The 72089-nt window shown below is 41.2% G+C and overlaps 1 protein-coding gene across 2 annotated transcripts; it reads left to right on the top strand.

Moving 5' to 3' along the window:
* Nucleotides 1-18682: 18682 nt before the first annotated feature.
* ctif (CBP80/20-dependent translation initiation factor) lies at nt 18683-66361 on the top strand. 2 transcript variants are annotated; one of them, XM_034123267.1, is made up of 14 exons: nt 18683-18904; nt 32162-32396; nt 32590-32661; nt 35304-35426; nt 35644-35717; nt 36793-36897; nt 37043-37121; nt 48435-48511; nt 51927-52007; nt 54961-55579; nt 56665-56964; nt 58987-59142; nt 62818-62871; nt 63535-66361. In XM_034123267.1, exons 2-14 carry the CDS (start codon nt 32220-32222, stop codon nt 63757-63759), a joined length of 2142 nt encoding a protein of 713 aa, XP_033979158.1. In that variant the 5' UTR covers nt 18683-18904; nt 32162-32219; the 3' UTR covers nt 63760-66361. The 2 variants fall into 2 exon arrangements, with proteins under 2 accessions (XP_033979158.1, XP_033979159.1); XM_034123268.1 differs by lacking the exon at nt 51927-52007.
* Nucleotides 66362-72089: the final 5728 nt, after the last annotated feature.

The following is a 72089-nucleotide window of genomic DNA, read 5'->3' as shown; positions in this document are numbered from 1 at the left end:
CTCCCCATCAGCTTCATAATAAATGTCCATGAAGAAGCGGCTTGTCCTCCTGAAGCTGCCAAACATAATTGACCAAATTGGCTCTTTTTTAGGTATGGCAAGAACAATTGTGGTGATAGTGAGGGGGCCAATTTTGTTGTGTGCCCTTAAAGCAATTTTCGTCTATTAAAAATAAGCTTCATTGCCCTTCAACCTACACACACACACACACACACACACACACACACACACACACACACACACACACACACACACACACACACACACACACACACACACACACACCCACACACACACCCATGCAGACACACTAGGGCCAATTAAATGTTTAAATGGAGTTTAATGTTATTGTATTTTTCTGTCAGTGAAATATAATAGGTAGTTTCTGATTTAGTCTAACTTTCTGATATTAGTTTTTACTGTAAACTACATTATTGACTGTGCTGTTCAAATTAAAATGAGCATATGAAATATTGGAGAGTTTTACAAACTAAATGTAAGCATGTAATCGAAATATTTAAGCAAAGTACAAGTACCTCAAAAATGTACTCGAGTGAAGTATTTGATTACAGGTAGGCCAAGAGATAAGGGCAAAAATACAACTAATTGCACAATTTACAACATTTTCTCATGACTTATGTGATGATACACTGTGTGGCTCAAACAGTGTGTGGTACTGTATGCTTCAAAGCCTGAATAAGACCTGAGTCTTTACTGCACATGGCATGAGTTCATTATTTAGCAAATGAATGCCCACAAACACTCCACTCTACACTCAAAAAGCATTTGTCTCTCCACTTTCTTAGAACCCAGGTGGTGCTGACATATTTGGAAAACAACAACAGCATAAATGCACGTATATATATACTGTATATATAAAACTGAAACCTATAAGTTGCAGATAATGAAGATAAGTTTTAACCTCAAACCTCACCTTGAAAAGAGACGCCCACCACTGGTTTGAGCTCTGCCATGCAGTGCCAGTGTCAGCAGTGCAGTATGGGAAATGAGGAGTGGGTGGGTGTGTGACCCTAAGACCTAACAGCAACTCGCTCAGGGCCCAGCTGCACACCATCAACCCTGCTCTCAGCTCCAGCTCAATCGATCGCCCTCATTTTCACATATACAGAAGGAAGTTGCAAGACGTGTGTGAACTGGGGGAGGTGGAGAGGAAACTGCATCGCAGATGGTTGTTGTGTTTCTTGAATACTCAACAGTTTACTCACCTTCTGGGCTTGTTATCAGTTTTTACATGATGATTTTACGAGGGAGAGGACATGACATTCTGGCTTGTTGGAGTATATCACATTTAACCTTATGGTTTGTGGTGTCTGAGAAGCACATTTAGAATCATGCAGGATTTTGTTTTTTCACATAGTGGGCTTCACATTAGAATTCAGTTTTAATATTCAGCAGCTCAATACAAGTATCACGTTGCCCACACAATATCCAAATTGGAAGCCTCTTGATATAAATTGTATTACTAATAGTCAAATGTAATGACTATCTGACATTATCAGGTGTAGTTCAGGGAGCTACTGTACATCAACACAGAGAAGGTAGTTACATTCATAATTGACTCAAACATACTGTAATACTGTACTTAGCCAAAATATTATAGTTTTTGCAGTGAGAGTTATTAATTAGCTGTTTTTTACGGTGATACCCTGTGCACAAATGTACATTTGACAGTTTACTTTAACATTCCTTTGTGTTTTACACAGGGAACATGGTTGAAAAACATGCAATAGGTACAGTGAAAAGTAATCCTTATCCATCATTAAAGCAGATTAAAGTGACACATTAACTGTGCATCGAGGAGCTAGATCGTCTCCCATGATGCACTGGACGGTCGACCGTCTGTCGTAGGTCCCAGACATGCGTGTAATAATCGACGAGATGCCTAAAGATGTCAGCGCAGTCAGGTAGCTTCGCAGTAGCACAGATGGTTCTGGTATTTCACGCTAATCACAACACTGGCACTCAGCAGGGGGGCCCAGTGATGATCCTTCAACCAGAGCAGCAGAGCTCAAGAAGCCTCAGTGATGGCAGCTCTGTAACTGAGCCTGACCTTTAATTATACCTGGAATTGGGTAAAAAAGCTTTCAAATGTAAAGTTAATTACACTCAATTTGTAACAGTAAAATATAAAGGTGAATATGTATTATATGAATCATCTGTACAATTCATTTTTGGCTCTGTTAGATTTCTCTTGACGCACATATACTGTAGATAAGAAATGTTCAGAAATGTCAAACATGAGTCACAATGAACTGATGAGACTCAGCAGGGTCTATGTGTCTCACACCTTCTCTTAAACTTTGGCTCAAGGATAACAGGCTCCAACTTTAGTGTCCATTTGATCAAACAGGAAAGCAGTATTGTTCTATTGTTTAAAATATATTTTTATAAAGCTTCAGGTTTAGATTCAACTAGACCCCCTTGCAGATGTAGAAAGTAAAAAAGTACATTTGTATGTATATTTCACTTGTAATCCTCTTCATTTATGTAGTAATAAGTTACAAATGATTATGTCATGAACATGCTGTGAATGTTGAAAGCAATTAAAAAAAAACACAGACACGCTGACAAGAGCTCATATCAGGTGTCAGCATCTTGAATAACAAATGAGGGGAGAAAATGATGCTGTTTTTGAGGATGTGACATCGGAAAACTATAACGATGTCATTATCAACAATGACGTGGATGGGTTGTATTACTGTTCTTTGATTTCCTGATACGTTATTTCCTCTGATAAGGATGCAGGATGCAGGAAGAGGACAGAGACATACTCTGTCTTGCTTGATCAAGTTATTTTATTTCTTTTAGACTGCATTAGTTGAAGCAATCTGCAGCATAACAATTGGCAACGAGTGTCATGTATTGGATAGAGATAATGATTGAAGCATAATATGAGAAAAGCTGTGTTTTTCTGGAGGAGTTGGCACTGGATCTGTGTTTGTATGTCCTTGTGTGTGGAGAATGAAGAACACGAAAAATCTGAGGGGAGAGGAAGGGAAGAAAGGAAGGAAAGAGCGGTGGAAGGCTGTGAAGAATAACTATAGGGACAAAGAGAACAAGTTGGCTATACAGTATGTGGAACTGTACTGAAGATAGGATATGTTCCTGATACATAGCTACTTTCTTTGATACATTTCAAATAATCAGCAGCCTAAGAAGTGTTGAAAAAATAATCATTAGTTCAAGATAATACAAAAACAGCATCTTAATGTGTATTTTGCATGCTGTATACCAGTTCCAGTCCTCACATTTCCTCAGTGCCTGCTCTGGTGGGAGCTGCTGCATTGGGTGACACGAACAAGCTCTAATCAGCTTTTACTTCCTTGGGCATCAGCCTCTGGCCGACGGCATTAAAGGCCACACTGGGACCACCGAGATCCTTCCTGGGTCTCTCACTGCCCCATTAAATACCACAAAAACACATCAACCCACACACACAGACAAACACTTTCACACACACACACAGAAACACTTATTAGTATTGCACAGTACCTGATCTAGATTTTGACGGGTCAAGGTCACATCATTCCTAAATTACTTATTTTAAGGTTAAATAAAAAACATATAGCTTTATCATTTATCCTCTTTTTTTTCTTTTTTTACTGTACCTTCAATATTTTGGTAAAAGTCAATTGAAAACTGAATGTTACTTTTCTGTTTATCTTCACTATCTCGATTAATGTTTCTTCTTTTTAGTTGTATCTTCTTTTTAGTTTACTTTTTCATTTCATTTATTTTAAAATTGTCTTATTTAAAGGGATCTGATTCGTGTTGTGTTTTTTTTCATACATTTCAATTATTTTGAGGCAAAGTTTTTTTATAAAGCCTCGTGGTTAGTAACATTTTTATGAATGGTCGGTTATTCCAAAAGTTAGTCATGAGTCAGTATGCCTACATTGTTCTTCGGAAAAACGAGAATACAGGGACTAGGTCTGACAGCTATCATACTTTATGACTTTCACATCCTGCTGACGCTTTTATCAAGTCCAAAAACGACCTGCAGATTTTGAAGTCTTCAGAAAACCAAGATAGCGTTAGTTATTTTTCTGAGAAGATCAGTAGAATACCCAGCATGAGATTTGCTATCTGTTGCGTGTTTGTAGATGCATGTGAGACGATGAAAGTTTCTGGGTCAGTATCAGGCCATCCTGAGGTCGGCCTCTCCACTCTGAGTCTGACTCACACACTAATAACAAAGAGGTAAAGGTAGCATGATGACCCCTTTAGATTAGAGAACATGTACTATGCATTGTGTGTTTGTGTGTACTTTCTTTATTTTTTGGGTCGACCTGAATCTTGTTCTTTTTGCTAAGAAATCACTATACACGGTATATATTTTGTGTATTTACTTGAAAATAGTCATTCCTTTAACATTTTTTTTTCTTTTTCATTTTCTTTTTATATTTATTTCCATTGATAACACAGCATTTTTGGTTACAACATATGTACACTCAGTTCTTCCCCTGTCCACCACTCTGAATAATACTGGGAAATGTATTAAGCATATCTGATTTCACACATGTCACTCTTTGTTATGGTTCACATATAACTGAGATCTGATCACTGTTATCGCCATGGTGACACAAAAGGGCTTTCCCTTGGTGTCCTGTTGGATGAAAGCTCACAGTACACAACTGATATGTGTGTGTGTGTGTGTGTGTGTGTGTGTGTGTGTGTGTGTGTGTGTGTGTGTGTGTGTGTGTGTGTGTGTGTGTGTGTGTGTGTGTGTGTGTGTGTGTGTGTGTGTGTGTGTGTGTGTGTGTGTCACTCACAGTACGTAACTGATACGTGTGTGTGTGTGTGTGTGTGTGTGTGTGTGTGTGTGTGTGTGTGTGTGTGTGTGTGTGTGTGTGTGTGTGTGTGTGTGTGTGTGTGTGTGTGTGTGCGTGCGTGCATGTGAGTGTGTGTGCTCATGCAGGTGTGTCCAGGCAGCCTCTCACCAGTTTCCCTTTTACTCTTTCCATGTCCTCATCCCTCCACCCCTCCCCTTCCGACGCCTTTCCTGCCCGCCTGAGAAGCAGAGGCTGGGCCCGGGGGCGTTGACCTCACCCTGAGACCCCTAGGAGACCCTGACCATTACTGTCTCACAGTCCAGCCAGTTATCCGTGCTCGGACTAAAATAGCATCTCAGCTTCACATCCTCTGCCTATTAGCACACATTGCCCACATATTGCCCGTAACACTGTCCCTGTCATTGTTTTTGATGGGGGGGGTTGGTTGTAGAGTGTAGTGACAACACAGGCTTTACATAACGTTTTAATCAATAATCAAGCAGGATCAGGAAATATTAGAAATGACACTCAAATTTGCCGTGACACAGCCACAGAAATATTGCGTAGGAACGTATTTTTTTCTCGTGGTTTTATACATTTTAACCTTTTTTTCTATCAAACTCAAACAATGTGAACATTTCAAAGGTGAAATGTCTCCTTAGCGGAACAGCTCATATACATCTCAATCCATCCCAAAAAACATATTGTTTCAGTCATGAATCTTCACATTTAGCAGTAGGTTGTATGCATTAAGTTATGCATTATTTATGTAAATCACAAAAATAAGGATATCTGTCATATTAATGTAGGGGAATACAGAATTCCCTCTAAAATGCGGGTGGACTAGAAGTTAAAATTAGCAAGTGCAAAGGCTAAAGTACTTAAACTTACTTTACACTACAGGGTCTAACATGAAATCATGCAATACTGTGTTGAAATCACTGTTGGCACTGAAGCGGTGGACTGAGTTCACCTCAGGGTCTGAGATCAGATTATCTGTCGCCCCTGGACAGTTCAATATAACTGGAGGGGAGGATGATGTTATGGAGTGACATGGGAACAGGGAAGCACAACATTTATTTATTTTTACCGTAAACTCTGAAATATTTCAGATATCAAATCTGTCAATGTGATGAGGTTCTTAAGGTTTTGGGACATCTCGTGTGTTTCAGGAAACCTTATGAGACTATTGTCAAAGAGAAAGAGAATTGTTGGTAAATCTGAAGGAGATAAAGATCTTTGTTGTCAAGATGCATTTCAAGGTTTGTGATCTGAAGCAACCATTTCAGCTGGTTGTCCAAAGATATTTTCAGCACAATGTGACAGAACCCTTTATGAATGTGTGCGCCTACAGCATCTGTGAAGAGGAGGATGCTGTATGGAAGCCGCAGGTGGTGAAGATGCTGTGCTATGAGCAGGGAGGAGGGGTGTCCAGAGTTTCATTATCAAGTCCCCTTACAGGGCCGGAGCATGTCAGCGTAAAGGTTCACTGCACAGACGCCGCAGAAAGAGTCAGTCAGCTGTGAGAGTTAAAAAATGTGTTTATTACAGAGGCTTCATTCCTCACATTTTAGGAATGAAGTAGCTGTCGTTCTAACCCCTCGCTGTTTTTTATGCTTTCAGAAGCAAAACAGCCGTTTGTTTTGAGAAAAAAAACCTAATAGTTAAACTGAGCAGACAAAGAAAATCAGCAGAAACTTCATCAAGGTACATTTAGTTATCAAAGGCATCCTCTCACTTGTGCACCTAGGAGTTTTACTCATAATGCAGTCATCCTTTGATTCATTCACTTCCTGTGCAGATTAACTATGGTAAATCAGATTTTTTTTGCTGCAGTTATTTTTCTAACGGCATGGCAGTTTAGATTGAGAAACTCACTGTTACCCCTTAAAATAACTGACTGGCAAATATAACAAATATCTACATTCATTTCATTTCAAACCTTTATTTATGCAGGTGAATCCCATTGAGATCCTTCATCTCTTTTTCATGGGTGACCTGCTGCAAGTAGGTTCCACATGAATACATATAAACATAACAGAAAAACAAAAAGGACATCATACAGCATATTTACAATGACTACATACATGCAATAAATGAATACATAATGATTTGAGACTGAACCATTATAAAGTCAAGTCTCCTAATGAACCAATGCAGGTGAGAAATGTTGCCGCAGATAGCAGGCCCCCTAAATCATTCATTGTGAGCCCCAAACCCCAATCCCCCTAAAAAATGAATTAAACCAAATCTGTTTATGCATTCACTCCATACACTCTGTGGCACATTATATTATGCATTGCAAATGGGGGTTTAGATAATGAAGCTTATGCAGTGTGAAAAGGCCAATTACTGTAGTGTGTGGTGGCTGGGACTACAGTGTGCTTGGGCTCCCTCCAGGCTAGAGACAGAACCTAGTAAACACCTCATCAGCTGATGAGACACACACACACACACACACACACACACACACACACACACACACACACACACACACACACACACACACCATGCTCAAGATTCACATAGTATGATGATTGTGACACTGGAAAACACACACTTCAATTAAGAGTGCATATGTGTAGGCATGCAGAAATGCACATTTTTAAGTGTGCATGTAAAAAGTATTACAAACTTGCGTTGATCAGCATTGAAACACTGTGTATTCAAAATGATCTGCATATTTGCAACAGTTACCTTGCCAGTGGATGAGATGGGAGGAGGGGAAAGGAGAGGCGGAGAGAGAAACCAGCCAAAGATCGTTTCTTTGTGTCTAATACTTTAAATGTTTGCTGCCAATTAATTAAATCCTGAATGAGGACTTGTTGTGTCTTGTTTTATGTACACACTCGCTAAAGACAAGTTGTTTTTTTCTTTTCACTGAAGACAAGATGAAATCTATTGCCGAGAAAAGTAAGAAATGTGCAGACGGTAGAGAAAAAAAAATGAGACGTGCAGCAGGAGGCCACTTGTGTCACCAGTTGCAGAGGGTCATAGTGGGGGAGGTGAAAATTAAAGCTTGCGGGCGGCGTCTTGCACCTCAGCCCAGACTCAACTCCCTCCCTTGCCCTTGGTGGTGTTGTTGGCCTGTGTAGATGTGTGTGTGTGTGTGGAGGATGGGTTTGGGGGTGGAGGGATATCTCAGGGGTGTGGACATGCACAGGTGAGTCACAGGTGTAGCCGCTGTCACACACACTGCATATTTTAGGAGTATCATCATGGGGTGGAGGGGCGCTTTTGCCCGGGGCGCGCCATGTGCCTCCTCGTTGGTCGGACAAATGATTCTGATGTTTCATTGTGTGAAGTAGGGAGTGTTGACTGGAACTAAGCATAGAAGTGAGACCTGTTGGTCGTGATGACAGTGCATGTGCAAAAGCATCATGCTGCTTTAATGGAACTGTGCACATTGTTTACAGAAACTGGAAAAATTCAAGTGAAATAATGTAAATCATGAGAAAAACCAAAAATATTACACTTTTATGTTTTGAAAGGAAAATTCTCGTGTGCGTGGGTGACTCATGCTGGAACATGCCTGTGTTTCAGATTTCTTCGTTTTTTCGGTCAGTCACGTTCTGTGTTTTGGCAGGAGTGGCAGTTTCATCATCACGAATACACACCAACAAACATACAGAGTCATTGGGTTTGGATTGGCCGCATGTGTACTTCTCAATGTACAACGTATCATAAAAACACACTATGAAGAGTGTGCACTACCTGCACCCCTTTGTAATTTATAACTTTGCAGCCATTTTAGAATTCAACCAAAAAATAGATACTGTATCAAATTACCCTTCTATATGCAGGGCTGTCTCATAAAATGTAAGAAATGCTTTTAGATTGTGAGTGATGCCCTGAAATATTTCTTTCAGGCTTGGGTTTGTGGAGAGTGTTTTAAATTGCAGCTAGCTGTGCGGCTGCAGGCCGAGTGGCCACTGCGGTGCAAAGGCAGCAGTCAAGAGTCCTTTTTTCATGACCTGTTTCGGTGAGGAACTCTGCTGACACACACCCCACATACACACTCATGCACTGACACGCCCATACTGCATGTGCACACACACACACACACACACACACACACACACACACACACACACACACACGGGTACACCCCTTCATACTGACATAACATGTGCGTAAATGTGCACCGAAAAACATACACTAAATTCAACCTTTACATTGATGCATATCAACACAGCAGCCAAAACACACACACACACACACACACACACACACACACACACACACACACACACACACACACACATACACACACACACACACACACACACACACACACACACACACACACACACACACACAGACACACAGTATTTATTCTAAGAGTATATCCCTCCCTGATGACCGGTTAGGGCGAGTAGTGCTGCCGGCAAAGCAGACCAATCCAAGTCATTCTCCAGTTGATTTACTGTCCCACCACCAATCCACTACTGTATAATTACCCCGACGCACACACCAGCAAACACACACACACACATACGCACAGAATTATACACACATAATCACACAGTCACAAAGCACAAGCACGCACTTACTGTACACTCATATGTACACACATGGATAAAACGTGTAACACAAGTGTAGTAAAATAAACAAAAAACAATGCATGAGAAAAAAAATTCTGCATCAAACAAATCCTTGGTGTGCATGTGCTTTAATTTTGAATACAGGGTTTTATAACTATTGCTGTATGTGTAATGTTGTTTGTATATGTTTTGACAAATAATTGGAGCACATGGACATATTCAGAATCCAAATATAATATTCCTTAAAATAAAGAAAATGTAACATTGAAATATTTCATTATGAATCTGAATTTATGTGGTTTTAGTTTCCCAATTTTTTTTATTTCCTCAAATTTGTGTGCAAGTGTCCAATACTCCAAAATGGTATTTAAGCTTTCAAATCAATTGATTCCTGATCTAAAAATAGCTAATCAAGCTACATAATGAAGTGCGGGATCAACACATATAATATGAACATCTTGGACATCAAAGACCCAGAAATAACCAAATAAATACTGAACACTCAGAGATAAATGGTTGATCAAATCTGCATTATTTTTCTCAACTAACTTTTACAATGTCTGAGTGTCCAAGCTATTGTAGCCTTTCCCAGCATGCACTGGGTGGATAGCAGGTTGACAGAATGGACAGAAGAAAAAAAAACCTATCAATGGATAAACTCAGAAATCTCTCCCATTCACTCCTATTGATTACAAACTCCACACAGGAAGAACCTCCATGTTTATAATTTTGAAAATGTAATAAATAACCTGTGAACCAGTTTTCACTGTGCATGCTGCACAATACATTTCTCATCTATAATATCGGTGCCAAACAGCCACTCCACCATAGCGGCTTCCCCTTCTACTCGTGTAATTTTGCCCTTGTCGTAGTCTGAGTCTGCTTGCTGCAGTCCGATTTGTCACTCTCAAACCTGCAATTGTATTCAAGGCCAAATATAGGGGTGGGAATGCTGGGGTGGGCTGTCTGTGTGTCACACAACAAAGCTTTGCACAAGGGTGTAGCCCTCTCCCTTACATCCTCCCACCTAACCGCCCGGCATGGCCAAGTTGTTTGCATGGAAACGCGTCTGTGTGTGTGTGTGTGTGTGTGTGTGTGTGTGTGTGTGTGTGTGTGTGTGTGTGTGTGTGTGTGTGTGTGTGTGTGTGTGTATTGAGGTACAAGCTCTCCCCACCCTCCTCTCCAGAGGCAGAGATTACTCCCCCCTCCCCCCCCCCCCCCCCCCTTGCAGCTGTATTTGGAGTGTTTCTCATAGATTTCGTGTCCTGTCACTCCTTCTGTCTACAACACTGACCTTCACCGTCTCTGTTTTTATCTGCTTCTCCCTCTCAATTTCAATTTTGCTTCCTTTTGATATCCACGCAAACTCACTGACTCAACAAACCAAATGTATGGACAATCTTTTAAAATTCTGTTCAAGTTTTTATATTTTTCTTTTTCTTTTTGGAGCTTCCAGAGCAAGTGAAATAAACATCAACAGGGAAGTGCCAGCGTTTGGATGGGCATGTGATTTGTACAAAGTTACAAGCTGTTGTAAGACATGAATTGGAAGTTCCCTATTATTACATGGCAGAAAAAAATGAGCGTCCTTTAATGTTGAGGGATGGAAAGGGAGATGATTATGGTTTATGTCCTGGGGCATCCCGATTATGTGACCACAAAAACCCAATGCTGAGTCACATAGGTCAAGATAGGATGTGAATGAAACAGACACAAACACACACACACGCACACACACACACATACACACCAGCGATTATTGGCAATAATCACCATAGGTTTTGCTTGCGCATTGTGTCAGTGTGTATTCCTATACAGTGTGTATTCCTTCCTTTACACTTCCTCTACAAAACATAAATGTGAATTGCTGTCTCCTTTCACATTGTGCGTCTTTTTGTAACATTTGTTCATGATGAAAAGAAACCCACACCCCACCCCTGCTGCACACACTACCCATAAAGCACCATGCCTTTCTGTATGGGGGTGGTTCGCTGAAGCCACCACATGCACACGCACACGCACACACACACACACACGCACACACACACACACACACACACACACACACACACACACACACACACACACACACACACACACACATGTATAAGCACAGAAAAACGGCTCTTGATCACATCTTCACAGCACAGCCCCCAACCTCCTCTCACCATGACGACCATGGGCAGACCACAGACACACACGCACACACGTACATGCACACACGAAATACACACTTTTTGCACACTTCTTCTGTCATTAGGGGTCTGGATGCGGGTGACGCCCCACAGGTGCTTCAATACTTAGTTCAAAATGTGTCCAGATGCTGATAATAGCAGCCATGGGTGTTGTTTGTAAGTGTCAATATTAAATAATTGTTTAATAAGTTAAAGGTTGCTTTTATTACATAATGGCGTTTTCACCAAATTATACTTTTATTTTAATATCCCTTTTTATTCCATAATGTAAGCAAGCTTGACAACTGCTAACTAGCTCTTGAAATAAAACCTATATTACTGACTTTATTATGAAGATTATTAATAAAATAACAATTTCACTAGTTTGTGCTCGTGGTTCTTGGTTCTTTCATGTTACTGTATTTATATTATTAGTGTATTCATATGATCCTTATTATATGTTGTTGAACACTCCAACTTTTAGCTGTATATCTGTGTTTCGTTAACCAAGCATCTGGTGCTGCCTTCTATTTTGAAGGATTTCAAAGTGCATATTGAAAATAGATGTGTGTTTTTTTTACTGAAATTAAAACTCTGAGACACATATTGCTTTAGAAGAAAAATAACAGCTTACTTTACTTACACTGTGGCAGGGACTGTTTTAAAAATAACTCAAATGTCATTAAATAACGAGATATGAAAGTGAATACCATAGCAACTCTTAGATTTAAGAGCTCACCTGAACAGGTTCAATGTGCAAGTGAACCTTCTTGACAATGCTTTATTTATAACTTTAAATTGCTTTAGTTCAAAAGTTTAGCCATAAAAAAATATCAACTAAGTGTAAAACTGTTCATGTTCTAGGCATCGACTTACAGGATCCACAGAATTTGAAACTAAATAATACATTCAATAATTTAAATGTTGCTAAATGCAGAATATTGTACATAGATTTTTTTGGGAAGATGTCATGATATTTAATTAAACCTTTGTTCTACTCAATGCATTACATTTGTTTGCAAGCATGACACACACACACACACACACACACACACACACACACACACACACACACACAACACACACACACACACACACACACACACACACACACACACACACACACACACACACACACACATTAAAGCGAGTAGGACTTTTAATTAAAAAAAGGTCCAGAGGAGGCCGCAGTCTCTCAGCCTTGTGTGGGATGTAGTTTTGGCTGGGCTGAACACAGTGTAACCAGACACACTCTTTTCATTACCCCCCTCCCAGACAAGACACTAAGAAAACAGATGTTATGTTGGATATTTTAACACCCCACTCTGACCTGAAGGCACCTCATGCTATCACGCTGTGCACTGTACAGTTCAGACAAGGTCAGTTAGTGGGCTGAGATTTCGGTTTTAACATCCCTAGTGCTCCTACTCAATACACGCAAACACACACATAGACACACATACACAACCGAGTGTCCTCATGCACACGGGCACACTATCTATACAGGGAAAAGGAGTCGATATGAAACCATGTAGCCAAATTAAGCAAGGTAATATGCCTGGGAAAACAGGTTACTGGCTGTTTAAATGCTACATTTTTTATCAAATCAGAAGACAGCAGCATACCAGACCTCACTCATATCAGTAAACAGGGAGTGGACAACCCAGAAAACAAGCATACAAGACAGTGTGTGAGACCAGGTTATATAGAGTTTGGAAACAACAATGTGAACTTGTATTAGGTTTAAGCAAAATGAATAAATAGTATAGCGCGCTTTTCCTAAGGACGTCAATTACACTTTTAAATTGGAGTATTGCTACATGGAGGAGTAATTCCTCACATGTTTTTTCCTTTTGTCTCCAAATGGCTTAAATTACACCAGCACTTACTCATGTCCAGACAGCAATAATGCCACGACATAGCTCATAAATGAAAAGGACTAGACTATAACTGCCAAGTGCATCAACACGCAGGAGATGGTAATGAAAAATTCCCTAAAGTTTGACGTAATAAACAGGAAACATGTTGTAGGCATCTGTCAAAAGTGCTCAGACTAAAAAGTTAGTGCAATACATTTAAACAAACACATTACATCGACTTGGGTAGAGTTTGTTTTTCAAAAGTGATCACATGAGAATACAGATCTTAAGGTTTTTTTTATATAACAATAATAATAAAGGGCTTCTACAGTGCACACTTGAAAATAAAATGTACTGCAGTATTATTTTTCAATGAGGTAGAAGGGGTTTATGTCCTCGTGTAAAAATAAATCAACTGAAGAGCACACAATAGAAACAGTTTCAAGTATCAGTTTTGATGGTCTCAAGGGTAGCCATGCTTTTTTATTAAAGGGTTTTTCAATATGCTTCCATTGGTTTACTTTCAATCAAGAAAAGAAGAAAAATATGTAAACTCTTGCATCAACTCAAGACAAAACTCACAAGTTCTTCATAAAGGTGTCCGTTTTCAGTTGCAGCTTTTCTGTGAAATAAGCTATACATCCTTCCTCTGTTCGGCACAATATTTGAAGACTGTGGCATTAACCAGGAGGGTGATTTTCTTTTTGTTTCAAAGGTAAAGTCCTTAACATTTGGTATGATTTCAGGGAGGAGGACTTGAACTGTTCGGTTCAAAGTCAAATTTATACCAAAGTTCAGTTTGTCCCTTTTTTTTATATTTTGTCAAAAACTGTTGGAGTTTTGGGCTGTTCCTCCAACCACATGACATAGGATAAGGACCACTACAAATATATATTATATTATAATAATATATTTCTGCCAAGTTTCCACCCTCAAACTATTGTTGAAGGTCACAAAAGTATGCCCCTCTCTCCCATCCTTCCATCATCCACCCACCCAGTACCCTCCTGCACCTGACATCATTATCACCCCCCAAACTCCAACTCCTCCACCCTCCCTCCACCCCCGCTGCCCATCACCTCTCCCTGTGGTACCTGACACATCTCTCACCTCTCCATCCTTTACTCCCTTGCTCTCCCTCATCCCTTACCACCTGTGGTCCTTTCTCTCTGCATATCTGTCCCCTCATTCTCTCCGTTTTTGACTCCTCTACCTATCACGGACCCTGCGGCTCCCTCTGAAACCCTCCCTCTTTGTCCCCTCTCTACTTTCTGACACTCGATGTGTTGCTGGTGAACTTCCTTCTGTGTTCCATCTGCCCTTTTCCCACCTCTCCCACTCCCTTCCAGCAGACCCACCTACTCAACGGGTGCTCAGCATACAGGCAGGCGGGCACACACTCGGCCCGGAGCTGTCAACGCACTCCTCAGACGCTCTACTGCAGTTCAACAGCAGGGGGAGTGTGAGGCTGCAGAGAGGAGGACAAGGGTGGGGGGGGGGAGCAAGCCCCTGAGGAGGGATGCTGAAGGACAAAGCAAAGAGCAAATTAGTTTTATCTATTTGGTTACCAAGTTATTTAAAACTAAAGTTTAATGGATATTGAATAACAATGTTTTTATGGCGAAATCTTTTCAGCATGAGCCTGTAAATGAAAGACACAAAATAAAACGGTTACAGTTCTTAAATATTTGTATGACATGTATGTAGAGCTGCCACATATATTGAACTAATCAATATGAAGAAAATGTATCTGATCATTTTGATCATATGAATCTATATTTAAGCAGAAAAGCCTAACATTTCATTGTTGGATGTTTATATGTGGGAATGTCTTGACATACATCTGCAGAAAATTGACATAATTTAAACCAGACATTTACCAATGTCCTTTTTGTGCTCTGGGATTTATTTATATCCATCGTCTTTTTCTATAATTTTAAAAAACAACAAGGAAAATAACCAGCCTATTAATCAATAGTGAAAATAATGTTAATTGTTGCCATACATGTAACACTTTACTACTGTAACGCACCTCTTATGTTTTACTATTCTGTTGGAAAATGACATACTGTTAACAAAGATTAAAAGGACTTGTGAGGAGTATTGCTTGTCAAGGTTGAATAAGGAATAATCACAAATATAGAATGCAGTTACGTGCTTGTTGATAAGATTTGTGGACACAAATGAAAAGGAACAGATGATGAACACATCTATATCAATGTTTTATTATTTTTACCACTTAAATACATGGCTGGTGGTCACAACAAAATGTGTTAGATTAGATTGCATTATGTATTTTATGATCTTCTTTCCGCCCCCTGTGAAGGTAGGTTACAGTAGCTCTTACAGAACAGTATAATGCTCAGTGTGCAACAGTATGATCTGTCTACTGCCCCCACCTGCTGGTTAAATCATGTTTTTGTTACTCAACAAATTGAACTGTGGCCAATCTCCGTGTGTTTATTTGTCTGAGGCTTAGTGTGTGTGTGCGCCTGTGTGTGTTTTACACAAAGAGATGTTCAGTCACTTCCACCCACTTAGTTTCTCTCTATCTGTTTCACACTGATCTCTCTCCCACACTTCTCTTGCACCCATTTCGACCTAAGAGCAGAACCGCAGGGGGCCGCTGCATCGAGGTCGTCGGCCTAATGAACTTCACATTCTGACAAGCACAAATAATCATCCGCCCTGTTATAAAAACCGCAAGGGGAGTAATAACAGTTTGCAGGCCAGTGTTGTTTATATCACACCGTTGCTCTCACAAGCCGCAGGAGGGGAGAGTCTGTGACCTTAAGAGCTGCGGGTCCTGCACTGTCTAATTCCATGTTTATGGTTTTGCCTTTTATAACACACACAGACGGAGCTGCCCCGGCCACAAGCACACGGAAATATCATCATGCGCCCTCTCCACTGCTAATTGGTGCCTTGGTACCATCCTCTGGTGAGGAGCAGCTTCATGCAAGGCGAACCTGAACAGCCTTTTCTCTTTCTTTTGCTCAACAGCATTCACTGCACATCCGTCAAACCCACATTAAAATGGAGCAAGGCTCAATTCAAAAAAGACTTATGTTTATATGTAAATTCATATAAACTGCCTGTAAACAAATGTGACTAAGATCATTATACTTTAAGATTCGTAACCTTTTTCTTGCTCACATCTTAAACATTTTGGGTTATTTAACACAGAAAATATTTAAACCATTGTTCCTTTCGTGGGAGGCTTTAATATTTTGTAAATCCCTCTATGTTAAGACCTTGAAGAAAGAAATTATGATTATGGTTAAGTTGTTGTGAAAACCCTTTCAAAGGACCCCAAGCGTTTCAACAAGTGTTGACATTTTTAGAACACTGAAATTACACAGCAGTTCAACATTATGGTTTCCTTGGCAACAGTGCAAAGTACTCTGACTCTTACCAACTTTTACACCTAAGCTTCACACACGCCTCAAATCTGCAGATCAGTAGGTTCACCAAGGAAACTACATACTTATAAACTGTACTGTTACAATGCCAGAGTTAGCCTGGAAGCTATTTTTTAACCATAGTAACTGACGATGTTATCCTAAAGTCAAGAAACAAGTTTGAAACAATAATCATGAAGTGAGGCATATCAATTTCAGTCAAAGTAAAACCCAGACAGCCATAAGCATGACACAGACATGGGCAGTAAAAGCTTTTAAAACATAATACAACTCTGTTTTGCTCTGCTCATAAATGGTGAGGGCATATTTTAGGACAAGACTTATATCAAAAGAATAAACCTAAAGGTGAGCTTGTATTAGAATTAGAACAGATGATAGGAGCATATGTAGAGAGAAAACGCACAGCCGTTTGGGAGTGGACATGGAGGGATGAATGGCTTGCGGTGCTGCGGGTGATGTGGAGACGACAACAAAGTAATTATGGGACGACTTAGGATAGATATAGAACTGGGAAAGGGAGACTGGGAAGGAGGAGAATAAGCGGGTGGGGGTGCAGTGCTGCTGGAGTCTCCATCACGCCATGATAGTTAATTAGCCTCTGACTGTGGTGGCAAACATATTCTGTAGCCATCTGGAGCAGGGGGAACTGTCTACCTTTCCACTTTTAGACAGCTCCGCCTGTCTGTAGTTCTTCTGTATGGATTGTGTGTCATTCTGTCTGTTTTCTGTGCGTCATGTTTATATACAGGTCTATCTGTCAGTCCATCTGTCTTAGTGATATCTTCCAGCTGTCTAACATATTGAATAAGGACCCTGATAAATCCCGGTGGTATTATAATATATTCATAATATGTACTCATCCACAGAATCACACAAACAGTGGAGCATCTTTGGCTTTACTGCTTTTCGCTCATCGTCCACAAGGGGTCATGGTTACATTGAAATTATTCCTCAGCAGGTTTTTACTGTGATCTGCAGTCATCTGGGTTTGGTGGTTTCTTCAAACCATGGGTTTCATGGGCAATTAATTGGGTGTAAGGAAAAAGACAGAGTAGCTGCAAAGTTTGTCTCTTTGTTTTAATTTTAATTTTATTGTACCTATCTATTTTTTATTATTAGTTCAATTGGATTTTTTTTTTTTTTATGTATTCACCTAGTGTTACATTTTGTACAGAACTATAAGCATCTAAGATGTTTTCTGTACATTGTTTTTTGAACATCATAATGTGTATGAGTGTGTATTTAATCTGTTGTTTATTTTATTTTTTAATTGCTAAATGCAATCTTTATGCACAGCTCAGATTACGTATCGACTGCGAAATATTAGCCTATGATCACTCTTAATTCCAAATCTACTCACAAAAAAAATGGCCTTATTCCAAAATTGACCTACAAAAGGGAATATATTAACACACAAACACACATATTACAAGCACTGCAAAGAAACTAGTGGCAAAGGAAAGTTTCATCACAAGTTACTGATCAAATTATACCGATAATAGTGGCTGTTGGCTTTAGTAATAAGAGAAAAAGGGAAAATATCGAAAACTGATTAAGATTCAGATTTAGAAACCGGTTTATTGCCAAGTAGGCTAACACATAAGTACTAGGAATTTGTCTTGGTGTTTTGGTGCATACACACATACAAATAAAACTGAAATGTAAACACTGATAAAAAAACAAACATTAAAAGAACAGTAAACAGCACTTGAGAAAACCTAAATCTCAAAGTAACTACAAACTAAAGCCATGATCCGTTCTGGATGGTACTGTATCGAAACTGTGTTCCCAGAAGGGAGGGGGCAGTGTGACATGTCAAACCGGTTATTAATCAGTTCATTCCTATGTTAATTCTCATGCAATTCTTATCGAACTACCTTTCCCACAATGCCTCACTCTGAGTGCACGTGTCAACGCTGCCCGCAAGCCGGACTGAACGTCACATTCCTGCATTCCCTTTTTCCTCAGTCCCCAGGACGTCGGAGTAATAGCGACCACTAGATAGCTAATCCTCTTCCCCACTTTTCTTTGTGATAAAACACACCCATGACACGGCGAATTTGATCTCAGGAGGTGATCCCGGGTTCACCAGGAGTCAGAGTCTCTCTTCGGGTGAGGAATTATCTCTTTATAAGCCGCTGGAGGTGTCTGTCGGTTGCTATAACTGTGGTAACCAGAGATAACAGTTTTATAAGATGTGCTGCATTAGCTGAGAGTTGTGGCTGTGAGTGGCCTGGTTATGGTATGGCCCCAACTGGCAGACCTGTTGATACAGCACAGTTGACGTATAGTGCTTTTAATAAGTAATGTGTGGCCTGCTGTTTACTCTTGTACTCAATAGCTAGCTAACGTGTAGCAACCGGCTGGTTAGCTGCATAGCTTGCGTCACCATTGTTACCGGTTAAACGCGGGCGGACACGCCGGGGTGTGGAGGAGCCTCCAGATGTTTCTTTGTTGCTGTGCAAGCGACATTAAGGGTGCAGTGACTTATCATAAACATCCTGTCAACATGCAACACTTTGGCTAACGTGTGCATACCGTGCTAGCATACCAGGCAGCATGGGCGTGGTTATAGTAGTTTACATTAATAAACACAACCCTAGGTACTGATGGTCTCGGTTCGGTCAGTTCTTGGGGTCACCGGTCATACCGGTATACGTGCAGGACAGAAATGACATGCATATCCATTCAAATAGTTAGAAGTCAGTGTGTGTGGAAAGCAGCTGAGCTTGCTGCAGATCAGCAGCCCGGGTCTCAGCTGTTGACTGTAACAACAAAGAGAGGGGTCACAGCTGCTAGTCTAGTCTGTGGCAGGAGAGAGGGAAGGCACTCATTTACCTTGAACTCATGTAACGAAGGATCTGTCATGTCTTGTGAAAACTGAAGCAAGTACACAAAGGGATTAGATGTGTTAAGTTTGGACAATGTTAAATTAATTAATTAAATTAAGCACCAGATAGGACAAACCAGAACTATGTTGAATATGTGCTGAAATCATATTCTCATTGTCACTTAAAAATCAATACAGCTGTATGTGTAAATCTTTACTCATTTTGAAAGTGAACAAACTGTAAAGTGTAAGTCTATCCTGTAGGAGTCTTGAAACTTCAGTTTGCTCATAACATTCCTGAGATGCCTGCTGTTCACATGCTGATTGGATCCGAGTGACTTTAGTGAGGTAAAGGAATGTCTGCATGCTACCACAAGTGAGACCCTCCTGACTTGAATGAGACAGGATTTGTAAGACTTTGATGCATAAAACAATGGCAACATTTGCATGATTTATGCTCATTTTACACAAACAGCTTTTTTGCAGTGTAGATAGGGTTACAGAATAATGACATGTATCTGAACCGGCTGAGAGGAAAATGTGTTCCTTTGAATGAATGATATCTTCTCAGCGTATTATCTCTGACAAACTTGTCCATTGCATGTCTCAGCTAGAGGCATATGCTAATAAATATGTCAGCTAAGTAGTAAGTCCGGTTCAGCCAGTGTCAGTATTTGTTGTAAGTGACATTTAAGTGACTTAACTTAGTGTCTGTTATCTAAAGTTTAGCCAGACTGATCAACTAATTTCTCAATTTCTTTTATGTATAGCTAACCAAAACATATATTTATGAATTGAAAATGAGTAGTTATAATGTTATCATAACCCTATATTGACATCATATGGGTGAAGACATATAGTTGTCCAAATTTGCAATATGGAGATTGACATCCTTGTGATAAAATAAAACAGTGCTTGAATGTAGCCTTGCAGGACATGTTACTGTAAGTATATAAGTGTATGTATGGAAATAATACACAAGTATGCATCTTGTGAGGCAGCTCTTGACCCGCTATATATACTGTAAGTCATTTTGACTTTAAGATGTTCTAGGTCTCATTCAGGTTCACATGAAACACTGCATTCATCCTGACTTTGATGAATTGTATAGATGCTCTCGAGGCTGCACAATAATAATGATGTAATCTTTGCCTCGATTTAATAGGTTTTGATCTAAACCTTGTAATTACACGTTGTAGGTGTTTGCTTGATGTTTGCCGGATGACAACAAAGATGGCATGAGGGTCCTCTCCTATTAATCTGATCTAATCTATGCTCTTAGGCTCTCTCTGGTGTTTGATCAATAACTGCAAGCCTTATCATTTACCTTACATTTTAAGGACCTTACCCGATTACATCGCTGCAACTGTTCATTTCACTATTGAAAGTTAAATATTGACATATAAATACAACGACTATGATGAATAACTGAGCATTGTTGACGTTTAAACTCAGCCTGAAATTTAACAATTTATATTAAATAAGACCATGTTAGCAGAGTAAGTGCAGTGTCATCATCACCCCGATGATCCACAGTCCCAGCACATATATGACTGATGCATTGATGTGATGAACTCTGCCCTCAGTAATGTTAGCAAGTAATGATGCTAGGGTTTCATGTAAGTACGTTCGAATAACTGCCTCAAACATGAGAGAGTTACTAACACTAAGACACAACGTAGTCGTTTTTATTGCTGCGACACACACCCAGGTACATGCATGCAGTGTTTTTAAAGCATGTGGAGGAGGAGTGCACACAGCAGCGTCTTATGGAGAGAGTGACAGGAGCCTGCTGTAAAGTGGGACACCCTGACTCAGCCTGCGTAGCACAAATCTAGCTCATTTCAGTGGGAACTGCTGCTCATTACTTTCCCTGAAGTGTATGGATGAGTGAGTGGGAAGACACAATGACAAGAGGGAGGTCACATGGTTCATGATTGAGAACAACTCTAAGAGAGAGAGAGGTGGCTTAAAGCTGAGAGCAGAAGGCCATTAGCTTAGTGCCTGTGTGCAAATTACTGACCTTTTATTTCGAAAATAAGCAATATGTGCCGAACTGTTGTCACAGTCTTTCTATGGCCAACCTTTTGTTCTCAGAGTTACTTGTTTTGTTTCTATCATCTCATGTGTTCATCCCTGACCAATGACGGTGAACACTAACCTTTGTTGCCTCTCTTTTCAGCTTTGAGGCCTCAGAACTTCTATTTAAGTTCCATACATTTTGTCGAGCCTTTGAGCTGAATCACACTCACTCACTTGTTTGCCAGGCCTCTGCATTTGTGTGTATGTCGACCCGTACAGAAAAGCATTGTTGGGCTACAGTCCCACAGTACTGCACATGCCCAATGCCCTCCGGGCCAGTAGATTTTCATTATCACTGGCCCCACCATTGTAACCACTGGCCCAAGAGCATTCGTCCAAACAATCTACTCTAATAATGAAGAAAATGAACACATTTGTTGCAATAGTCATTTATGCACAAACTACATTACTACTTGTACTACAGCATTTGAATCATCAGTTATTCCTCATTTTCCTCAATTGTTCATATTTAGTTTATTAAAATTATGATATTGTGGTCATTGTTAAAGAAAAAAAGGAGGGTGACATTTCTGCTATGAGTATTATTATTTTTATAATACACTTTCTGCCTTCCTGTCATTAGGAGTTAGAAATGTAATGGTTATGTAATAGATTAGATTAGAAGAACCTTCATTCTCCTAAACTTCTGGGACATTTCCCTATAGCGAATATACCTTTATATTTTCTACTCTTCACTTACTTGTCAGCATAGGTCGGCATTGATGTACAGAGCCGACAAAAGACCTTGTTTATATTGGCATCATATTGAAGCCAACTTCATCGATCAAGCTGGCTGAAACTTTCTCTCCCTCTTCTTCTCATACTCCCTGTCACTCTCCTTTAACTCCTCCGGTGACTTTCTTTTTATTTGAAGATCGTTTTTTGCCCGGCGCTTGGCCGGTTACCGGTGGTATTAAATTGGCGAATGGTTAGGTGGCGCGAAAGTCTGTAGTGAAGGCTCCGCAGCAAACGGCTGTTTGCTTTTCATCCAACAACGGCAAGCTATGTTGTAGCGTTAAGAAACAAAACTATTTAACAAAATTGCTTGTCAAAAATACCAATACCACAGGACAATGTGATTTTATGTCTTACTGTTTTATTCTTTTATTTTTTAAACCAATATTTTTTATGTGGAAAGTACGTTATGCTGGCCCGGGGGGTCTAAATAGTGCTTCCGGGCCAGCGAGCCATTTATAATGTCTAGCCCTGCATTAGGTCACTACGGGGGCATAATGGGACAATGGGGCTATTGTTTTAGGTATAGCCATAACCTTATATATCCCCCCTCTTTGGCATATGCAGGCTATCTTCTACTGGACTGTTTTTCTAGATCCAGGTGCTTTCAGCTCCAACTGTATGAGTAAATAGATTTTCTCACGGCAACATGTTAATACAGGAGGTGGGAAATGTTGACCCAAACCCCTATTCTTAATTTAAGTGTGGTTGTCAACCTTGTTCCTGTAACAACCAAGGTTCAAGGTTCTTTATTGTCAAACTGACATAGCTACAGAGTAATTATGTTGTTGAAAATCTTATGTCACAGGCTTCTCCAACAATGCAACATAATAACAATACAGATAGCAAGAGCAATACAAAAAGAAAAAAAAAAATAATATAAAGTGAGCATGTGGAATAGTGCAGTACGAGTCTATATACAAGTTATTGGAATGATATATATTAGATATTAGATACATATTACTGAGTAGCAGATGAATGTTTTTGAAGTTGTTTCAGCAGTTCAATTGTTTAACAGTCTCACTGCCCGTGGGAAGCAACTGTCTCCGAATCTTCTTTAAGTGCCATTTTTCACCCTATAGCTCAGCCAGTTTTGCATGTATTTCAGTTGCAACTTGCATGTGTACCATATGAGTCTCTACAGGCCCCTACGCTGCAGAGGAAGGTTGAAAACAGCATTTGATTTCCATGGTTGACCGCTGGTGTTGATGACGAAGAGAGTCTTTCGATAACCAGTCTACCTCCATATCCATCTGGCCACATCAGTTCCACATTTTATCAAGGAGCTTGTCCAAAACTTGCACGGGCTTTTCTCTCTGATAATGATGTACAACATTCTCAAGGGCACCATACAAAACATGATTCATGAATTGTATTTGTCACATATTCATTGCTCATAGATGATGTGCTGTGAAAAGCAAGGTAGCATAGTATTGAGGACGTGCTAAAAACTCACTAACACTATGGAAAACCATGGAAATCTTTTATATACCTATGTTGTATACACATGTTATACATTATATAAACGAAGACAGTTGGAAAAACAATCTAATCTCACCACCATGAAATAGAGTACTCCAAGTTATATTTAAACCCAAGTGTGAGTTTGTTAAGCCATCCAGTCGGTAGTAGACCAGATTACGATTAGACGATTTAGAGGATCTCGCTCCATGGGGTGAGAACTTTGATTCAGACTCCCACTGTGTAGACTGGGTCTCATGTTCTGCTTTGTTTGGGTTGTGTGGATTATGGTTCTTACTGTTGTGTAACATTATAAAAGGCTTCAAATCAGGCTGCTCAGAGCTTGTTTGACTTTGTTTATGGTACATGTTAGGTTTTTTTGCTATGCCATGATGCGGCCAGTATGATTTGCTAGCAGACTATTTATTGCTCTACTGTAGTGGTATTGTGCTTATGGAACCCATGATTTGACCTTATTTCAGCGATTAAGGATCTATAATGTAAAGAATAACTAGAATAGAAATAATTAAGCAACATGGGGAAAAAGTCAATAACAAGTAAGTCTGAGAAAAGTACTGCACATTGCTATTGCTCTAACACATGATGATACATATTCAACACTTCTCAGTCAGTGGGCAAAGACATGTATTCACCACCTGATGCCTTCTGAACTTTAGTTTCTTTTAAACAAAAGTGGAGAAAACTGCATTATTCAAAAGCTTTCCCTCCAATTTGTATGCACGCACCAGACTTTGTGTCACTGTCAAATGTTTTGGGATTTTGCCTAATATAACATGATAACACTTTTCTTTTGTTGCAAGTAATCAATCTACTCTCTGTCGCGATGTACGGTGATTAGCAGTTGTCTCTTCCTCCCAAACAAGGAAACAGTGTGCTGCCCGGTGCCATGCTGTGTCTGTCTGGACACTTCAGAATCAGTCTGGATGGTGCTGGGCTCCGGGCACAGTCTTCAGCTCAGTTGTATTTCATGTTGCTCTGCCTTTTCACAGCCAATCTTTCTCGGCTGGTCTGTAGTGTCAGTGACAGGTATCCTAGCACCTCGTTTTAGTGCACCATTCATTCGAAATGTTCTTTTCCTTTTTAGACCTCTGAATCACTGCAAACGTCTCTGAATAGTTGAGTGGCTCAAATACACTCCGCTACCAGTTTATTATGTGCACATACCTAAAACGAAGTCTGATGCAACAGCCCTGCAATACATCCTACCTTCATGAAGTTAGTAATGTTCAGTCTCTGTTGAAACTGTTATAGAGAGGTGTTGACTCAAATGTATGGTCATTGTGACAAGTATAGTGCTGTTTAATTATACTGCGTTAAACAGTGGTCCTGCCTGTTGTTGTTGCCTGAAGATATTTTGGAAGGGGCAGTTCTTTGACAAGCTAGAAGCGTTGCCGCGGTGGTGTGGCAGGCAGATCTTTGATGGAACAGCTGGTAGACTTGAGGGAGGGAGAACAAAAGGGTAGAGACAGGAAGGAGCAGAGGAGGAGTCAAGGATCTGATGAAATGTAGTTTCAGAAGAGGAAGGGGGAGGAGAGTGGGACCGACAAAAAAGGGTGGCGGGCCCTCGCACTGTCCCATGTTACATGCTAGAATTCTAGAACCCACATGAAAAAGGTCACAGTGCAACAAACTGCCCAATCAGACATTGTCTTTGTCCATCTGACTGACTCTTTTGGTCTTCCCTTGTTTATCTCTAACATATTCAACTGCCTGCGTCATCAATCTGTTCCCTCTGCCAAGGACAAGCGGCAAGAGGAATCAAAACAGGAGAAAGACACAACACATCGCGCAGAAAACCCTGAAGAAGTATCACTGCACCCGCCTGAGGAATGTTCTGATTATGGGAGACCTATGACACAAATGGAGGAGTCTCCACTGCCCGTCACCCCCCCTGTTGACCACAACATATTACTAGACCGACTAGAAAACTGGGTGGGACTTTCGGAAACAGTTCTAAATTGGTTTGAGTCCTACTTAAAGGACAGAAAAAACTTTGTTTCTATAGGTAAATACACATCTGAGTTGACAAATATGACATGTGGGGTACCTCAAGGCTCCATCTTGGGGCCTCTTCTCTTTAACATCTACATGCTACCACTGGCTCAGATAATGAAAAACAACAAAATAAGTTACCATAGCTATGCGGATGACACACAAATTTACGTAACAATTTCACCAGGAGATTATGCTCCAATTCAAACACTGAGTAAGTGCATTGAACAAATCAATGACTGGATGTGTCAGAACTTTCTCCAATTAAACAAAGATAAAACTGAGGTAATGGTTTTTGGAGCCAAGGCAGAACGTATAAAAGTTAGCGCTGAGCTTCAGTCTGCAATGTTCAAAACAACAGATACAGCCAGACATCTAGGTGTAGTCATGGACTCTGACCTGAGTTTCAACAGTCACATTAAAACAGTTACTAAATCAGCCTACTATCACCTAAAGAACATATCTAGGATTAAAAGACTAATGTCACAGCAGGATTTGGAAAAACTTGTCCATGCTTTTATCTTCAGTAGACTGGACTACTGTAATGGTGTCTTTACAGGTCTCACTAAAAAATCTATTAGAAAGCTGCAGCTAATTCAGAACGCCGCTGCTCGAGTCCTCACTAACACTAAGAAAGTGGATCACATCACTCCTGTTCTGAAGTCCTTACACTGGCTTCCTGTGTGTCAAAGAATAGATTTCAAAATATTGTTGCTGGTTTATAAAGCTTTGAATGGTTTAGGCCCAAAATACATGTCTGACCTACTGCTAAATTATGAACCATCCAGAACTCTCAGGTCTTCTGGGTCTGGTCAGCTTTCTGTCCCCAGAGTCAGAACTAAACATGGAGAAGCAGCATTCAGTTATTATGCTCCAAATATCTGGAACAAACTCCCAGAAACCTGCAGGTCCGCTGCAACTCTTACTACTTTTAAATCCAGGCTGAAGACTTTTCTTTTTGCCGCTGCTTTTAATTGAACTATTCATATCTTAAACTGCACTGTAACTTTTATCCATGTATTTTTTCTTTTAATGTTTATTTTATTATCTTTTATTTTTAATGACTGATTTTAAATGCCATTTTCTTAATGTCTTCCATTTTTGTAAAGCACTTTGAATTGCCTTGTGTTGAAAGGTGCTATATAAATAAACTTGCCTTGCCTTGCCTTGCCTTGCCTTGCCTTGCCTTGCCTTGCCTTGCCTTGCCTTGCCTTGCCTTGCCTTGCCTTGCCTTGCCTTGCCTTGCCTTGCCTTGCCTTGCCTTGCCTTGCCTTGCCTTGCCTTGCCTTGCCTTGCCTTGCCTTGCCTTGCCTTGCCTTGCCTTGCCTTGCCACTCATCGAGCTTAAGCTAAAGTACCAACATTTACTAGTTCCGCCTCCTAATTTGTGAATATTTGATGGTTTATTTGTTCTTCTTTAATATTAAACAAATATTTGTTGTCTTAACAAGGAATTTAGGAATTGTGATAGGGTGATAAAATAGTGATGAGAAGCGGGTTAGAGGCGTGATTACTTTATCTAACTCTACTTTTTTACTAATAATCTTCAGCCCCATCTGACGCTGTCTCAATTTACCTCACAGTAAGGACTTTATATAAAAATCTTTAGCATATGCCGTAGTACCCCCGAAGATCTTTAAACCGGTATTAAAGGTAGGGTAGGTAAGTTTGAGAAACCGGCTCGAGATTGCTAGAATTTGAAAATACACAACCGGAGAAAATCTGCCACTTCCTTACAGAGCCCCTCCTCCAACACACACGAACGCGCACATGACCAATGAGGGCACGAGATAAGTTTGTGCACAGATGGAAGGCTGACAGGCAGGTAGGCCATCCAGTTATTTTAGCCGGGCCGGCTAAAATGATTGGTCGTGCTTTTAACAGTACTACGGCTTCCACAGATGACATTTTTTTATGGATTTTTTGTCAAAGCACTGAAGATATTCATTGCTATCGGGATGTTAAGAGCATTCCATGGAATGACATTATTTTAATTGATGGAAAAACTCTTTCTCTCTTCTAGTTTGAGCCTGAAGGAAAAGGCTAAGGTGGTCATTGTTGCTGAAATGCAAACATTTTCTATGAATGCTTATGCTTTCCCTCATCATTTGCATCGGTATCTGGCAATGTGAGAGCCCATACCAGTGCTTCTTGTGTAAATGTGAGATGCCCTGCCATGCTATTTGTGCTCCTGACCTTGCAGAGTCAGTTTCTCCGTTTAGTCAAAGATCAGGAAGCTTTCCCCTTAAGTGTTTTCTTGGCTAAATACAGTAGCCCTTTCTTTGTCTAGCTCAGATAAATTCCCTTTTCAGTCTTGTACCCCACAGGGATGACGGTAATTTGGGTTGTTGACTCTCACATGAGCATATTGTTCTCCTCCATCAGAAGAGCACTGACAAAGATTGAGAAAGATTAAGCCTAGTGTGGAAGCAAAGCAAATGTCACCACCACTTATTGAAAAGCAGTTCTGGAGTGGTGTGCTATGAAACACAGCAGGATAGAAAGGACTTTGAATCCTGTCTATGATAAAGACGCAGAACCAGTGTTTACTTTGGATGGATGATGGTGTTATCCGGGTTGACTAAAAAGCATTTACAGCGCTTGTGATTTGTATTGTCCTGCTGCACAGATAGATCATAAACTATGACATACTGTACTCTGAAAGCATTCAAACGTAAAATACAAAGGAATCATGTAAACCAGGATAAAATGATGGAGAACTAACAGACGGGTCAATAGCTGTTGGCAGCAGCTTCCCCTCAGGCCGTAACTCTATACTATGTCAAGGACAAGAGTAGGACATCTAACTGCCCCCCCCCCCCGCCAGTATGCATCATAGCTAGTGATGCAAAACTCAAGACTACTGGATGCTTCCTCATTAAGTTCAACTGTGTTGTTGTTAGAACTTTTGCAATTGTGAATTTAGATTAGAATTCACTGCCACATTGTGTTTTTGAATGCCTCTACAACCTCGTATAATGTAAATTGGAGTGGACACATCATACAAGAGAGACGTCTTTTTTTGAGCTGAGATCTGACAGATGTTGTGTTTGGTTTTAGGGTTGCAAGTGATAGCAGGAATAAGACATAAAAACTGTTCCTGTAGTTAAGAGCCCCATTTTCTTATGTTCTAAGATAATTGAAATGCTATGAAAGAGTGTATGAGTATATTTTAGTCTTAATAAAACAGTACAAATAGCATGTTTTGTAGGGGAAGTGAGAGTGCATGTGTTTAGTCTACCCATACATAAGTTTGCACATTCATACAGCATGTACAAATGTGTACCGTAACCGAAAAGAGTTATGCATCATATTTGTTTTTATTTCTAAAGGATAAAAAAGTCTTCAAGCAGCTGGTCCAAGCGCTGTTGCTTCTGTGCCCTGCTAGCTGCCACTCACTCAGTTACTCAAAGCCTGGTATAAGTGTACAGATGGATTATGTTGATAATGTGTAAATGATACTATTGAAAAGTACAGTAGGCCAGATTAGGACATGTTGACTCTGTTACATAGTATACAGAGATTAAAGCAGCAGGGTGGGGATGAGGAGGGTTAGTCCCTGTCCTCGAGGAAGAGACTTTATCAGGATCCAGGCTTTTTCTCACCAGGGGTGCTGTCCTTTATCTGACCTAAAGTCTGATCCTCCGATGGGCCATTTCTCTCTTAGTAATACTATTAACTCAGACGTTGTAAACATGGTTTTAAGTCTTATCTGTACACAAAAATAAGTAAAATAGTTGTTTTTGTTCTGTGTAAATAGTTGGTGGGATTTTAGTATTTTCATTGTTGTTTTGTTTGATGCCATGCTACCCAGTGCAGCAGTGGGTGAGTTAAAATGTGATGATAAAAAATAGATTAAAGAAGTATAGCACTACACTCAGGGTGTTCGAAAGCCCAGAACCAAAACAAAGTGTTCAAACTTTGTGCAACCGACACATGCACAGGGCTCCCCAGTGAGTCCCCAGGGCTCAGCAGATACTATGCTGCGTGCTCCAGGGCCATAAATCCTCTTTGCATGGCTGGTGATCAAGCCATGATGTAAAGGAGCTTAGTGGCAATAGACAGACACAAGCAGGGAGCTGCTCTCCTGTTGGCCGCGTGTCAGGTGATTACACCCACAACACACACGGGAGAGAGAGACAGCAGAGGAGAGGTGGAAAAACAAAGAGGGACATTGACATGGAGAGGTAAATGAATGGTGACAACAGAGAGTGTTTTCAACAGAGAAACAAGCAGAGACGAATCTGAGGTTTTCTGAGTGAAAACACAACCTGGGCCTCCTGCTTCCCCACACTTTTATTTGAAAGCAGGTGCTGCATATATGGATGTTTTCTGGCAGCAGTCAGGTTATGTACCGTCTTTGAGTGTTAGAATTTGAGAGGTAACATGGTGAAAGAAATGCCTATAGGTATTTTACAATTGTTTTTATTTTGTCTATAAAATGTCAGAAAAAACACATTATTGGGCGATGTTTTTAAATGAAAGCAAAAGATCATCACATTTTCTGAAGATATAACTAGAGAATCTGTGTCATATTTGCTTGAGAATTGATTGAAATTATCAATCTATTATCTAAATAAATGTATTTATGTCAATCAAAAAGTGGATTAATCGACTAATTAGCATTGGTAAGGCACTCAACTGCTTTTTGCTGTCATAATTATTTTGGCAGCATGAGTAGATAGCTTATGTAGCGTCACCCTTTGTCTTTTTTCTGAGCACTGTAGCAAATGGGGGAGAGCTTATTCTGGGCATGTCTGTCTATACCAGGGGTGGGGAACCTTAGGCCTCCGGGCCGTATACGGACCGCGAGACCATTTGGTACGGCCCTCGAGGTAATTTATAAACACACGCAAAAAAAAGAAATCTAGACCGCAAAAGAATGAAACAAGCGAGTGCCTGTTTTTCCTGGCCAAGGTCAGGGTCCTTGAACACAACACGAGCCACGTGTCATCACGTGGTATATGTCTCGTCTGACAGGGGTGTAGTGCTGACGGAGAGCACCAGAACGTCGCTCCGGCACTTCAGAAATCGCAGTACCCATAAGGAGCCGTACACATGCCGCAGTTTTTGCGTGGCTGTGTCTTTAGTTGAAAGCCCAGTGGCGATCTGTTCATCTGTCATACTGATCATACACTCCATAACTTCTTTGTTATTAGCATCTGGTTAGCGAGCTATGCTAACGAATATAAGCTTTTTCTACAACCAGTGAGTTAAAGGCACATCTTTATATGATCATTTTATAGTTATAAAAAAACAAGAGAATAAAGTAAACGGGTATAAAATACTATATGACAGTAAAAGAAAGTTGTTATTAATAAACAAGAATACAGTTTAAAAGGGGAGTGATTTGTAAAATATCCATAAAGAAAAATAAAATGTGCTTCCAGTTCTGTTTCATATAGGTGTTGAGAGATGTATCCATAGAGCTCCTAATGTTGCTCTCAAAGTGCACCAGATTGATGCTTTTAACTTCAACATTTAAAAATAAATCTTCCCGGGGGAGCATGCCCCCGGACCCCCCTAGAGGAGGTTAGGTCCCCCCCCCCCCCCACACTTAAATCATGTTCATATGGATAGGAAACTAAATACATTTGCACACATCTTGTGTCCATATCTTTCTGTTTTGGTGGTCATGCCACAACCGTGCATGCATGCGCGAGTCATGGTAAGATATCTGGATTAAGAGGTTGCTTTTTCTTTGCACAGCATGAAAGAAAGGCGAAATGAATGGGCTGTGGCCCTTGAGAGGAAAAAGGTTCCCCACCCCTGGTCTATACTGAGCTTTATGTCAGACACCATCATAACAAAAATTGACAGACACATTTTGTTGGACCGGTTTGACTCTGAATGTGGCTGCCCGTGAATGTTGTGCTTTTCTTGCCATAAGCAGTGTCTGCAATGTATCTTCCTTGCTCTATGGCTTTTAGATTGAGCGGTGACGAGCTCATTCATGCAAGTATGAGGGCAAGCCTACTCCGGTTGGTGCTTATGAAGAAAGAACAAATACATTGTAGTACAAATGGGTTAAAAAGGAAGGGGTGATACTTGTGTGTCATAAAATGCCATCAGACTGTTGATTTGAATATGCACATCTATCCACTCACCTGGGACTTGAACTCGCCTTATCTCTGTTCATTCATATCTTGTAATGTTCTTGTTATAAACACAGGCCAGCCTCACAGGAGATGAATGCACTACCTTGTAAACTCTTAGTCATGTAACTGTATTTTCTTCCTCCCTCCACAGGTCACTTTCCTCCTTCCCTCCCCCTGCTCCCCTAGCATCCGTCACAGCGCTGGTTGTCATGGAGAACTCTTCAGTGGCGTCCGCATCGTCGGAGGCTGGGAGCACACGCTCGCAGGAGATAGAGGAGCTGGAGCGCTTCATCGACAGCTATGTGCTGGAGTACCAGGTGCAGGGGCTTCTGGGAGACAAGGTGGATGGGGACTTGGACCTGGACAATGGTGGCAAGGTGCCACAGGTCAGTCTTATTATTTCACTGGATGACATGCAGAAAAAAAAATTCTTAGTACAGACTCTGGTGGTTTCTGTCATTCAAATATATTATTGTGGGGTACAGCCTGCCCCTAATGGCATTTTCATTATTTTCTACACAAAAATAAACCCACTTTATTTAATAAAGCACCTTCTCCCCCCCCATTTCTCTCCTCCAGTGGACAGATGACTGTAACAACAAGAAAGATGGCAGCTGGACGTCTTCACGGGGAAGAGGCTCAACCAAGCCAGTAAGTGTTTCTGCTGGGTTCTGCTTATTTCACAGCTTTGGAGGTGACCATTAATTATGCATTCAATAATCAGTCACAGTTTAGCTTTGCAAAGCATAGTCATGATCCCACTAAAGGGCTGTACCGGCAAAAATGCTTGGATCAGCTGTACCCTGCTGTCCATCTCAAAAAATATATGGTTGGTCTTTATTTTAGATCGGACAATAACGAAGCAATAACAAATGGTAAAGCTGCAGCATATTCATGAGTTCATAACTGTTGCATCATGCATCCCCTTTACTTTTTGAAGATGTATAAATATATTTTAAGTCTGACGGCACACAAAGCAAGACTCTAACTTCTATAGTGTAAATAAAGCTAAAACAATGGGGAGGGAATAAAGATTTTATGAAATTAAAACACAAAGCTCTGACCTGTGTTTTAGTCACAACACATGACAAAAAAACAGGGTCAAACGACTTATTTAAAGGGGCCCTATTATGCAAAATCCACTTGTTCATGTCTTTTATATGTCCTGACCCATTTACATAAAAACCTGTCTGAAAATGAGCTGATCAGATTTGAGCCACTTTATGATGTCATAAAGAATTTTTTTCTTGTGTAACCATTAGCCAATAACCAACCAAGGTATCCCACCCCCACCACCTTATCACCTGAATCTCCTCCTAGAGCACCATTGTGTTCTTTTTAACCATATATCTCTGAGGGGTGTGGGGAGTGGCTCCTTATTGAGCCAAACACTTCATAGACATGTTTTGTATATATCTGAGACCTAAAATATATTGATGAAAAACAGTATAATAGGGGACCTTTAATGTAGCACATGTCCGATTCACTTTGTGACCCATGAATCTATGTTGCTAGTCTGCAGTAACTGTGAGGGTAGTACCTTTATGCTTTACCCTGATTCTACTGCTACCTCCATCTTGTTGTCATCCTCCCTCTGGTCACTGGAGCATCTCATTGATTAAAGCGTAGGTTTGCTCAGCTCTCAGCTCTGTATGTGCTGGTTAGTCTTTTCCAATCCGTCAGCTCAAATGTTTGGCTAGAAGTGACTGCACAACAAATCCACAGCTCTGCACACTCTGCTAGCCTGTGGTTGGTGTAGAAAGTACGCTCTTAACTAACATGAGATACTGTGCGGCCTGAGCCAGTAATTTAATCATCTTAAATGAATTATCAGTCAGTTAGTCCTCTTAATATCTGAGCGTGTGTGCTGCTCTGCTCAGACTGTACAGTCTCGGAGATTCAGAGTATTATTGCTCATCAGAGATTTAGAGGTATGATTCACCAGAGGCCTGCACTACGAAGCCGGATTTTCGCTTAGCGAGCTAACTTCAGGGAAAACTCTGGGTTTCCGGTCCGACGACGCTGGTTCACTTCTTAGCGGGCTAGATCTCCATGGTAACTTATGCTGAACGGCTAACCTGCCCCGGAGCAGGTTAGGTTCCAGGATAAGAGATCAACTCAGTGAAAGCACCGCCTGCTGACCAATCAGAGCTCAGTGTGTGGAGTTTAAAGCTATCAAGTCATATTACAGGATAAAGGAAATACAGAAAAACTGCCGTTGCAGGAAAGACGGCTGGCAAAAAACACCTGACTGTGTGAACGTGAAAATTAATAGAATATCCCCTCCCATCTTCAGAGCAATCTGACTATTATAACATTAGTGTTAAGAAAGCTTACTTAAATATCTGCCACAACATGTAACCGGATCAGAGTAACATTAAGTACAGTCCGCGGCACTGTGAGTGCAGACGTAGATGTGTCCCATTATCATTCATATCATATCACATCATAATTAATGTATCATATATTTCCTTATCTGAGTCAGCTTCTTGAGCCGTATCTGGCCGTGCAACACTCAGTGTCACATACTGTTTGCAAAAGTATTATTTTAAGCAACACATTAAGTTGACGAAACACTGGAGTCAAATGTAATTAAAGTCAGATCCACTCGTGTCTTGGACGGGGCAGTGATATCATAAACCTGTTAATGTACGCATTCAAACACTTTTTCTTTTACCAGCTGTATTCACCTTGCAGGTGCAGCTATGTGGCTTTTATCCTGGATAAAGTGTTTAAGTCATGGATGTTTAAAGTTTAACTTCTTCATATGTCTAATATTATAGTTTACTTTTCATTCAGGAAGTATGACGCTGCGCTGTCAGTACGCTTCTCCATGTTTGTGATTGGTCAAATGTTGCTAGCCCCGCCTCTTTCATGTGAACGGGCACTCAGCCGGACAGAGAAACCCTGGCTTTAGTTACCGAGTAGCGAGAGCGCGTTTGTTTTGGATTAGGTAAGCCAGCTAACTCAAACATATCCAGGGTATGTTGAACTGGATTCGTAGTACAGGCCTCAGGACGTGAGTGGTGAAGCAGAGCAAGTGAGAGGTTCAAAGAGTGCAGAGTGTTTTAAAATATGAAGAAGGTAAAGAGAGGGATTGGAATTGAAATGTCAGTATTTATATCAATACATCAAGTTCTTGTCAATTCAGTGCTGAGAAAATAAGGACTTTTATGCTTGTTTACACGCAGCTTCTGAAAGTAAACATGTTCAAGACTTGGCAATGGAACAAGAGTTTTGACAGACACAGAATACTCAGTCCTCTGCTTTCACCTCCTCTTTCACCCCTGCAGGATGAGTGGGATCACAGCAGTAACGGCAGCACAGGTTCCAGGCCCAGTTCAGGTTCCAGACCAGGATCTGGCTCCCGCTCAGGCAGCAGAGGCAGAAACAACCAATTCACATGCCCTGCCAAGGTAAAGATACACCTGCGTGCTCGTGTGTCTTTGTCTGCTTTCTCATATGTCTCTTGCTGTCACAACATATATGTATGTTTGTCTCCACTGGCTTTAGTAGATCAAGTGGTGCTTCTGTTTATGATGTTTAACCAAATCTAAGGGAGCTTGATATGTGATGGTTTGTTAAGAAGTGTTTTGTAGTCGTACTGAAATATTTTCTTTGCTGTTGGGACAGAATGGGAACAGAGAAGGCTCCCTGGACATCCTGGGGACAGACATATGGGCTGCCAACACAATGGACTCACGCGGGTAGGTGCCTGTCTGATTCACAAACCTCATATGTTGAACAGTCTACTGATTCTGAATTCCAGCCATAGTTCCTGGAGGGTCACACGCCTGATTAACACACTCCCAAGTCTTGGAGCTTCGGACTACTTTGCTCTGTGACAGTCTCACTGTTTTTGACTTCCTCTCGACTGGACTTTGCTTGTCTGATGTACAGCTTGATTGAGATTGTCCTATTTTCTCTTAAGTTTAAGGTCTGCTCTTTTGTAAATAATTATTAGTTTTCTCCTGGTTAGCCAAAGACAGCATTAGTTATGAGTATCGAACAATAGATGTTCACATGAAATGCAACAAGGGACATCAATATTCAAAAAGTTATTTCTGCCACCATGCCCAAACGATCTTAATTTAATAGTTATATCTAGGTTCAGTGTTTCTGCCACTGAAGGCTCCACTGCTGCCTTCGAAAAATGTGAATTAATGCTTGAAATCTTGTATGATTTTCTTCCACGTGACACCCGAGTGAAAATCCTTTCAAACAAGAGCTTGACCTGTAACTACAGGACAAAAAAAAGGAAATGTGTGAGACATACATCTTTACTGGTGGGAGTTCTGGTTGCCATGGTAACAGCTGCTCAGCAGCGTCAGCTACCTAACTTTCGGCCACAGTGGCACATCTGAGCACACGGTGAAGGAGCAACTCTCCCTCCATGCTGACAGAGATGAAGTGGAGCATGGATTGAGTATTGAATAAAAACTGATTTATTAGGAGACATTTCTTCACATTAGTAAAAAGCTGCTTGAACCGTTTTTCTGTGGCTTAGAGTTTCGAAACATATGTTGTTTAAAGTTAAAGTTTCAAATAATTTACGTTTTTGAGTAAGACAATAGACCCAAAAAAGAGTAGGTAAAATAATGTATCCAGACTCCCCTAGTGCTGACACAAGTCCATGGTAGCCCCATTTGGTCAGTGATTGACAGAGCCTTTTATAAGATGCAGCTGTTTCTCCACACCTCACCACCAGTCTCTTGTAATAGGACTTGTGTGTATAAATGGACGCTGGATGTCTCTAACTTTCAATATGTCTCTGGGTTGTAGCGGTGCCGGTTGGGACGTGCAGCCAGAGAAGCTGGACTTCAGCCATTTCCACAGGAAACACTTCAGAGGAACGCCAAAGCACCTGCCACACATCGACAGAGAGGGGTAAGACCTTGGTTCTGCTGATGCTGCTCTGACTCAGCATTGTATTGATCATTCCATATTATTTAAGATATGGCTTTAGGATTGTCCTCTGTCACTAAGCCAATTCATGTCTGTCAATCGCTGATAGTTATTTTCTCTCTTCCAGGATGAATAAAAACAAGTTTGAGGAAGATGACGGCATAGACATGAATGACATAGAGAGGTTCCTGCCCCATCTGCGCTCTGTAAGTCACAGTTTTCTCTCTTATTGTGACTGTAATTTCTCCTACTTACATACATGTCTCACTCTGATAAGCAATATGCATATCTTTGAACTGCACATGCAACATCCTGTGGTTTTGCACTCATGTGAACAGCCAGTAAGCCACTCACTAAGATGATAACCCAACAACCCATTAGTAGTCAGAGGGTGACCCCTGGTGGCGTAATGGACAAATAATAGGTGTATTTACCAGACTACCTGCTGTAGTTAGGTCCATACTAAAATCACCAGAATGTTTAACATAAAAAAGAAGAACATTTATTTAGGAGCATTTTATTCTTCCAGAACAATTCATATATGCTAGATCAATCTCGATAGAGTCATACTTGTGTTATAAATGACACTGTTTGATTATAATTGAACATTTGGTGACACCTGCTGGTCAAACGCTGTAACTGACTTAAAGGTGCATGAAAATGTTTTACTGACCCCTGGTGGTTAAATGTATGTACAGCATTTAAACAACCCAAAAATGTCTACAAAAAAGTAAAGTAGGTTATTTGTTTCAAAGGATGTTTCTTTATGAGTTTGAAACCTTTTCAACAGCTTTTGACCTCATAAAACAATACTTATATCTCCATTGTAAGACAACTAAAACTTCTGTAACTTAGGAAGAATATCTAACTAATTGGGCTTACTCAGACTTCAAGAGGTTGTCTTTGCAATAAAGTTGCAGAAGGCTTCCCTTGAGAGGAGATAAGCCCCTGTCTGTTGATATCTTATAGTCTAAAGCCTTATATAACAGTTTCCTATTGTCATTCATTAGAAAAGGTTTTCCTGAATAGGACATTTCTGACGCCACCAAAGGGAAGACAAATATGTGTAATTGTTTTAGCAGCTGTGTATACCATTTTAAGGGTTTTGACCATTGTGTTTTCTAAAGTGATTTGTGAATCTGTGGCACGGCAGAGTTCACCCAACACTGGTGTTACCTTTCTCTCTTCCTTCCTCTGCTCTCTGAGCCAACATGTCTTCCATCTTTCAGAGCGTTAGAGCCACAGTGTCTTCCTCTCTCCTTCCCCTCTTGGCTTCTGTAGTCGAGCTGCAATTCGCCTCTCATAGTGTTTCAGCCAAGATGGGCCTACGAACATGGCTTCCTCATTGTATAGTTCTCAAGCCAAGATTGCTGTTTCCGTTCTTTCAGTTAGGGCCAATTGAAAGAGGGGATTAACTGCGTTTCTCTAGTGAGCTCGGGATCGGATATGTGTGGGCACTGGGATACAGCAAGGTCAGAGACACGGATTCGGGAATACTGCCATTTTCTCTTCCTCACATTCTTTTTCAGTTTTTGCCTTCACTTTTACTCTCTCTTTCACTTCTGGTCTTTGCTGCTGTGATGCAGTTTGTCCGAAAGCTCTGTCAGGCGGAGTCATGCAGCAGTGATGCCAGGCCACTGATGCCCAGTTTATACTCTAATAAGGCCATCAATGTGAGGGCACCTAAGTATCCATGTTATTGTCCAGGGCCAGTTACTTTAAAAAGAATAATACGTTACATAAATTACTGAAACTGAAGTCCACTTATAGAAATATAACTGTAGCCTAATCATTAACTGCATCTGTGCAGAAATAATGAGTTTAATCAGAATGTGAAACATAGCAAAATCATACTTACACACCGATGCATCAGTTATATCATAAGATATCAATCGTATAGGACATTGTTTTCCAATTGTTGTTTATGTAATTGTAAAGCATCCGAGTACCTCTTTGTATTGTTTTTTTTTATATTGTTTTCAGCATTTCTTTATCATCAACGTTATTATCTAGGCAGAAACGACAACACGTCACCTCCTCCAGCTACTACATGGCAGGGCTCATCCAAACTCACCGTCTACGGTCCACACTTCCTGCCAACATTCACCTCCCCTTTCCAGAAGTCGGAATAGACTTACTAATAGCCCTGGGATGTGGAAAACATCTTGTTTGTGTGTGTGGGCGTGTGAATGACTCTGATAGAAAGGGCTTCCTCCTCTTGCCCTCAGATTCTGCTGCACCTCCACCGGCCTCTCTGGAATGTCCACCAGTTCATACAATACCGCTGCCTTCACGTCCCGCCAGGTCGGAACGACAGAAGCATTCAGGCTTCAGAGAGAGGATTTCATCTGTGCATTCATACCAGCTATTGCATGGATTCTAAAACAAATTCCAACCATTTTTTTAATTATTGAATAACTAAAACAATTGTTAATTGTATGGCAATTTGTATAAACAATAGGTTCAAAATGCTTTGGGGAAAAAAATCAACAATTAAAACATACAGCACAGGAAAAATAGTATGAACAGATGTTAATCATTTAAAATCTTAAGATGATCATAAAAACATTTTGGGATCGAGGATAAAAAACAAATATATTTGACTATATAGACATGAGTTTAAAAGATTCTTTTAATATTTGAACCATTTGCCGATCAATTAACGGATTCATTTGTTTAGTCTATTAAACATCAAGGACTTGTAAGAAAATGCGTATCTGGCTTTCCTAAATCCAAAGGGACATAAATCAAATTATTTTTTCTGTGTTTGTTGTGCATGAGACAGCAGACTGTATGTGTTTTAATCTGAAAAATTACTTTTAATTAATTTATCAAGAACTATCCACCTACTCCAAAATACAAAGTGAAACGAGCCCCTTCGAGACAGTAATATGTCTTACCCCCTTCCCTCCTTCATGACGCATACTGTACGGCAGCATGGACACTTGATCTCCCTCACAGGGTGTTTGGCATCATCAACATGATCATGTCAGAATGATCCTCAGTGTTGTGACAGCCTCAGCCCGTGTGCATGTGTGTGGATTCATGAGGGTGCTACTGTACCTGAAATAAGATCAGCAAACGTCTGCTTGGCCAGACATCAACAGCTTTTTGTGTCAGTATGTGTTACATCCATGCACACACATTTTCCTAGACCGATTTTAGTGTAATTTTTTATTATTTAACGGCATTACTCTCTTACCTGTGGGTGTTTTTCATCTGAAATAGAGTGGAGTGGGTGCTTCTGTTTCTGTGCAAATGGTATGACTGTTGTGACCCGATGTTCTTTCCCATGAGGTAATTTATTGGCTGCCAAGATAATGTCAGCTCAGTGTTACCAGGAATCCAGGCAGTATCCATGACGGTCAGCCTCAGCTTGGTTATAGCTGAAAGCTATGTTATTAACAGCATATGGTGTAATAGTTTAACACTTTGGGAATAACTCTTTTTTGCTTTCTTGCCAAGAGTTAGATTCCAATTGGAATACCTCTATCATGTCTGCATGTATGTATGAATGTAAAGCTTTAGACAGCCACTTGGTAGTTGAGCTTAGAATAAAGCCTGAAAGAGTTAGCCTAACTTTGTTCAAAGATAAAAAGATAGCTGCTTTACACTTCAGTTATTGTACAGATGAAACCAACAAGAAATAGTGTGTCCAGTAGTGAGCTTTAAAACTGGTTTGATGATAGGCGGTAGGTGGATTTAAGAAGGGAAAAAAAGGTAGGAGTAGGACTAGCTGTTTCTCTTTGTTTCCAGTCTTTAGGCTAAGCCAGCCTTAGCCTGACTGTAGCTTCGTATTTACAGACATGAGCATGGCATCTTCTCTTCCTAACTCTCATTTGAAAAGTGTAAATATTATTGCCCGAAATGTATAACTATGGCCATAGCAAACCACTTTTTCTTTGATGTATTATAAACAGGATTACCGCATATACTACACAAATAAACTTGAGCATATACTAAACAAAGAAGTGTTTTGCTTCCTTGCAGTCAGTGATAAAATTCCAAATATCTTTAAGAATGGAGGGCACCAGAGGAGGAAGAGAAGGTTATGGTCAGAGCGAGCAGAGAGGGAGAAAGCGGCGAGTCATTTAGGAGACATCCGGTCTCTGGGCTGTGAACAAAGCCGTCCAACGGGGGAACAAAGCAGGAGTCTGGAGCTGAGATATCACAGACTGGTTGGCCCCTCCGTCTGGAAGCGTACGTGCTGCAGAGCAGGGCTCCAGTTGACAAGGGACATTGGCGGGGTGGGCTTATTGGGCGGTCTGTCTGTCAGCTGTCACTTTGTCTGAGACCTGCATTCCTCTCATACTATCATATCAACTCCCACACATGTACTGTTCCTGTATGTTTTTGATTACCTTGAACACACTGCACATCTCTTCTACCATCTTTTGCCTCGTCTCCCTTTGCTTCTTCCTATCTGCTGTTTTTCCTTTTCTCTTCTAACTACCATCATTATGCTCCGTTCCCCACTCCTACCTCTCCTTATGTCATCAATGTAATCCTCCCCTCGATCCTTCAAATGCTGGTGGGCAGCAGAACAATATCCAGGGGGTCATGGTGACCGGCAGCCCCCTCCCTGTGGTCTCTTCCTGCTATTGTTCCTGATCCCACTGCTGCTTGGCTCCTACACTCCATTAACCACACACACACACACTGGCTTAATCACCACTGCACAGCGCTCCGTTCTGGCCTGCGAGAAACACTGGAGACTTGAGAACACATGAAAGCGGGTTACCTTGGGAAAATTGTAATTAATTCCACAGAGGTATTAAATAGTGCACGAGTGACTGTTAAATGCATCACGTCTGAATGACAGTAAATATGTACACAAACAAGATTAACCTAATTTATTCTATCACATGTGCATAATAATGAAATGTGCATTGTAAAGCAGTTGGGGGAAAGAACAAGGCCAAAAAGGCGGATAACTTGATTTCATGCCCCTTTTTTTCTTTCCCCCTCCCCTCTTTGAACTGATTTATATACTTGGCATATTACTGCTGTGCTAAATCCCAAGAAACAAGGTAACCTCCAGCCTGCGCCATGATTAAATTAATGTCTATCTCTGTGTGTTCATGATAGGTTGAGTGCTGCCCACGGTGTCAATTTATGATCCTGATAATAAAGTAGTAAAATCAGCACTGTACCGAGCAACCAAAATGCCCCCAGAAGAATAGGGGTCATTAATAATTGGTCTTCACAATGTTAACTCGACCGCACACAAAGCATCAGGTTTGATTCTGCTAGAAAAACTTGGAGAGTGTAATGTAACACAGAGGATACACATGACTGAAGTCTTTTTTTCTCTTACCTATAACCAGGCATGTGAAACCTGCTGCTGTAGCATTGGCTGTCGCATGATTATATTTCTTTAGGGTACTACAGGTTTTTTTCTCTCTGACACTTTGATCCCACAATGGCTCCATCTCCTCCTGTAGCTAGACCGCCCCGAGTTCTTTGATGTGCCTGTCGGTCTGTCGGTGCTCTGCTGTGGCTCCGGCCTCAGATCACTTATTAAATGGGACACGGATGTCAGGACCTCACATCTTTCCCTCTTATCACCGATCACCCACCATACCTGACTGTGGCAGCTTTGAATCTCTTCCTTTTGGCCCGGTTGGCAGGCATCAGCTGCAGAGTAAGTTACATGAAAGGCCTAAAGGAGGGATCATGAAACACGGAGCAAATCTTTTCCTACAGGAATTGAACAGGAAAAACAATTCTAAATCAGAAATGTTAACTTCATTCCTGACATGAGACAGCTGGACGCATCTATGATTGCGGCAATGTCAGTGCCAATATCAAGTTGTGTAGCTTTTCCTCTTGCTTATTGATATGCAGGAATCCACGATTATACTAGAGATTAAGAAGATTATTGCCAAAAAGAATTGATTTTGTTACAGTTCTTGTAGTGCTTATGAAACCTAAAATGTCACTTATAATTTTTAATTTTACAACGTTCACACTCGAAACAGTTCACATTTTTGCATTATTTGGCACAATATCTAAGTGTTACTCTATAAGCTAAATTCCACTATCCATGCATGGTGGCGATATCAAATCAAATCAAGTTTTATTTATATAGCACATTTTTAAACGATTTTTGGTCGAGCCAAAATGCTGTACATATAATAAAAATACCCTACAGTAAAGACACTTTACAGCAAATACAACAGCACAGTTTGTTCAGGATATCAGTATGAGAAAAACGACACCCTGTGTCCTTAGACCCTCACATCGTACAAGGAAAAACTTCCAGAGAAAAACCCACATTTCAAAGGGAAAAATGGGAGAAACCTCGGGGAGAGCAACAGAGGAGAGATCCCTCTCCCAGGACGGACAGACATGCAATAGATGCCGTGTGTAAATCGAAGAGATAATACATTTTACAGCGTAGGTAGACCGAATGTTTGGAAATGCATGTGTCTATAATAAGAAGATGAATCCACGAAGATGTCAACAACAATCCTGTGGGAGCCATCAGGGAACTATAAAATGTGTTTTCACCGGCATTAAAAATGACAGTAAAATAATCGGTTCCGTAGCACACTGAGTTTCTTATTAATTAGATATCACTTTTATTAATATAGACAGGGGCATTATCATCTATGCAGTTTAAAAAGGTTTCCACCCGGTGCAGATTTGAATGGTGTTTTTTAATACAGTTATATTTATTGTTACATTTATGTGGCTGTGTCTAATGATAAATGAACAGCATGTTATTATAGTTGTAAAACTCCAATTCACAACATATAAAGATAGCCAAAGCTCATTTTCATATGGACACGTCAAATAAAACAAGTCACAAAAACGACACATTATTCATCCTTGCTTTTAATATGGGCAAAATGGCCAAATAATTTCCGCCTTTACACCTCAGCTCCTCTCTGTATCTGAAATGCTTGCTATCTTGTATTTACAGTCCCTCTTGTTTTCTTACTTGCTCTCTCTTTCTCCTCTGCTCTCAACAACCTGTCCTGTAATGCCACCCCTGGGGCGGTTTTAAATGTATTGCTTTTGGCCAAGGGCCCTCGTAACATAAATAAGCCGAGGGAAACAATGGACGGACTGAATGACCATCAAACCAGAATTGTTACACACTAGAAGGCACAGGAAGACGTGCACTTCACTTTCCATGCCGTTTCAGAGAAAGTCCTATAATCGCTATTCTCCGTTTCTATTCTTCACATTTCCATCCCCGTTCGCTCTCTCATTTCCTTACTTTCCTTCCTCGTTACTTAAACTCCTTTCACACTCAAGCCACGTCATTGTTATGAATGGATCGACAATGCTCTCTGACCCAGGTCAATGACCCTTATGGCAAAACCCTCGGAAAAATCAAAAACCTTTTTTACTACTGGGGGTACGTCGTAAAATGTATTTTAAAGGCTAAATCATGCAATACTTTCAAAGGAGATATGCTGTTATTGCTTGGGAGCTACGTGGCGATGGTGAGTGGTTGTAAAAAGGATACATCCTCTCAGCTAGCATCCCAGGTAGCCTCTCCCAGTGACCTGTGCTTTTCCCTGCAATGCTACACGGTGTGTCAACTTCCTCTCAAGGCAGACATCCACGCACATAAAACAATGCACACATAAAAAAACACACCCCAATCAGGATTGTATTTTTACAAGAGTACACCTTGTCTTCTTCTTTTTCTGTAGAGATGAGCATTTTTTGTTGACTCAGTTGAAGTTTTAATATGAAGCTATTTAAACAAATGTGTTTTAGTCTAACAAATCCATTCGCTACCACCAAGAATCAAACTTAACACCACCCACTCTTTCATCCCAACCGTCTCAAGGATATACTGACCTGGATAGAAACTTGTCCACATATTAAACTGTCATAGTAAATGTCCTAAATCCCTCAATGAACAAATGCAAAGCCTCTATGTTGATGGCTCCATTCATTTTTCTTCTTGTTTTTCAGTCTGTTATTTCCATCAAACTTTACATGAATCGCATTGTCGAAACTTTTTCCCCCCCGAAAGAAACATCCTCATCCATCCTTTCCCTTTCCTACAGCTTTCATCTACTCATGTATCTCCTCTGTGGTCTTTCTTCCTGGCTCCTCCAGGATCCTGCTTGGGGATAGCCAATCAAATACGTTTGAACACTCATTGATGCTAGATGACTTTGTAGCGACAACAGGGTAATTCTAGTATTTACCTTGTTATTGTCGAGATGGAGGATAGCAATAGTGACTGTGACAACTTTCTAGGCTTTATGAAATCCTGTCAGATGGGCGATTGTGGCTCTATTAATAAAGCTGAACGCCCTTGCATAACATCTTTATAATCTCAGTAGCTGTAGCAAATCATTAGAACAAACTGCTCCTTTTCAGTCTAAATGCTACATAAGACTGTTATCGGTAAAGAAGCATGCTCCTGCCTCTCCGCACCCACCTCCTGGATCCCTCTCCTCATCGAAATTAGCAACTCTTTTTGTTTAAGAAAATATTTAGAATAACCCTTTACTGATCTCTTGATAACCTTGATAAGCATGCGTATATAAACCAAACCACAGAAAGAATCCCTTTGTCCGTTTCTATCTGCTCTCCCACTCACACAACCACACCCACCCCCCCCACCCCCCCGTCCTTGTCACGTCCACAGGGCTTGCGCTGCCTGCTGCGAGGTGAGGGTTCTTCTGGCAGGACAGCACACGCCTCTCTTTGATCTTCTCCGTGCTGGCTGCTACCTGCAGATAGCATATTCACACACACGCACACACACGCACGCACACAAAGCTCTCCCTTTTAACCACAGAGACAACTCTCTCTACATGTCTCGCTTCCTCCTTCTCCGTTCCTGTCGAAAGCTTTACAAACTGAGCTTCTCTCTAATGCACTGGTCCAAAATATGCTTCTTTTTATTTTTTTCTTAAATGAAAATTGATGATTCAAAGAGCCATTTTTTTTTTTTTTTTGCCAAAGATCTGAGAAATAGTGATGGTAAAATACTTGAAGTTAAGTGTATTGCGTGTATAATTTCACCCTTTGTGTGTGTGTGTCTGTGTGTGTGCACTTACTGTCATCTGGTTACCATTTGAAGGCAGAATTACAGCTAATGATATCCTAGAGGAAAACTACAGTAGCTAAACATGCAACAGTTCCTCCATTTCTTTCTTTTTTTTCTTCCTCCACCTACTTTTCCTCCCTGTCAGACCGCTCTAGGAGTCAGAGTCTGGAAAAAAAAGCAGATTCATTCTGTGGATGTTAATACTTTTGGGTTTATATGTAAAGTCTCTGGTCAAAGTAAAGCTTTGTACCAACCGACGGTTAAAGAGTGTGTTTGTCTGCCTTTTTTTGGATGTTACAGTGCCCCCAGCACACACACACACACACACACACATACAGACACTTTCTGACTCTCACATCTGGATTCAATCAGAACCTTACGATCCCCCAGCAGCCTCTCTAAGAGAGAAGTAGGTTGGAGCAGCAGTGTTACATTTCAAACTCATTAGAAAATCTACAGTATGTTTCTGAAAGGCTGGATGTACAGTATGTTTGTGCAACATAAAAAAACCAGACACAAAATATGTAAGTAGAATTCCTACTTGGCAATGCAAAACATGGCTGATGCTCTACAGCTATAGTGCATGGTATATATACATAATGTCCTTGTGGATTAGTAAAACACCGCCTGAAGTCATTACAAGTCAGATACAAACCAGGCAACAAACCTTTACTATGACTCTCTTCCCTTGTTTTGTCTTTCTTTCTTTCCTTCCTATATATAAATGTAAGCCTCGCTGAAAATAAATCTGACTCTTTCTTGTCTCGATTGTACAAAACCCACCACAACCTCTCATTTCTCTACCAATGGAAACCACAAACGCGAGCCAAAAATGTAACAAAAAGTAGAATGCTCTGGGGGTATGAAAAGATACGCATATTCCACATTGTACCTGCTTATAGATCCAATGAAAAGAGGATTAGACAAGTATATCATCTATGTGGTGATACTTGATATGCTGATCATGAGACAAGATGCACTGATATTACACTATTTGTTTTGGTCATACTTTTATCAAGAAAACCAAAAGTAAGAAGTGAACTGTTCCGAGAGTAAAAAACAGTGCACATAGCCTCCCTCTTTGCAGACTGTGGTCACCTTCTTGCACAACGCATTGGTTTGAGAGTTTGGGGAAATATGTGGAATTTATTTGTATGCATCAGCCTGCAACTATTTGCAACACACAAAATTACACACATGAATCCTTGAGCTCTATTAACCATTAATGCTAATCAACATCATCTAACATCAGCTACTTATGCAACGCACGTTATCTGCTCTGACTCGATACTGTACATAGTCACACACATCTATGCACCATCTCCAACTGCACACTGTACATAACAGCGCTGGTGCTAGACCAACTGTAACCATGGTAACAGCTGCACAAAGTGATGTTGAGTGAAGGGGCCGAATGCTGTTTGATTGACAGGGCAGATGTTTAATTGATGATGGATGCTTATATCTTTTGATTTCACAGGAAGTTTTTTAGAACCACCAATTTTTTTTCACAGTACATGTATCTTTTGTGGTACTTGTTTATAACAGCTGCAGTGTTTTTAATTAAATGAACACAGATAAAAACTGTGCCATACATCTGACAAAGTGCAGAGATTGCTCTGTTTGGGTGCTGATCAACCGATGCATGGCAGTTTGATGTGTCGTCACTACGGCAATCAGCTGAGGGTTACTATCAGCAATGAAGAAACGTAAATATATGATAAAATCATATTTTACAGGCACGTGCCAACATCAACTATATGTAATCTAATAGAATAACCTACCAGTTGTTAACTGAGAAAATATTCTCACTTTTTTTGTTTTAATATATGCAAGTTATAGTCCTTGCACCTACGAACCCAAGCCTGTGCCATGAGTATTATGAATATATATATATAATATTCAGAAGAAAAAGCCATTTCACTAATTCCTCGAAGTCTTGAAAAGAAAGTGGCATTGCACCATTCACCTAATCTCTTGACTTTCTGTGCAGTAAACACATTCAAATTAGTGTATTGATGTTATGGTAAATGGAGTGTACTTATATAGCGCTTTATCCAGTGTTTAAGACCCCTCAACGCACTTTGTCATTCACCCATTCACACAGAGCAGTGTACCTTACTCTAGGACCTAACATTCACACACATTCACACACCGTTGGCCATGTCATCGGGAGCAACTCGGGGTTAAGTATCTTGCCCAAGGATACATCGACATGTTGACTGCATGGGCTGGGATCGAACCCACAACCTTCTGGTTGAAAGACGACCGCACTCCCTCGCAGCCACAGTCGCCCTAAGAGGTCTGGCATTGAAAAACAGCTTTCTAAAGAAAAAGCCTAGAGTTTGTCTGATGTATTAGAAATCTAGCCCTTTGTGTACTTTTGATGGTACGGCGAGGATAAAGGATTCTGTACCTACTTTCCAAGAAGTGATCTGAAATGCTGTTCTTGAAAGGAGCTGTCTCTTATTTTTTGATTTGTCCTCAACAGGTCTTCCCTCCCCTTCCTAATGAGGCTGAGATCGCACAAACCAAAAAGCTGTTCCGACGCAGGAGGAATGACCGACGGTAATGACGCATGCGAGCACACACACACACACACACACACACATACACACACACACACACACACACACACTAACCTACCTCAGTGAGAGGGAATGTTTTTTCTGTTGATGTCAGATGTCAGTGCACAGCCAGCCCTATAGCCTTAACATCTCTCCCCAGCCAAAGCTATGTCAAGACAGGAATGCAGGCTCCACACTTCACTGCAGACAGGAAGAAAAAACACTGCGGAGACATTCAAGGTTTTTCATGTTTAATAGGTTACTCACTCAAATGTAAGCCAGTTATTCAGTCACCCTTGTTTGCACTCAATACTCTAGCTTTCTTTCTTTATCTGATTATGGATTTTCTTGCCATGGTTTGCAACATTTAACCTTTGATCCCATTTCCAAACTCCTAAATCTGCCACAAAATGTCATACCGGCACATCTGCTCTAATTGTACACACTCTGAAATCTAATTTCACCCAAGTCTGACTTCATGAAACCATGTCCTGAAGAGAAAAAGAAAACATCGCTCTCGTTCTCTCGCTCCATGCCCTGATGTCACTGGAAAACCGTTCTTCAGTTGCTAAGAGACGGGGAAAGAGAAAATATTTGGGTTGTATTTGTGGTTTGAAAAAAGAGGAAATTTTAGCTATACCAAATGGACAAAAGCACTTTCATCGTTGTTTTTAAAGTACAGAGAGTAATTGGAACTGTGCAGAGCTATTGTTTTTTATGTGCAATGGGCACAGCGAAGTCCTGGCAAAAAAAAAAAAAAAAAATATATAAACGTGGAACAACAGCAGTTTGCTTAGGTTAAGAGGTCATCCTGTTTTCTTGCGGCTTCTAACCACACAGTGAGAGGGTTTTAAATGCATATGTTTGTGTATGCTTATGTGGCCTTCAAGTCTGTGGCTGCTCTATGTGTTTATCATGTTGTATTAACTGAAACGGTGATGGAACACCAAGCAGAACAACAGGGTGATGGAAATGCATCATGTGGACGCTTTATATTTCAAAGGGTTGGTGACTTGCACAAGCTCAGCTACTAGATTGATCAAAGATTTTGCTTGTAACAACCACTTTCCCTCCAGAGACACTCCTGTCCTTTTTGTATCATTGAGAACAATTAAAAGAGAAAAACGTGAAGCACATAAAAACATAACAAAACAGTGCCTTGCATGCTTAAACACAGCAGGAAGATACAGACTCTTAAATACTGCAAAATGTTTATAACTAATGGCACAACAAGTTAAACCTGTGACTGAGGCTTTCTGAATGTAATGTGAAATGTTAAGCTCGAAGGCAGGTAGGCGGTAGTTCTAAAGCTTTCAAGCACAAAGCAGATTCAGTATCATTTCACTAATAATGTTATTAGTTCATTACTTGTTATTGATTAGCTTAAGAATCTTTTCCTGCAAACTTAGAATTTGCCTCTGAGCCGAGTTAAACTCATTCCTCCTTTTAACCAAAGAGAAGTGTTTTATAGGTTGGCCAAATATATTTGCACTGCAGAGATGGAGAAAGCAGGACGAAAAAAGAGTTGCAGATGTCAGCAACTGGCTAAGTGATTCATCAACGTGATTTTATTTTAAACCCAAACTCAGCGGGAGATTTTATAGAATGCAACAATTAGAAAGAGAGACAGGGAATGACAGAAGTCTGTAGAATAGGATTTTATACAACTTTATTGTCCAAAAAGCAATAAACTAAATACACAATAAGTGAAAAACACCTTTAGGGTAATAAAGTCTCGCTGATTGCCTGCGGGATAAATCACTTTCTTAGAGGTTCCTTGTAGCTAGAGGGAGGAAAAAGCTCCTACTAGAGTTTACACAAAGACATTCTGGGCTTTAAAAAAGGTTTTTCATGTGTGGAATGTTAGCAAAGCTAGCAAGGATTTCATCATAGTTGGAAGGTTTTTATACACATTTACAAAGACCCAAAATAAATATCAAAATGGGACGTGAAAGACTCAACACAATGAGCAAGGCGACCCTCCTCCAGACCGCAGCATAAGAGATGTGAAAGTCTTATAACAGGTTATTGTTGTACAGAATGTCCAGTTTGCTCCGAATATGGCCTCCACCTCCCTGTCCCTTTATGAAGCTTAGCATGTTTGCTCATTAAATACATCAACTGCCTGTTTGTCTATCAAACATGCTAATCCTCTTATGTTGATATTGATTTGAGTTCACGTTCCCTGACAATGAATTTTCATCGTAATGAGGAACCACACATACAATGTTATATCAGTATTGTATGTGGTGTGTCAACAATAAAAACACAGAGATACATATTGATCATGTGTCTACGTGCAAAGCGTTGTATTGTATAAAGCACAAGAAAGAGAAACGGAGTGAGGCTGTGAGATTGAGTAAAGGAAAAGTGTAGGCTGGCTGCGGCAGGAAGGAAAAGAAGGGGAGGTAGTGCATGTGTTTCTACTTTAGTATGCACGTCAAGCAGGGCTGAAATTAGTTGTGATTTACTGGAATGTGCTGCTTACCGCTCTCTGCTCCGAAACAGAAAAGCAGCAAAGGAGAAGCTGAAATGCTCCTTCTCCTTCCCTTTTACTGATGAAGATGTGCTTGTTATTGAGGTAGTGTTTTCACTTCTAGACATATTTTTGGTAGTCTTGATGTAACTGTAAACTCAAAGAAAGAAAAGGCACTAACAGTCGCCCCATTAAGTAACAATTCCAAATGATCTTGTATTCATGCACTTGAGTAAAACCACACAGCAGGTCTGCTTGTATTTTCTGCACCTCCTATGAAACGCCTGTTTTCAGCTTCTGCTCACGACTACTCAAAGTTGTTGACTGTGATCTCTCTCTCTCCGATGTATGCCTGCATGTGTGTGTGTGCACACATTCAGTATGTTCCTGAGACTTTGAATCCTAAAACCTGTGAAAAACAGTAAGTAATGCAAATGTTCAGTCAGGCAGCAGAAAGCTGTCTCCCCACAGTCCATTAAACCCGTGAGCTGCGGCCCGCATGGACTCTGGCCGAGTTATTGACTGTCTGGCCTGCAGGCTCCTCTTCCCCCGGGCCGATCAATTTGCTCGTCTGGGTCAACCAATGGTTCCACGAGTCCTCCATCCACAATCATCCGCAGCAACATTAATGATCGATCCTCTGTGTCCTACCTCCTCCCATGATCATATCTACCAAATCATTTCATCTTTTTAGCCACCACTTCCTGTAGTTCTATGCATGTTGTTTGATTGACATAGTTATCAACCTGTAGTGTTTTTGTTTTTTTTTTCTCTTTGCTTCGCTGCTTCCCCCCCCTCCCCTCTATCTTCTTCAACCTCTTGTCTTCCCCTTTACTCCTTCTTCAAATTTCACCGCCGGTTTTCCCACAAATTGTTCTGCCACTTTACTCCACTCTTCATCCTTCCACTCGCCTGCATTGACCTCCTCTCCTGCTTGTAGAGCGCTTGATCAGTTCACCAGAGACCAGTTAACCATACTCCTGCCTCACGGCCCTGGGGGAAGGCGGCATGTCTCAGCCAGGTTAGTGACAACATGAGCCAGATCCTGCGCACCAAGTGGGACCTGAATACATTTCTGACATTTGAAACAGTGATTTGATTTATTGTACTCGACAAAGCCTCGGCATCAAAAGGTCAGATGGTAATTGGTGGGACCAGTATCGGGTTTTTTTACATTTTATATTTGAACTGGAAAGGAAATCTTAGAAGTAGTAAAATAGAAAATAGGGGGCACAGCCAGGCACTAATTCTAACACTCATTTCAATCTGATTATACCGTAATGTTACCTATTCATCACCTCAAACAAAAAATGTTTTAGATTGGTATTTGATGGAAAGTTCTGTCTCTAAGTAACAAGAAATTCTGACATGACATTTCAGTGGCCTCATCATTTATCCTTAAAGCACACACCTCCCCGGATGGCTCACCCCTTCCTCACTCTGCAGAGCTCTCAGTCATTAAACATGATTAACATTTTATTACTGTCTCCCAATCACCTCTACGCATCACCAGTAGATCAGGAGAAGAGCTTATTAGAGCCGAGCCTAAACTAACAGCTAGTGTAAAGATCAAATTGATCGTCAGATGAGAGAATGTGTGAGACTCGGGGTGTCTCGGAGAACTCTAAAGCTTTGCAAAAATTATATAATCTCACCCACTGCAGTTATTTAATGAGATCTCACGATTTCTGTCAATCATTGTTAAGCTGTTAGACTTTATTCTATGATTAAGTAAAACATGGGTTATAATGCCAAGTCGTTTTTTTTTTTTTAAAGTTTGCTGTTAAAAAGAGAAAAAACAGACATTGAATGATGCTGATGGGAGTGCGTGACAAGAGTGTTTTTCCTGATCATTGTGTGCGATAGAAGAGCTCTATTTTAGTCTACGAAAGGCACCAATGATATTTGCATAGCGCCGGAAAGAGTGGCATTAAGTCTGAGGCAGGATGTTGGGTAGAGGAGACAGGCAGAAGATGAACTGTCTGCCAACCTCCCTGAGAGAGTGGAGCAGAGGGGCCAGGCGAGACATAAACCAAATGAACCACACACACACAAAAAAAACATGAATACACTTAAACACCTTCACGTTCCCTTCAGTGTCGAATTCATCACAGCAACAACATTTCCTGCTGACACAGAAGTAGCAGTCGCGGTTGCAAGGAGTAGTTAATATTTTTTTTTTATAGTTATTGTCTTTCTTGATAGATCTGCTAATTAAGCTTTACAAAATGCCCATTACAGTGGTGAGTTGATCATCAAATAATACAAGACAAATAAAAGTGGAACCATCAAGTTTTTATTGCTTAAAAACTACTAATAATCATTGGAGCACGACAATTATGCCAATAATAATATCATTCGTATGTTGATGACAACTGATGAGAAGTTCTGTATGAATTGTATCTAAATACTTTGCACACATCACATACACAGGCTGCTGGTCGCTTAAATCATTTTCATTAGGGCTTACACTCATCGACTATAATGTTTTATACCACCTTTTGAATATTCTTTTCAAGACTTTAGAAGTTCCGTTATATAACTTTAGCAGACATGATAGAATCCAGTATCTCTGCCTTGTCTCTTTCTCCCAGAAGTTGTTTAACCTGTCCATACAGATTTGTTCAACTTCTTTTAGAACAAAAAAATAGTCATTCAAAGGTTGTTCATATGTTAATTCATTTTCAGTGGTATTTCTTTGCAAAACGAGTGGGATAGTGACACACAGTTCTCTTTCACAAGGTGTAATAGTTGTCTGAAACTATGTCTGGCTTATAGATTTTATCCTAAAATCACGCTTTTGAAAGTTTCTTTAATGATTAAGTGCAAGGAAACACTTGATGAAAACCCCCATTGCCGTCTTGGCATTGGCAAACTTCAAAGTTTTGGAAAGTTTCCTTTCTTTGCACGTCAATCTAGCCTCCACTAGACTTACAAAGCCTGTTGGACGTCACATATTTCACTTTTATGATTCTTTTTCTAAATGTCTTTATTAAAGAAACCTTGTGCCTGGAGCGTTTCGCTATTGGAGTGGTGAGAGCTCATAATGTATAACTGCACCGTCCCAGGTTAGATTCCAGCCTTGGAACCTTTGTTGCATGTCATAATACTCTCACTATATAGAAATACTCTTTCTCTGTGCTTTAGAAGCTGTACTAAATAGTTCAATATGTACGTTTTCTTTGATTCTCACTCTGTGTAGATGCACTTATGGCATTTTTTAAGAAAAGTACTCTTGAGTTCTTGTTCAGTGTTTTGGTAAAGAAAATGGTCTGCCAACACATAAGATTCAAAATGAGGATGTGTTTGGTACCCGCAAGAGCACCAAAAGTAAAGACTCAGGAGGTGGGGAAGGAGCCATTGGCCGGTCCTGATTGGCATTGTGGCCGGTTTGATCCCATCATAAAATGTTCTTTACTTTATTGTTGAAAAGGGCCAAGATTTATTTCCTTTGCAAATCACGTCCGCCTGCACAATTTCCTGATGAAAAAAGCATTTAGAGAGTTGAGGGGGGTTAAGGGAGCAAAGGTTCACTGGCTGAGGCAGATAATAGGTTGCCTCCACGGTGCCAGGGTGACTAATCCCCTGGACCATATGTCAGCAGCTCGTGAAGCCCAGAGAGCCAGTACAGCAAAAGGACAGAGCTATGCAGGACAGGAATACACAGACATACTGTGCATCCACATGTAAGCAGGCTTTTGGATGTTTAGTTGCGTAAATGTTATATCAGTAGATGATGGGTTACTGTTTGTGTCTAGTTGTGAACAGTCATAGTATTTACAGAAGAGTGTGGCAAGTCACCGGGACCAGAACAGGAGTTAAAGGAAACCGTGCATTTTTTATCAAACTAAAGATGTGTTTTTGGGAGAACAGAGGGGCGGCTGTAGGCCATTTTGGGGCCAGTGTGACATAGACGGGCGCTCAAGCTTCTTCTACATCACAATTAAGCTTTCTTACACCTTCTCTCAATCCAGGAGACAGCAGCGACCACAGGGAGGAGGAGTAGGAGGTGGTGGAGTAGGAGGAGGAGGAGGTGGAGGGGGCGGAGGAGTGAAGAACCAACCTCAGCTGATACAACAACAGTCCCCACAGCATCAGAGGGATCTAACCCAACAACAATGTCAAAACCAACAGCAGCAGAATATACCGGAACAGGGAGATAACAGAAACAGTAGTGCCGGTCGGCCGCCGCGCCAGTACCAGGGGGGGCATGGGCAGCGCCAGGGAGGACCCCCGCACCACGGATACAGCCAGAACAGGCGCTGGCACCCCAATCAGAAAGTTCAGGGATACGGACAGACGAACGTTACAGGGGATAAAGGAGTACCCCCGAGAACAACCAAAGACAAACAGACTGAGAATGTAAAACCAGGTGAGGAGCAGATCAGTGCACCTCAAGACTTCAGAAGTCCCACTGAATCCCCCAGACCTGAGTCCGCACCAAACACAAATGCTTTCCCACAACCGACAGTTAAAAAGGAATCTCCCGACCCACCAGGAAGTAGAAAGGCAAGCGAGGGCCAGTCGGAGCGGCCCAAAATCGACTTGCTGCAGTCGTCAAAGGAGAGGCTGAGGAGGAGACTAAAGGACAAGGTACGGAAAAGCTGCTTAGGCCCTGTCAGTCAGCCTTAGGGCAATCAGGACTAATGTATCTGTGCACACACACGCCACCATTTAGTTGTATAATTACCTTCATAATGACCACACACACACATACACTGTCATTTATGGATAGACAGTACAGTAGACGCATAGTTTTGTTGCACTGCCTTGCTTTAGTCATTCGTCTGCTTGGTTATTAAGCATTCACGGTGACACACCCAGACTGTCAGGGAGGGGTGAACATGTTCTCACTAAGGAGGTGAAGAAACAAAAGCGGCATTAGCGTAACAGTTTCTGATGTTTTCCACTGTGTGAACTAAACTGGCGAGTCAGCCAACTGTGTTGCTGCCCTCAGCTCCGTCTCCCTCCTCTCACTCATTACTACCAGGGGTGGTTTGATTTGACAGCGCGGCACCACACAGCAGGGAGGAGAGGAAAGAATGAACAAGCAGGGGTGTCAGTGATACAATGAATCTAATGTCGGAATGATGAAGACCCAAGGCTAGAAACAAAATTATAAAATGGGGGTTCTCTTCCACAATATATCAAAACATGTTAGCTGTGCACCAGAGATGCTAAAGTATACACACAAAATGTATAAATGGTTTAAATAAGCTAATCGTAACTAATGCTGAAGTACTTTTCATCAGCACAAATATCAGCCTTGGATAACTGGACTTAAACTCACACTGTACATTTTACATATATATATATTCCATTTGATATGTAATATTCCATTCCTTACACACTGTATATATAATATCCTGCTTTATATTTTGTTACTTTAAATCTGTATTTCAAGATGTATATTTTCTTCTTTTTTAATGCTATTTTAAATTCTATGTGAGATGTTTACATTTTGGATTATTTCTTTCTAGTCTTTTCATTTCTCTAATGTACAACGCAAAACATTTCCCAAATTGGAATCAATAAAGTACTTCTTATCTTATCTACCCACTGTAAATATTCATTTCAAGTCAGCATATAATGAAATCACTAAATAAAAATTGTGGTCAAACCAACAGTAAATTGAAATTGAAACTTGCCACTCACGACTTTCCCATCTCCCCCCTCAGGAAGAGGCTGGTGTGGAGGCGTCGGGCCCCGGCTCACAGAGCATGGACCGGCTGGTGGAGCTCCTCAACAGCATGAGGAGCAACAGCAGCGGGGTGGAGCAGCAGCTGGCCTCCTTCATGGAGGAGGCGCAGAATTCGGCGCGGTGCGAGGAGACCCTGGCTCAGGTGGTCAACACCCTCTACTCCAAAGCCGTGTCGGACAGGAGCTTCGCCGCCACAGCCGCCAAGCTCTGTGACAAGATGGCGCTGTTCATGGTAGAGGGGACCAAGTTCAGATCTCTGCTGCTCAACATGCTGCAGGTGAGAGGGAGGGAATGGGTTAGCTGCTCAAGCTTTTCTGTTAGATATTTCAGAATAACTTACTCATTAATTTCATGGACCTGACATGATTTTCTTCAATGATCACCCATAACTAATTTAGCTTGATTTAGTCGATGCAATTTTCTTTGAAGTAGTTATTAAACTAGCTTAGTTACCTTTCACAAAGATGCAGTTTGACAAAGATAGCTGTACGATAAAAAAGATGCTCGAACAAATTAGTTTAATGGTATTTGTCCATGAGTAATTAAAAGCCCAACATACAGATTGTTGTGTCTTTTAGACGTACTCCCATCCATTTTTCAGTAAGTCTGCCATAGTCTTGTTCAGTAGCCTCATATCCGCTTAGTTTTATGAGGAAGCACTTTCAGGTGGAAGCCAACTGTGTGTGTGATGTTGTAAATGTCAGTGGGCAAAGTTTCTAATCTAAACACCCAGGGGAGAGAGACAGCCCCCCCCCCCATCCCTTCACCCTCCGCCCTTCCACCCTTCCACCCTTTCACTCAACTGCACAGTTCCAGTCTTGCACCCATGATGAAAACATCCTCTCAGCCGTTATATATTTCCATGCCTCTCTCCCCCCCCCCCCTCTCGTCCCTCATGAGCTCTCTATTACCGCGCTCCCCCGTCTTATCGCCTCCCCTCACCCGGAACGACACGGGCCAGTGCCTCTCTTCTTCTCCCTGCACACTTCCACTCTCTCTCTTTCTTAACATTCTCCTCCTTTTCGCCCCTTCCTCTGTCACGAGTCAGACGAAAGCTGCCAGAGTGGTAGACGCTGTAAAAGTAGGCGAGACGAACACGCTGTTTTCAGAAGACATCCGAGGTCTAAATGTTAACCCACCTGCTGCCTTTACCCTTCTTTCACTCCTACTCCTGTTTCATTTCCAGCAGATGCTCTTTTTGACTGCTATCCCACACTCTTGTTTTTTTCTCCTTCCCTCAGTTTTTCCATTTCTTTAGATGTAGTGATATTTTCCCTGACCCAGCAGTAGTAAATCCCACCGTAATTATTTTACCCTCTTTCTCTGCTTTATTATTTCCCCCCCTTTTTCACAGCTCTGTGGTCAGATACTCTTTGTTTATTTCTCACTTTAATTCCCACTTCCCAGGCAGCCTGGACCCCCTCCTGGTCTTTGACATTTTGGCTTTTTGCTTTTAAACATTTTAAATGTCATAAGTGGGTTCATGAAGGCCATAATTAATGATGTTGCTCCCAGAGCCCTGGATCTCAATTTGGGGGCAATTAGTCTGGCTCTATAAAAAGTGTTTGAAAGAAAGGCATCAGGGATGATGCTTTCATTAAACATGGTCTGTTGCCTATGAAATATCCTATTTATGTAAAGCTGAGCAGAGCATTTGGCCTTTTTTTGTTCCCTGATGCTTCTGCCACCTTCATCATTGTTTCGTTTGTTGGTCCATTCAAGGACGCATATTCTGTGTATGTCTGTGTACAAACAGACCTTCGGCGGAGTTGTACGAGTATGTGAGAGTACAAGCCGCCAGTTTCTCTAGTGCACTTCAGTACGGGCAGTACACTCTGGATAAGCAGAGTGAGTTCCTCTGAGTGAATACAGTTTCAGTTTAACCTGCCATATAACATCTTTAAAAGTGCGCATTAGGCATTAACCCATATTAGCCCCAACACTTTTACAGCACTGACACAGTTCACTACCCTTCACTTTCAAACCAAATTAACATATTCTCCTCTACTCCTGGCAGAAAATGAAATTCATGGATTTGTTTAATGTGTTTTTCAACCGCTTTTTGGCTTTAAGTACTTCAAGCTGCGAGGTTAATATGTGTGCCACCTACAAAAACCCCCATCAGGGAGATAGCAAAGATGTTAATGGTGATTATCACCACTGCTGATGAATTTAAGGGACACTTAAATATCCACCTACCTCCGGCCTACTTCTACAACTACTACACAAGCTGCATAGCCTGTAGAGTTTCACTGTATTTTCAAACTTTATATCCATCTGTCTTTTTCTTTCTCCTCAGAGGGACTTTGCCCGTCGAGAGGAGCTCCAGCAGTCGGATGTGGAGAGGTGGTTAGGTTTCATCACCTTCTTGTGTGAGGTGTTTGGCACCATGAGGAGCAGCTCTGCGGACCCTTTCAGAGTGCTGGTGTGTCCCATCTACACCTGCCTACGAGAGGTCTGTATCCAGATCTGTCATTTATTACAAATATGTTTATTTACCAATTAATCAACTCATCTGCTGGTTCCAGTAAGAGGAACGTTTCCAGCCGTGTCTGTTTATCTTGTCTGTTGCGATCGGAACATGTAGCAAGTTTCCTGTTTTTGGCCAGACCCTGTCTAGACTCGATACACCACTGCGGGGTTTGGTAAGTGGTTTAAACAGTCAGGACATCATCACTTCCAAAAAAGAGCTTGACACAAGGTCCATTTCTCATCAGCTGCTCGTGTTCTCTTAGACACACTTCTTTGGTGACCATGGAAACCAAATGGGGAGCCACAGCAGACGCGGTGAGATACAGAAGTGGTTAAAGGCAGATGGGATATTGAAAGGGGAAGCGAGTGAAGATGGGGGGGGAGGGAGAAAGAGAAGAGGTAAGAGGAAGCTGAGAAGCCTGTGGTCAGGTTGACAGTTACTGCGGAGGAAGTTCACTGACAGCACGACAGGTAGCAGAGCGAGGAGAAGGAGAGGGGAGATGGCAGGGGCTGGGAGAGAAAAACCTTTTTAATGTGGAGTTTTCAGAGAGAGAAGAGATAATGGCAGGTTTTCAGACACGTGCAAGGTAGTTTCACCGCCCACGTCCACACCTCTGCCCGTCTGGCACGCAACACACACCCAGCGTCTCGCTAACAAACAATCAACACACAACCAATGCCATCCACACCCTGTCTGAGCGTATGCCCAGAATAATCATTATCTCAGCTTGTTAGAGGACTTACAGTGTAACACACCTCCGTATTCCAGCGTCACACCTATGTGGCAAAATGATTTCTAATAACATCTCCATGTCCTTGAGCCATTGTTACTCATTTCTAGCCGTCTGTTTTTTTTGTCTCTCCTGTCGTAACATGTAGATGTCAGATTCTGTTACAAGCTATGTGCCATAATGTGTGTGTGTTTGCATATGAGAGTACTCATGTGTGTGTATGTGTGTGTGGCGGTGCATTTTGCAGCAGCTGTCCTCTGTAGTTATAGTCTGCAGAACAGGGTTAGGTAACAGCTAAGGTGTGTAAGAAAGTGTTTAAAGTGTACATGACAGCTGTTCATATAGATGGGGCAGGTCAGCGAGCGGTGATCCAAGCCATTCAACACTCACAGGCCAAAAGTGTTTTTTTATATGCGCACAATCCACATAGATGCACTAAATAAGATAATCCTTGACTAAAGTGTCAAAGCAAACATGTCAATTATAGACTTTAGATACACCTACACTGGCATAGATATTTACCCAGACCATTGTGGTAAAGTATGTAGTAAGGCAAGATGAAAGATTACAGCTTCTTTTTATGATACTGCACCTTGTAAAAATTATTAAAGGAGTAATCCAACATTCCTTTATTAAGGGGGAACAGACCTGAACAGCCGAATAGTCATGGCAAATCAGAAGGCAGGTAGCAGGGCGCTCACATTAGCATAAAAAACGATTTTCCTGAAGCATGTGGCACAGTGGTTTGCAGGTGCACACTGCAGAAAGCATGCACATACTGTCTGCTGGTGACCACAGGGCTATTTATATTGTTTCTTGGTATCCTTCTTTAAAGTCAGCTTGGGCCCTCACGGTTTTCGACTATTAACTTCAAATGTTTCAATCGTTCTTCAAATAAACTGTCAAAACTGAGCATCATGTTATTGTAAGTGTTTTAGTTTGTAGTGTTTTCTTTGTCGAGCAGTTGGTGAAGTACATAAATAGGGTGATGTGTAATGTTACTAAGGGAAGTTTCTCCTTCTGATGCTTCTGTTGCTATGCAACTATTGGAAGTGCAGTTAAAGTTGAAGTACTCATAATTCTAACTTTGCGCGCTCTGCGTGTCATTAGTACTCTGATGAAACATGTTTTTCTCGAAGCACTCGTCCATCATTTACTTTTCTTTTAGCCAGCATATGATGACAGCTTTCAAAATATACATGAGTGAATTCAAGGACAGATGAAGCTTTCGCTGAATATTTAAATAAATATGAATGTTGTTCTAGCTGACTTCACTGAGTCATTCAAGTTGTTGTTGGATTAATATTTTCCATTCTGTGCTACAAGATGATCACGGCTGTCCTAGTTCTTCTAGCTTTTCATCTTCCAGATAAAATATGTTTTGAATGAAAATACTGTAAATGGAAATCACACAGACTCCCAGCGCTTCCCCTTGCAGAGTTTTTGTGTCTCTGTGATGTAACTAACCAGAGATCTGTCTGCTTCAGCTTCAGCACAGAGACGTTGTGCTTCAAGTAGTCTCTCAGAGAAGTTGTTTTCCTGCAGCTGTTCCTCTTCTACTTAAAAAAAACGAGAAGGAGGAAAAGAGAGCTACCTCAATGGCTAGGAGGACCGATTATAGATGAGTATAGATTAGTCCATTTTAAACGTGTTGAGTAAAAACGTCACACTGGGCTCCCTGGAGAACTCATTATGAGCCCATCCTGCGTGTCACACGGCTCTCCTGCTCTGGGAAAGACGAGACTGTAGTTCCCACATCAAACAGCCATACTGTCACCACGCCATGCAACTGCCGGGCCTGAATTATAGGTGGAATACCATTAAGCTTACAGCGGGGAAATAAAAGCCAGCTCGCATTAAGTTTGGATTGAAGTATCAGATGGGCTATCCTTGTTTCTTTTTATAGTTACAAAGAATCAGAAACTATTTCCATGTCTTTTGTTTTCATTTCTGTTTTGCTCTCAAAGCATGCATACCATCAAAGTTAAGTAAAATGGTCAAATCAGAAACTATTGGATGGGTTATTTGTCTGTATCAATCAAGCTTGTAGTTTAAGTGCATTTAAAGAACATTTTGTGCATGCATACTCATTGTTACATTGTTATACATAATTATGAAAAATATTTATTAGAGCCACTTCAAATCACCTTGTAATGACAGACTGCTTCTAAACAAGTTCTCTTTCACTAGTCTTCCCATAACTGTGCCTGCATTTATATTTCATTTAGCTCATTGTGCAGCAGTTCTACTCATTAAAGGTTTATTTAGATATCAAAACAGCAACACAAAAAACATCCCCTCCTGTTACTTCCTTTCCCTCCTTCAGGATAATCAAAGTAGCACTTTGTGAAACCGACTGGTAGAGGAGTAAAACAAGGACTATTCTGTATACTGTAATCTGGCACTAGATGTGCACAGCTTCCGTTCTCCACGTCTATAGGAGGCTCTCTGTGGGTCTGTCTCCCTTTGTGGCCATCGCCCCCTGCATTGTTTGAAAGTGCCAGTTATATGCCCATCTGTGCATGGGGCCAGTGGAGGGGGTGGAAAGCCAGCTAGCATGTTTACCAGCTTCACAGTTTGTTTTTGGCTGCTCTGGTAGTGTGCACGCGGATATACAGTGTGCACAGAGCCAGCCTTGATGTCTGACGGTTAGCTAGCTTGCCAGGATGAAAGCCTGGTGTGTTGTCTTCCAAGATTTCAAATGTTAATGTAGAAAAATATTTACAATTAGGATTAGGTCTTCTTTTTTCCTTCTCTTGTGAACTGATGAACACACACACACACACACACTTGCATTTGCTTAATCTCCTACTGTGGCCTACATCCAAATATATACACATTTTTATAAATCTGCCTTGTTGCTGTGCGGCTCTTTGCTTCGCAGTGTTCCAGTATATTCAAATATGATCTGCTCTTGTCCCTTATAGCTATTGGAGTCCACTGATGTGAAGGAAGATGCAGTGCTGTGCTGTTCAATGGAGGTATGGTTACACACACACACACACACACACACACACACACACACACACACACATACATAGGTAATACTCGTGTTTTTGTTTCAAGCAAAAGGCTGATTTGAATTTAAGTGCCAGGCAAGAAATGAAATGCAGTAAAACATCTGAACAAATGTATGTGGAAAAAAAAAAGATCCAGGCGATATTGAAACACATAAAACCCATGTTTCATTTTAATTTTCCTTTAATGTGCAGTACATGCTGGAGAGGTCCACAGTATGCACAATCTCAAACCCATATCTTTGATATTCCATGGTCGTCTCCCGAGGGTTATGAATAATAAAGTAGTGTAGGTGAATTTAAGTAGAACTATGGATTTAATCAGACTTGGGTCGTTGTAGAAGAACCGAAATCTCTCAGCAGCAGTGATAAGAAAACAATAAAAAGAGGCGAAACAACAGAAAGAGCAAAGATAGGTGGCTAACAATTCCCAGATGCTCACAAACACATTCCTCGCAGTTTTGATGACTCACACACACACACTCCATGTCCACAGGGTGTGTGAACTCTCCTGTCTGACTGCATCTACAGTAACAAGGTGCCAGACGTTGTGTTTTGCTCTCTGTAAGCGACACACACACACACTTCCTCTGACCCCCTCCCTCCCTCTCCTCGTCTCTCCACCAGCTCCAGAGTATGGGGCGCCTCCTGGAGGAGCAGCTCCCTGAGATGATGACGGAGCTCCTCGCCGCCGTCAGGGACAAGATGCTGAGCCCGGGCGAGTCGCCGCTGACCCGCTCTCTCCTCATGGAGGTCATCGAGCTGCACGCGCACCACTGGAACCCCCTGGAGGCCCTCACCACCCAATACTACAACCGCACCATCCAGAAGCTCACCACCTCCACTGCCTAGGTGCCAGAGAGGAGACCCCCCCCCCCTCCGTTGCCCCCGGAAACATTTTCCAGTTGAGCATCAATGTGCTCTTCCACTTTTACCAAAACATAGGAATTTAACAACACTCTAAATAAATACATGCTTTACGTTTTTTTGTACATTTCACTAATTTCTCCAAGATGGGTGACCACTACCGCAAAAACACAAACAGACTAATCACTAAACAGGACCCCTGACCCATCAAGGCAACACTACATGTGGCGTTCAAACAATGAAAAGTGTATTTGACACACAACAGCAGCGTATATGTGGCCAGTAGGGGCCACACAGGGCTGGCCACTGAGGGATATCGAAGGGGGGGGGGGCGAGACAACAGAGGGGTCACACAGGGGAGAGGAGGAGAGGGCAGCAGCAGCGTGCCCGTAGGGAATAGAGCGATTCGTACCCAAAGATGAATGGAGGAGGAGGGGGGGGTCAGGGTAGTCCGTGTCAGTCTCTTCATTGTGCTCATTTCCCCACCGCCCTCCCCCTTCTCTCTGTCTCCTTCTCCCCCCCCCCCCCCCCCCCTCCTCTGTCTCTCCCTCAGCCCCTGGGGTCTGTGTGGCTGATAAAAGAGAGAGAGAGAGGAGGAGCAGGCGGCAGGGAGCAGACACGGTGCTGTCTGTCTGGGACCGGGTCAAAGGGTCTCACTGTGGAGCTCCCCAGCTCCCACAGCTCCTCCCCCCCTTTGTCTCCCCCAGCCCCCCCCCCCCCCCCAGCAGGAAGCCTTTCTGTGGGGGTGAGACAGCGGGCCTGCTGGGCCTGGCTGGGCGGAGGATAAGGATCAGGCTGGCTGGAGCTGGGTGGCAGATGGCTGCTTGAGCCCATGTGAGACGACACACCCCTCTGGCACCCTGCCCCCCCCCCCTCCCCAGCTCGGCCCGGTGTCGCCAATAGAAGCAGTAGATATATTGGGGGGGGGGGGGCATTAGAAAAGCATTAAAACAAAACACTGCTGTCTGATATTTCTTTTGTTTGGTCCTACAGAGAATGGCCTCTCCCACTCTGTGTAGCCGTGCATGTACATGCTTTGTTCACCACATCTTTGATATTGTTATTATATTATTTTTTTAATCCTTTAGTGTTTTTGTAAAGTCTTGTTTTTACGATGAAATGTATGTATGAGATAGTAGCGGTAGGCCTTATTGCACAGATTTGATTTGTTTGCACTGTTTTGCTTTTTCATTCAAAAAGAGGCAAAAGTTTGAATCATCAGTGCGCATGGATTCATATTGAGATCTCAGTAGAGACCAATGGGTTCAGCATAGTGAGGGATTTTAGTATGTTTTAATGGACTAGTGGCCTTGTCGTGTATCCATCTTTATAGGAGCTCTCGTGTTCAGCAGAGGGCATGCTGAGGAAAAAGAATGTTGGACTTATATAAACTGTTATGTTGCTGAAGAACAAATCAGTTGAAGAGAAAAAAAAATGATGTCCAAACACTAAAAAGAGCATGGCACAAAGAGAAGTGAAATGCTTCTTTCAAAAAAAGATTCTCCTACTCAAGCCATTCTTTGCAGTGGACATTTTGCAAGTGTTTAACATTGACTGTATTTGCTTTGATTTCCAGGAAAATGACTATTAACATGTGTATCTGAAGATGACATTGAGGAAAAGAAGAAATGTTGTATGACCTCATTAGCTAGTCTTATGTGACCCTTATTCCAGCTACTGTGTGAATTATGATATCAACGTACCAAGCCAATCATGTACCATTTGTAAATGGGCTTTATATATAATCTGCTTACAGTATATTTACAAGTATTTAAAACCATTGGGATCGAGGAGGACAGTGCAACCGAGATGTGACACACAGGAAGACTGGTTGTGTGGCTAGAGTTTGGCTTTTCCATGCATTTGTTTCAGGAAATAGCTTTGTTTTGGGAGTCGTCACGCACACACACACACACGCACATCCATACTTAGTTTCCCATTGAATCTCTGTGGGCAGTTTTAAGTGTTTTTTATATAATTTTCTCTGTCTTGCATCAAGAATTAAGATCCTGTGTGGTAGAAACACAACCCAGAAGATGAGTTAGATGAAAGGTGAATAATGCTCACAAATGTTTTTTTGAGGTGCAGCCTAATCGTCTGTAAGCGTGTGTCTGCTTAAGGAGTTGTTTGTTTTATTGTCTTTGTTTTGTTTCTAGGTTTCTATTTAAATTATATTTAGCTCATTTATATATATTTCCCATCTGGTGGGTTTTTTTCAAGACATGAAACCGTTGTGATACCTAGCTTGCTGTGTAAGTGTGGTATTACCGTGTTTTAGCAAATGGAAAAAAAGACCCACGGTGAGTTTTCATTATGCAAAGAGCGACTGGCTCTCACAGCAGATGGGGGCAGGTGGGGATCGCCCCCCCTCGTCTGTGGCTCTGGAGCCCCCCCCCCACCCCGCGTGCCCTTAGACCCCTCTGCACGGGTCACATGACTTACTCGACGATTGAATGAGACACCCCTTCATTTGCATATTCTCATGAATATTGAAAAGCTAGATTGGCAATTGTGGGTCATCTCGTGAGCTGTTTGTTTTGTTTTTCTAAGCAACTGAAAAAAATAAACTAACAGGAAAAAAAATGATATGAAGAATCAAACTGTGGTGTGTTTTTCTGTCTGCTCACTTATCAGCACCATCACATGGCCGTCGGCGTGGCATCATAAAGATATTCAGACATCACAAAGGAAACAATGGTGCACACGCTGCTTCCTCTGCCATTAACAGATTGACTGCGTAACTAATCCTAGCACCCCAGTAGGCCATTAAACTAACAATTCATACATGTGCACACTGGAACTGCTCATTTACATGTCCTCGCCTTTACATGGTCACACATTAAACAGAGCACACTTCAGAATTGTAACAGCAGCACGTCCTTGGCCGGTGATTTGCCTTTGGTCGGCCCTGACACATGCCTGGGGCTCCCCGACTGCGGGGCGTCCCAACGGAAGATCTCCGTGCCGGGGTTGCCATCCCACTGAGGACCTAGAACCTATAGGACGTCCTTCATCACTCGCTCACATCAATCAACATAATCCCAAGCGTCAGTATTTAAATCCATTTGACAGTATGAACCACACTTTAAATATTCTCCATCGACACTGAGAGAAGCTTTGTTTTCTTTTGCTCAGTGGTGTCCTTGACAGAGATGGATTAATGATGATGGTTTCTTTTTTGTCTATCATCACAACACGTGTAAGCTTCTTTTAACCACACTACAAACAGGGACAATAGGGAAGATATTCCCCATTGTCACTAAAGTATATACAGTATAAGCAACCCATGCAGCAAAAAGAGCGTGAAGAAAGATTCAGCAGCTGTAGTGGAAGAAGAGAGGGAGGGATAAAGAATGTGGGAAGAAATGGGACAGACCAAGTGGAATAAATGTAGGAGGAGATGAAGTGAGAGAACATATATAGATATATACAGAAATGGCTGGATCTTGGGACAGTGTGGGGGAAGCCTATTGAGGAATAAAGGGAAATAGTGGAAGAAAGACAGAGCCAGCCCCGACTGACAATTAGCATCACGGTTCATTTGGCTCTGTGCAGTGGGGACAGACAGTTGAACGTTAGCCCTGAGGAGGAAAGTCTCGCTGGCTGAGCTGCTGGAGCCAAAACTGGTGATAGACAGTAGCCGTGGTGCCAGCATAAAATCAGATCACATTACAACAGCATGATGTTATTTGTCTGAGAGAAAAGAGACACAATAAGGGGGAAATTAATAGTCAAAAAAGGAGTCTGAGTGATGAAGTCTATATGGATTGATGTAGAATGTTTTCATTTATGTCGATTTTTGGGGAAAAAAGATACACTACAACATAGTATAGTATGTCGAAAATATGAGAAAAATCAATATTAGTATGTTGATAAAATGAGAAAAAAATAGCATAGTTTAGTTTGACGAAAATATCAGAAAAAATTGCATGGTAAATTATGTAAGAAATATCAGAAGAAACAACATTGTATAGTATGTCGAAAATATAAGGAAAAGCACTGATACATGTTGAACAATGTAAAATAAAAATACGAGAAACAATGACAAAGTATAGTCAAAAATATCAGAGAAATATCAGAAGAAATAAAAACAGCATATTATCCAATGTCCTTTTTTATTAAAAAAAGACAAAGTGAGTATGTCGAAAATATGAGGAAAAACAAGATGGTATAGTATGTCGGGAAAACATCATGGTACTGTATAGTATGTTGAAAACATCAGTACTGCCTACCTGTGTGTGTGTGTGTGTGTGTGTGTGTGTGTGTGTGTGTGTGTGTGTGTGTGTGTGTGTGTGTGTGTGTGTGTGTGTGTGTGTGTGTGTGTGTGTGTGTGTGTGTGTGTGTCCACTGATTCAGAAGCATCCATTGTTTTCGCCAGACAAAAGCCGGCTGCATCTCGGCTTGCCATGATGACGAACCAAAGAAGAAGAGGGAGGACACTGGCATTAATAAACTGCTCACACACACTCACCACACACTCTCCCACAAACCAACCCAAGTGCCAGCACATCCTGTGTTCAAGCATCTCCAGTTGTCTGATGGCTCACAGTGTTTTTTAGACCTTTATTTTTGTGTGTGTGCCCTCCATCTGCAGCAAGAGTCTTGCTGTGTTTGATCAGCACACAAACAATGTATGCAACCATGCAGAATGTATGGTTTGGTCCGAGGGGGACAGAGGCCAGATATTGTGTAAAACAAAGTAGATTTAAAACACACAGAAGCATCCCCAGATGTTTTCCTGCAGTACGTTTGCTGTGGGAGAAATCAATATCTGTGGGCTACCAAGTGGTTTTAGCTCGCTCTCTTGACCTTCCATCTCAGAAGCAGCTACTGCGCTGGAGTTTATTCTGCTGCCCAAAAAACAGATTGCGTCTCATCTATATTTGGAAGCAGACATTTTAGTTCTACTGATACTTATGTGGATCTCTGGACTATATTTATTCAATAAGAGTTCGTATTGGTGTCCCTATTTTTTTGGCTACATCTAATTTAAATCTATGTGTAATATACATCTACATATCTTTACATTTTGCCATGTATTCCATATAAAATACCACACATTTTTCATGATTTGGAAAATACATGTACAGTTTCTGGCATTATCTGATTTAATTATGACATACAGTTTTGATGACTTGAATATGTTTTTTAAACACATTTATTGTTATACTATTACTTTTTATGACATTTTATGATAATTCTTGTGTCTTTTTTCGACATACTATACTAGGACTTTAAGGCATTCTTTAATGATGACCTATACTAAAATGTTTTTTATTCTCATGTCTGAGACAAACTCTACTGTGTGTTTTTATAGCACTTTTTCAACAAGATACCTTCTACAAAATTCTACCTATCCAGTCAAAGTTATTTGTATTTGGCTCCTTTGGGTGTTGTGTCTGTCAAAATGACATTTTTGGAGGAAAAGTCAAACGTGATCTGAACCAGAGCGGAAACTGGAAAGCTGTATTCCTGCTTCCTGTACTGGCAGTGGAGGAAATGATGTCATGACCTGCTCACTTCCTGAATTAACTGTTTCAGTGCCCCTTTTGGTAAAGCACCTGCTGAGGCACTAAATCAACCAAATTAGATTTTGGTATCGCTTTCTGGAAATGGTTACGGTTGGGTGTTATTCATTTAGGGGGGAAAAGGATTAATAAGAAACTTCAGATACTCCTAGGTTTGCAACTCTTTTGTCAATTTAAGGTGAGGAGACATAAGATAAACCTTTATTGATCCCAGTAAGGAAATGCAGGTGTTAAAGCAGAAACAGGATTCAAGTTGAAACACAGGATAGGACAGGTAAAAAATCTCAAAAGGATAAATAAGAATAAAGAATGTAAATAACAGTATGAAATATAATATCAACATAGAATTGGCTGTTTCATTTTATAAGTGATTATTAAAACATAATAATGTCTTTAAGTGCAAGTCCAGAGTAGGTTCATACGATGCCAATACGGTAGTTGTTACATTTATAGTTTTTATGTGGGGGTCAGTCTTGGATGCTACCGGCACAAAGAATTGTCCGAGGCGATTTGTGGTTAGTCGAGAAGGGAATAATCTGTGGCTGAACGTGCTCCTCATGTTCACTTGCTCCGCATGAAGGGGGTAGGAGGGGGATAGAGTCCAGCTTCCACCTCGTAACCAACATCAAGGCCAAACTATTTCTTAAATGCAAAAAAGTATCAAGCATCTATTCTAGACAGATACTTTTCTCTAAAACAACTGACTATTATCTTAGTAGAATAGAGTAGAAAATGCTCACAGCGAGGTGCCAGCATGCTGAGATTTAACAGATATAGTGTTTGTCATGTGATCATTTGAAATAAATGACAGCTTCCATGCAGTGTGACCAGGGGAATCCAAGTCAATGCAGCATTGTCGATTACAATTCTGCAGTTTTTGAAAAGTCTACATTTTTTCAATAGCTCCCATATCATGGGACCTCTTGACTCCAAATTCCTACACTGGACCAGTCACTCTAGGATGTGTTCCTGGTAAAAGCTCACACAACATATTTTTTCTGCAGCAAATCACACACTTTCATGTCTGCCAGTGACAGGTCCTTAAACAGCTTGTTTTTAGGTGAGGAAACATGACGTCTTTGTTGTTCATGAGCATGTTCGCGGTGTTATGGCTGGTAAAGTGTGCTGCAGTTGGTTTTCTCACTTTGTTGCTGCTGCCAGAAGCAACACACACACACACACGCTGCCAACGTCAACAGACAGACCTTCATACAGGGAGGGGAGAACAAGGGGGAATTAAAACAAATTAAGATAAGAGGAGAATCAATAGTTAAAGTACAGAGAAAACAAACCTAACTTCAGATCATTGTCCTCTCTGCCTTTTGTCTCTCTTACAAGGTTCATCTCAGCTAAATGCTGTAATTTATGAAGAATGGTGTGTGTGTGTGTGTGTGTGTGTGTGTGTGTGTGTGTGTGTGTGTGTGTGTGTGTGTGTGTGTGTGTGTGTGTGTGTGTGTGTGTGTGTGTGTGTGTGTGTGTGTGTGTGTGTGTGTGTGTGTGTGTGTTGTGTGTCATTTCCGAGCTTGACCAGACCAGCCACCCAGAAGTGTGTCTTCCTTTGTGGCTGACAAGCTGGCGTGAGCAAAGCTTCCGCTGTGAGCTGCACTGAGTGGCTGATCACTCAAGCAGAAATCAACAAACACACACACATTACACACACACAAACTTCAACATAATTACAGATGAGAAGGGACATGAGCAGCCTCAGTGGAGGCTCTGCTGCTAACTGGAGCAGAGGTGAACACACACACACACACACTGCAGTTGTCGGAGGTCGTTGGAAGTGTCCGTAGACAAGCAGTGGGAAGTAACACCTGATGTCTTTGTTGCCAGGCTCCCGCCTAGCGACTGTCATTGTGGCAACCCGCTGCGATGTGCTCGACCCTGTTGCTAGGCAACCTGAACTTCTGTGACGGAGAGTCAGAAAGTTCTGCGGTGAGAGCGAAACTGAAAGACAGAGAAGGATAGAAGTGCAGAGAACTGAAGAGAAACATAGAATACAAACATTAAGAGGTGTATGAAGGTCTGTAGACAGCTTATCACACAGAGCAGTGAATCTCACAAACTTAAGGTAAAAGAAAGAGTTTTTTCACCAAAAACTGCTGCTTTCACAGACCCACGGCCCCGCGTGCCAGCAGTCCTTTGATTTGTGAGGTGCCATGCTGTGCAAAGCGCATTTCCAGTATACTGTGTGTGTAAACACACACATAAAAGAGCTCAGCACCCAGCCGGTGGATCACATGGACTACAAGGTAAAGCTTTGTCTACGTCCCTGCAGACTCTCAAAACACACACACACACACACACACACACACACACACACACAACACACAACAGTCCCAATACACAAACACATCAACTGAATGCATTTCATCTACACAACCTGCACCTCACAGCCTGTTTCGTAAAAACAAAACATGATAAATAGGGCAATTTATCTAAAAATAATGAATATCTTTGGGCTACAACTAATGAATAGAATAGAATTGGAGGATGAAACCCTCTTTAATGGGCACACATACATGCACACAGCACACACAGGGACATTTGACCTCTGCATTTAACCCATCCTAGTACTAGGAGCAGTGTAATGCTTCTAGTACCGACTATTTTCATTACCAAATCTGTGCCTAAAAAATTACTTAAAAGATAAATTGATTATCAAAATTGTTGCCGATTAATATTATGCCAACACATTGTTCCAGCTTATGATATGATTAATTGGTGATAAAGATTGTTATCAATTAGTTTTGTTGTGGGTTTGACTCATCAAATTACTACAGCAGA

This window comes from Trematomus bernacchii, unplaced genomic scaffold (genome assembly GCF_902827165.1).
Source record: "Trematomus bernacchii unplaced genomic scaffold, fTreBer1.1, whole genome shotgun sequence".
Taxonomy (NCBI): domain Eukaryota; kingdom Metazoa; phylum Chordata; class Actinopteri; order Perciformes; family Nototheniidae; genus Trematomus; species Trematomus bernacchii.
This window is presented reverse-complemented; position numbering and strand designations above follow the sequence as displayed.

Bases quoted from the DNA above. Each gene is read 5' to 3' on its own strand.
- ctif (XM_034123267.1), top strand. From the start codon at position 32,220: ATGGAGAACTCTTCAGTGGCGTCCGCATCGTCGGAGGCTGGGAGCACA. The intron at 32,397-32,589 runs GTCAGTCTTATT...TCTCTCCTCCAG, and splicing joins ATGGTGGCAAGGTGCCACAG to TGGACAGATGACTGTAACAA. The intron at 48,512-51,926 runs GTAATGACGCAT...TCCTGCTTGTAG, and splicing joins CGCAGGAGGAATGACCGACG to AGCGCTTGATCAGTTCACCA.